Genomic DNA, 62,543 nt, shown 5'->3' on the forward strand with positions numbered 1-62,543 from the left:
AAAAACTTTAGACGGTGTCAGTGTATCAAAATTAAACTCAACTAATTAATTCCTCTAATGTTGGATCTGTGTTCATTAATTTCAAGGATTTTCCTCATCTTCACATTGGTCATTTATAGTTGTTTGACTTGTGGCATGTGTTATGTCATATGTGTAATATAGTATTCACTAGGAAATTTTATAGTATCTTTTCTTGGTTGAAGTATAGGAAATGGGAACATGACACTTCGATTTCATTCTCATACACAAGTGCAGCTCCAACAGTCTCTCCTGCAGCTGTATGTTTGTTTGCTCAACCTTTGACTTTTTCTTTCTTAATTTGGGCTTCAATAAGAAAAATTGCCAAAAGCACTGCCTTTAACATCTCTTTCTGATTATTCATTTTCATTTTTTATGCTGCATGTGAAGTATTATAGATAAGAGGGACACTTGTTAAACAAGAACTGGAGTTCTCTCACAAACATGGAGAATGAGATTATGAAAGAGCCATTGTTGGAGAAGACATACTACAAGGACTGTCCAGGTTGTAAGGTGGATCAAGCAAAAGAGCTGAACAGGGGTGTATCAGTTCTAAATCTTTTTATTATATGGATGGTTGTCTTATGTGCAGGTAAGCATTGAACTCTAATTTTACTTCTGGACAATTTGAATGCTGTAGTGAATATTAGTGTTTTATATCTTGAATGTCTGAAATTGTGTGTAGGCAAATTTAAGTTAAATGTTTTTATGGGAGTTTTAATCTGATATTTTGAAGGAAAAATCAAATGTTGTAATTCAATGTAATAACTAGTTATGAATTCTCATGTCTCTTCCTCTGCCAGTTGAAACTAGTTTACCCTTCTCTGATGTCTCTTAATTTTATCCTGTCCAGCACTACCTATATCATCTCTCTATCCATTCCTTTATTTCATGGTGAGTCTAACTATCTACTATAGCTTACAATACACCTTCCATATGATGTACACTCTGATTGTGATATTGTTATTTCTTGGAAGTTGCCTGAACACTGGAGGAGAATTTATTTATTTTGAGTATTTCAAGTTCAAGTTCAATTTCAGTTTTTATTTTATTTTAGATTTTTCATTAAAGATGAATTGGAAGTTTTTGCCAAATCCTTTCGATGGGGACATATACTAGTATATCGTATTAATCATCAAATATATTCACGTTGATCTTTTTCTCATGTTTTTTTGTATTTCAAAAAATGAATCTGTATTAAGGGCAATTAAGGCCTGCTTCCACCTGATTACTGCTACCAAGAACAGTATAGAGTTCTCTACATTTAAAAAGCCATTACTCTCTGAAAATTAGAAGAAGATTATCTTCAATATATGAAGTACCTTCACTGTTTTCCTCATTATAACATGTCATGTTCCCTCTCAACAGCACTTATGAAGTGTGATTGATATTTGCAAACTCTTGGTTGTACCAATGTTAACTTCAAATTGCTTATTGCTTTTCTCCCCTTCTACTTTTTCATTTGTTATGAAGTACTCAAAAGATCAATAACTATACACCGATGAATGTAATGTACAACATCCTCAATTACGCAACATTTATTTTCAGGTAAGGGATTTCGATGTTGCAAAATCGGAGGCGGATATTAGTTCTTATGCTGGTTATGTGGGTAAGATTAGCTTTTGTATTTCCATTCTTTGAAGACTTATATCCTTGTTATGAGTTCTTTATTATTGATGCCTGTATGATCAAAAAATGATGTAGGATCTACATTGATGCTCGGCAGAGCTTTGACATCTGTAAGCTGGGGAATGGTTTCTGATCGTTATGGTCGAAAACCTATTTTAATTTTAGGGGTCTTGGCCGTGTGAGTATAATATTTTCCAATCTGACAATGAATTGGATGCTTTCTTAAAGTTATATTGTGTAGTTTCCCATAACTAAAAATGTTTACTTGATTTCAGTGTCATTTTCAACACACTATTCGGCCTAAGTACAAATTTTTGGATGGCTATTATCGCGAGATTTCTTCTGGGATGTTGTAATGGTATACTTGGACCAGTTAAGGTACCCTTCTTTAAAACCTAATAATGTGCAGTTCAATGTTTCATCCACAAGTAACAGGAGTCGGGACACAATTTTTGGATTTACATGTTACACACATGGATACATGACTTTTTCAACGACTCAAACTTATTAGAGTATAGTTAGTTACAGATACTGTAGAGGATAGTTAGTTACGGATTAGATCAATTAGTTAGTATGACTATGAGTCTTCTCTAGGACTCTTGTTTTAACAGATTCTGTTGGTCTATATATAGACCATTCTGTACAGTGTTCTGTCAGTGAAATACACACAAGATCCATTTTCTGTTAGTTTGCTCTCTACTCTAGTAAAACTCATCTACACTTCAATTTATATATCTATGTGATGAACTCCTTTATTTAACAGGCCTATGCTACTGAACTTTTTCGAGAAGAGCATCAAGCTCTAGCACACTCTAGCATCAAGCTCTAGCATCAAACTCATCTACACCATCAACCCTTGTTGTCTACGGTAACTTCTCAGAACTGTGTTTCCATCATAATAATTCAGAGTGTGATATGCTTTTAGGTCAGTGGAGCTTGGGCCATAGGACTGATTATTGGCCCAGCATTGGGAGGATATTTGGCTCAGGTACTGTTGTTATTCTTTGCCTTCAGAAGTAGAAATGCATCTTGCGAAAAACCTTGAATTTAGTATATGCACGTAAGATGGCTTTTTGAAAGATTTCTAGTATATTGAGAAGGCTGATGCCTGACATTTTGTACTTAAGAATTAGAAAGGTTGAATTTCCAAAACCCATTTTGACATATCAAAAATAAATGATCTTCTGCATGGTTCTTACATTTGTGTGATTGTATCTTTGTCTGTGTATAGGTAATGGCACACATTCACGTGCCGATTTGTCATTTGCTCCTCCAGTGCTAAAGGAAATTTCTTATTGCAGCCAGTAGAAAAATACCCACACATATTTCCAAAGGACTCCTTTTGGGATCAGTAAGTGGACTTGTCCTAGTGTGTAATTTAATAAAACCTATTGATTCGATTTTGGCTCCCATGTTTGTCTTTCTATCAGTTTATCATTTAAATAATATGTGAATTTCATTTGTCAAAACACAAATCATTCTTCAGGTTTCCATACTTCTTGCCCTGCTTTATAATATCAGGACTGGCATTTTCAGTTCTTATTGCCTGTATCTGGATTCCGGTATGTAACTCAGGTTCTAACATATATGCTCATTAGCTACGTATGTTTCTATCTTCTGTTTTGTGGATTTTACTTTGAACACTTTTATGACGATATTTTTGTTTATCCATTTTTGGGTGATTTTGTCAGCTTTACCTTGCTTTTGTCTTCATTGTTTGCATGGTCTTATGTCTAACTGTCTCCTTCGTCGGTAAAATTGTTTAAAATACCTGAAGGAAACACTTCACAATCACAAAGGTAGCAATGAGTCCACAGATGATGCTGGAGCTTTAGAAAGTGGAAGCGGCAGAGTTGACAAAGAGAAGACAATCCAAAAGAATGAAAACCTCTTCAAGAATTGGCCCTTAATGTCATCTATCATTGTTTATTGTATTTTCTCCGTTCATGACATGGCTTATCAAGAGGTATCTTTTCTATCTAATGAGGTTAAAAATGGTATATGCAACTCATTTAATACATGCAGTTTGGATTCTCCTGCTTGTTTTATCCATATATCAATGCATCTATGGTAAAAAATCTGTTCATCCTGTTTTCTTTAGATTTTCTCTTTATGGGCTGTCAGTCCTCCAAGGCTGGGGGGTTTGAACTTCACAACTGATGATGTTGGTAATATTCTTGCAATAACAGGTGCATCTCTGAAACCTATAACAATGGTTTATCACTGTTAGGCATGTGTCCTTATTAAACTTCCATCCATAAAGAGTACACATAAATTGTATGCATATACATAGGGCCAGATGGTAACTTGATGCAAGGGTTTTTGTTAGGGTTCTAAATTATAATCAGTAGGCCTGTTTTGTTTGGGCCTAGGTTTGATTTTATTTATCTCTATTAGTTAGTTTTAGTACGGTTCGGTATTGAGTCTGTTTTTATTATTTGAGTTGAGCCTATACTGAGCCAGAGTTGTTTGCTTAGTAAGGTTAGTTTATTATAAATAGGAGTACTCTCCTTAGGTTAAGTTATGAAGTGAGTAAAAGAGTTTGTAAAGAGATATTCCCTTGGAAGGGTCACCGTTGGAAAGAAGGTTTTCCTTTTTGTTTGAATCCAATAGGATTGTTTTTGTATCCCTCTATCATTACTCTACTCTTTTCATATTATATTTTCCAGTTCATATAATCAAAAATACAAAAAATATTTCCTATTCCACTTCCTTTATCTTGTCATTGGCTGTTAGGATTCTACAATCCTAATAGTTTTCTTCTTTTTACTGGTCTTGTTTAGTGAATTTCACTGACTTGGATTACTAAATTTTGGTCAACTATTCTTCAGACAAATCTAGATCATGAGTACATGACCACAATATAGTGTTTACATTTAGCATTAATCTTTGTATCCCCATTAGATAATAGATATTTTGTTTACTTGTTTCTCAAATGGTTAGGTCTTTCCCTTGTCATCTACCAAGTTACCCTATACCCATATGTGGAAAGAACTTGTGGGCCTATTGTCATTGCCCGAATTACAGGGGTTAGTTTTTACCTAATTGTGGCAATTATTGCAATTTAGCATGTCATTGCTTGTTATTTGAAATATGTGAAGTTACTGTGGTTCCATATGCAGATGTTATCCATACCACTTTTGCAAAGTTACCCCTTTATAGCAATGTTGTCAGGCATATCACTATACATAGTGATAAGTGCTGCTTCTATTCTGAAGAACATTCTGGCTGTAAGTGTTCCTCTTTTTATATACTTAATCATTCATGAGTGATAATGGGAGGTTACAATAAATTGAATTAGACTCCATAAGCTTCTCTTTCCTTAAAATTAATTCTAGCATCTAAAAGCTACTCACAAAAGCTTCTACCTAGAATTGATGTTGGCTTTAAAATCAATTGTAGAATGATTTTCAAACAAGCACTCAACCTCAGAGTCCAACTTAATCAATTCTTTAAAGGTTCTCTATGTTACAAATGTGACCGACTGCATTCTTTTTGTCAGATGACGATCATAACTGGTTTATCTCTTTTGCAAAACAGAGCAGTGGTAAATTTTCAGATAATTTTATTTTCTTCTTTTTCCTCAAGAAGTTTTAAATTAGATTTTGTTAGCTGACCATCATATGACATATTTATTTTGGAAACAGGAACAACACCAAAGGGGGGCAGCTAATGGAATTTCTTTGACTGCTATGTCTCTATTCAAAGCTATTGGCCCTGCTGCAGGTGGTGCATTGTGAGTGTTCCTTTGATCTCTTCCGCTTTTATTTGACTTGTTGTAATTCAAAATTGTGAATGTAGATCTCTACAAAGGATTAATATTTCAAATGATGCTTGTTATAAAACTTGCAGATTAATTTACAGATCTTATTTGTTCGATCATATAGATTGATCTGATTAATCATTGGCTGAAACTTAATGCTGAGTTAGTTAAATGTGTGACTTACAATTCGGGTTAGGCTTAACTCCACCACCAAAGCTAGTTCAAGGGTGATGATTAGCTATATCTCTAATTGATGTACAAGAAATAGTTAGCTTTTTCCTGTCAATGTATGCCTTGATCCTTGTCTGTGTTACTTACTCCACTTTGATCCATTTGCAGTTGACTAATTTTTCAACAGTAGAAGTTTTAACACATATGTTATCTGATGAAAAGTTCAATATATTGAAAACGATCTACAATTTTCTTCTTATGATCTTGAATCTTGACAATGCAGATTAACTTGGTCACAGAAGCGGATGCATGCTTCTTTCCTGCCAGGTATGATGCTCAACTTGGTTTGAGCTGATTCCTATATAATATATTTTGTCTAAGTCTTTTGCCTAACTTTAAATGTCAAAACTTCTTTCCACTTGAGGTGCCACTAATAGGAAAGAACATAGTACACTTTTTTCTGCAGCATATAGTCTTCTAGCCTTGAACAGACTTTAAATATCTAAGGACATTAGTTTATATATTGTATATTTCTATTAGTCTATAACACTGTTGGAGGATGAAGAAAAATGTGAATGTAGAATTGAGTTGCACTTACATGTATGAACTCTTATCTGACCTCTTTTTCTTGATGATTCAATAACTTGTTGTTTTGCTAGACCATGAAGTCAACATAGCTAAGAGCATGTCCTTCTTTTGCTAGCTAATTACCAGCAGCTTACGCTTGTATTGTACATTCAACTGCAGGAACCCATTTGATCTTCTTTATCCTGAATTTAGTTGAAGCACTTGGAATACTGATGATGTTTAAACCGTTCCTTGGGGAAGAAAAGAGAAAACACTCAGAGCAGTTACACTAACATCAATCAACTTTGCCTGAGGCTTGACAGCATCCCCAGGATGTTTTTTTAAGCTCCACAAATATTACAGTTTTGTTGAATGCTCACCTATTTCACGGAAAACAATTTTATTAGAATCTTTTTCCTATAAAGAAGCAAGATAAAATGCTTCATTTTTTCCAACGCAACCAGAGAAAGTTATGGGCAATTTTCTAAATCGAAATCTAACTGTCACTGATGTTCCTAAACACCTCATTTCATTAGAACCTTTTTCCTATGAAGAAGCAAGCAAGATAAAGTGCTTCATTTTTTCCAATGCACCAAGAGAAAGCTATAAACAGTTTTCACTATCCAAATCTAATTTGGTACTTTATGTTCCTATGTTCCTATGTTCTTGGGTGAATCTAAAAGTATGGTTTCAATTCACCATTAAAAATGTCAGAACCTGGAGTGTCTGTCAGCTGCATTATAGAAGTGACTAGGTAAGCTCTCTAACCAAAATGTAGAAACTACCAATGCAAAAAATAATAATGATATTAGTAAATAAATAAATCTATTGCCATATTCGCTTGTGCCAAATATTAATGGTACAAGTATCAAGCATATAAAAAAAAATGTTTTACTATTTTGCCTCCACTCTCTTTTTCTCTTCCTCTTCTCTTCTCATTTGTACAACCATATTAAGGACTGATTTCGTGTTGAGCTTCTGTTGCTATGTACAGTTTTCAAACCAAATCTAATTTAGTACAATATGTTCCTAACTTCCTATGTCCAGCTATATATGACAACTTTAGTATCTTAATTTCTTTTGTGGGCACTTTAACAGCAACATGCTAGGATGAATCTAAAACTATGGTTTCAGGCATTGAAAAAAAGTGAGAACCTGTTGAGTCTTTGAGCTGCACTGCACTATAGGTACACAACATTAATTGCCTTCCTCAGCTCTTCTACCCACAAGTACAATTGGCACAGTTGCTGCATAATGTCGCAGTTCAGGAATCCACTACAGAAAATGAGCCTAGTGTAAGATTTTGTCCAATGCAAAAAATATAGAACTGGCTAGGTAAGCTCTAATCAAAATATAGAAACTACCAATGTTAAAAAACTATGAGCATATTCACTTTTGTCAAATTCTTTATGGTTAAAGTATCAACAAAGCATAACAAGAAAGTAGCTGGGCTGGTGTAGCAATGGTTCAAGTAAAAAGATAGGAAAATCATGATCAAAGGTGACTAAATTCTTAGCATGACAAGTTTTCTGCATTTTTTTGATCACATTTCTTTTGCATTGATGCGGTATAATCCATCCACCTAACTTCTGTGTTCATGTTACATAGGCTGTAATAGGAAGTTCATGAACCATGTCGACAAGAACTTTTACCATTAATTCATATCACTACTAACCATCCTTTAGCTAACATTCATTGGAAAAAAATCAAACATAGGATATATGGCGGACATCAAAACATACTCAGAAGAACAGTAATCACAAACACATGAATTCCATAGAGGATTCACAAACATGGCTAACTCAGTTTTCAAAAATGTCATACACAGCAAACAAACAGTTAGAGATGAATACAATTAGAGATAGAAATTATAATTACCACTTACTAGTGTTGTTTCAAGGCGTCAACCAACTGCCTGACAATTGAAATAGTGTTGTTTCACAAATAAATTACCTGAAATTTGAATGTACTGAATGTAAGTGGTGTGAAATAGATGTTTAAAATATTGATCCTAGCTAGTTTGAGAGATATAAAAATATCCTTAAGAAAGCTCTTCCATTTCAAGTTCCATCATTACAATTAACTGCACTTGTAAAGTTATATATGTAGCTTTAGTTCTTGATGATTGATCAACAAAAACAATAGTCATATAACACAATAGAAAATAAATACTTCATCATGTATCTATTTTGGATCCAATATTAATAGTAATCAAGAAAAGGCAATATCTACGCTCAGGCAAGTATGGAAGCCCTCGCACCTTGTTCCTTTGGACTGAAATCGACTGCATTCATGGCGGCGGAAGCACCACACAGTTGCCAATAGGAAAGGCATTAGGGGGCTGAGGGTTTCAGTTTATTTTTTTTTTGTACATCGAAAAGATAATAAATTGCACCTGCCGGGAATCGATCTATGGATGTCCCCCTACCCAACCCATATGTCTCACAGCTCCTACCACTTGAGTTATTCTACAGAGAGAGAGTTTCAAATACTAATTCGTGGGAAAGGGATATTTTATCACAATTTTGGTGGTAAAATATAATGCTTTGAAATAAGAGGGGTTAAACCGCCACTAACTACATAAAACATCGCTTTCCAAACCCTTCCTAAACCAACTATATATTGTTACGTCCTACCCTGCCAGCTAAAGTCGAATAAATAACTGATTATTATAGTAAAATCAAAATGACAACAGTGATAACCATGATGATAATTGTGAGGGTGTTGGTTTTAATACCACCCCAATGGACCAGTGTATTTTCATGCCATCTCCATTCTAAAAATACTCCTGTGAAATTTTTCATTTCACACTTTGTATGTGCGGAAACTTTTTAAATGTGGAAATGTATATATATTACACATTTATAAGTGGAAGTATATATTCTCACAGGAGTTCAAAAAGTATATATTCTTCTCACAGATATATAAATGTATTTTGCACTTTGTCTGAGACAAAAATACATTCCGCACTTATAAGTGTGGAAGTATTTTCAAAGGTCTGAAAATGAGAAAACAATCTTGTGATACCTAAAATTCACTTTATACACTGACTTGCGGTATGCAAATTACATTCCGCACCTCTAATGTGCAGTAAAACAACAATTCAAAAAAAAACACGAAGGGAGTGGGGATGTTTTGATATTAGGGATATTTTAGGGGAAAACATAAAAAAGGGTGACACTAAAATTAATTCTTTAATTATGAACAACTTACATTCTTATAACATCTTTATTCAAGAAATCCATTCGAGCATCATCATTCACACAACTCATGGGAGTAGTTGACTTAAATTTTATATATTTTTTATGACTTTTTGTAATGCCACATCATCTGCATTAATTTAATCAATTTTATTTACTTTTTACTTTAACCCAGCAATGCGATAAAATTTTCAAAAAGCCCCACTTTATAGCCAAACTTTTTACTTTTTATTAATTTTTCGACTTTTATCATCCTATTTATGTTTTTGAGTTGCTGCAGAGAGCAACTTGTATCATCTTGCCCCTATTTCCTAATCTTCAAGAGAGGGGGGTCTTTGAGAACGCAGATATAGGTGGTGCATGGTTATTGTCAGCTCATGTCATAGAGTGTTGAGTTAAGTCCCGCAACAGATATAGGTGGTGCATGGTTATTGTCAGCTCATGTCATAGAGTGTTGAGTTAAGTCCCGCAACGAGCGCAACTCTCGTGTTAAGTTACCAACATTAAATTTGGAACCCCAAACAAACAAAGGTCAAAATGAGCAAAGTAAACATTTGGATAATTTTTTATTATTTTTTCGTCAAAATTAAGAAAAAAAATTCCACACGACTTTTCATAACCTTCCAAGTGGGTACTTAAATACAACATGAATAGATTTTCTTCTCAATTTTTAAGTTTTATCTTCAAGTACATGCTAACACCTGTCTACATTGGTGTCAACGGATAGTCTAAATTATTTTTTGAGAAAATTTCGATATAAAGGTATATGCATTTTTTTTCCAATTAAACGCATACATTTGTATCCGACAAAATAAGTGAATGTATATTTTTTCAATGAAACAATGAAAACCCATAAAGGCCTCCCAACAGGTCTAACCGAATTTAAGATAAAGGTGTACTATTTGATAAACAATAGAAATCAAGAAAGATTTGCTCTAAATTAAAGAGTGAACTCTGAGAACCACAATCTATACAGACATTACACTTAACCCATGTAATGCAACTAACCCCACCATTGAAAAACCACCCTAAGAGGTGGAGCTAACAGCCTCATAACTCCATGTGCTGCTGGATATGGAAGGCTCTCAGGCACTAGGTACATTTCCAGAACCTTTTGATTTTTCCTCTTTTCCACCAACAAAATAGAATTTCAGGCACTCTGAACACTGGAAGACCAGAACAATCAAACACCTCCCTTGCTTCTGTCATGTACTGGTTGAGGATGAGAGGAATGTGGGGGGTTATGTGGATTATGGATGTTAACTGCAGATTGTACTCTTCAATCTTAATTCTTTTAACCAAATGCAAAATAATAGTTGACTGATGTAGACAAATGTTTGTTATCATCATTAAAGTAACATGGATCATTATTTAATATTTATTAATAAGGCCAAGCCAAGCCATGTCTGCTACAGGTCAAACAGTAAACTTCTCATATCAAAGGTCATATATATAAACCTATTATCACCTGGACCATTAATTTTTAGAAGAAAAAAAAGAAAGAAAAAGACTGATCATTCTTACAGAAAATGAGACAACAATCTCCCTGACAACTTCAGAAGGTAGAGAGAGGCAAGTTAGGTTGGTTGCATAGGGTTAATTGTTTTAGCTTTCTAATGTGGAAAAGTAATGCACAAGTCCTTATAATGAACAAGTACAAATATTTTTCACTTATATTGAAGGTAAAAGTAAATTAAAAGAGGAGATAAGTAGCCTAGTAAAAGATAGAACTTCCCACATCAAACACAAACCTTAAAACTCAGGATAGTGTCAGTTAGCTATAAGACCAGTGGTTGGATTGGTACAGCAAGACTAACAAAACTCTACCTACCGACCCAGGAACCTTGGCAGAACAATCTACACAGGGGAATGGAGATTCCATATACAACTAGTAAGGTCTATCTAATAGCCAATACGCATAGAATGGGTTTACTCATTTGTGACGCATGAGTTTCATGATAGCTGCAATTGCAGTGAAAGGATCCTGGAAGATGAGTTCAGATCAATGCAATCAGCACAGAATAAGCTACACAGCATGGTTTAACAAATTGGTTTCTACAATCCCAAATACAAGAAACAGTTCTAGCCTACTTATCAACATTAACTACATTGCGACCAAATTTAAGTCTCTAGAGGACAAAGATACACATATCCATGATACTTTCAAGTGTTCAGGGCCATTAGACTCACTAAATTTCCCCCCTTGAAATTAGGAATAGGGGCAGGATGATACAAATTCACTGACTGCTAAAGCTAAAAAAGAGCCATATCCCGAGACTGACGATTAATTTTATGTGAAGGATATCTACCCTTGATAATTTGGAAGCAAGCATCTGCTAAGTTGAAACCTCCAATCTGGATCTGGCTCTTGAAATGAAATGTATTCATCTATCTGCTAAATAAAAAAGACAAGAGTGTGCTTAAAACTTCAACAAAAATAGCCTCAATCGGGTAGAAGCAGTTGATAATGAAAAGCATTATCATTTTGGTAAGCTCCATAAAAAATATATACATGAACACGAATAAGAAAGCTTCAACCAACACGTGAGATTGCACTAGTTGGATATAAATGCACATGCACCATGGCACAAGACAACAATAATAACAACACATCCTTGCTAGTTGGAGTTAGCTACATGAATCAAACAATGTTGTGCTCATGCAATACCTAATTTTCACACAGGCCCTACAGAACTCAGGAGTCAGGACTATTTTTAATGGTCTCAGTTTTTCTTAGTCTTCCTCTACCTCACATGGAAATACTATCTCTAGCAAAATGATTAAATCTTCCTCTTTTTAATAGGAGCTACTCCTACTCTCGATCTGATGCATACATTGTCTGTCTTGTATATTCCACTCATCTACCATAATATTTTAATCACCGCAGCAACACTTCTGTTCTTGCTAGCGTTCATAAAAACTGAATTGATTCTTTGAAATTAAACTCTCTTATCTTGATCTCTAGTCAATTATTCTTACAAGTAGTTCCGTAGAATATGACTCAAAAGCCTAATCCCTTTATAATAAACACAATTCTGTATATCTCACAAGTCACAACCTCTTGTAAAGAGGAGCCGAAACGTTTCTCATCTCTTCTGTCATTTTGTCAAGACTTGATCATCTAGTTAAAAAAAACTGTAAACTAAGTTATGTTATACCATTCTCTCCTAGACACTACAAATTTCAATAGATATATAATCCAGTCCAACTAACTTACCATTGTTCATCCTCTATAGAGCTTCGTTTGCCTTCTGCTCCCAAATTTCACACTGAAAAGGTAAAATTTAAATTTTTTTATCATTCTCTTTACTGTATAAAATATGAGTCCCTTATTGTTGCATGTCCTTCATTATAATTTGTGAAAACAATCCTTCCATCTCTTATGGATATCTCACTCAGTAGCTAATAAACTTTCATTCAAATGCATTTCTCTTGATCAAAGTCCTCAGTAGCTAAGACTTCACCCTTAGCAATCCTGTAATTGCCTCCCTCACCGCCTTCTTAGCATCACTTGTGGCTCTTACATTTTTCATATTTCTCATCATTTTAACATGCTCATCAAGCCTTGAAGCACTCTCTTTTTAGCACCTCTTGAACACTAACTTCCCACCCAAAAGATTCTTTACCTTTAGGTCCAAAGCTTCCTGGTTTGCCAAGGGTATCATTTTCTACCTTCCAAATCCCTCAGGCCATATCTTCCCCTATTTCTTCCTTTAAAACATTCCTCTAAAAAAACCATTTATTCCCCTATATCTTCCTTTAATTGCCACCATCTAATCCTTAAGATTTTGTTGTGGCAACCTCTCACTATGTTAAGAGATTCTGAATAAAATAGTGAAAATAGGAACTATATTGATGGAAAATAATCAAAGTACAGGCAGGAACAAGATGACAGCCTTCGGAAAACCAAACTACAAAAAGCTAGTCTTGTAGTTGGAGAGACCAAGGCCGTATAAACCCTACAAATAAATCTCAAACTTCTCATGTGGGACTCTAGTCCCAAACCTTGCGAATAGATCTTAACAACCTACTACATGTCATAGTCCCCGGCACCCACACGGGCTCTGCACTAGACATTGCAATGTCCGCATCACCACTTGCACCACTCGTTTGCAACTGAGAGACAAGGTGAAAAGCTCCGATATCAATTGATGCCATACCACAAAAGCTAGCCATTGTATTTGGAGAGCCCAATGCCTTATAAACCCCACACCAAACTCTCATCCTTTCATTGTGGGAATTAAGTCTGATACCTCACAATTAGATCCTATACCATTGATAGAACTGACCCAAAACCAAAAGAAAGAAAACATAATTGTATTATTGAAGAAGTGTCCAGAATCCCAAGCTGGGTAGGACACGAAGCATACAGTCACTGGTCTTTCAGGAAAACCGATCCTCTCTCTAGAACTCCCAATATCACAATTTGGATGCCTCACAATGCGTGGGGCCCCTCCACTTTTTATGCTCCATTAACTTCCTAATAAACTCACTAACCCATTCACACTTTAGGCTAGTTAGCTATTACAGCAGTAACTACCTCTATCAACCCATAGCTCTCACTCCCCTAAAGGTTTATTCCTATGAGAACAAGGGAGAAAAATCTCCTCTAAGCTGTAGCCATCTCTGCCTATAGCTAAATTGCGAGCAACTTTCTCTCCTTCCTCCAATATTGTTTCACCTCTTATTTAATAGATAATATTCCCATAATTTAAGCTTACCTCCTAACAAACTTCTAACCTCATAACAGCACACTCCTAACAGAATGCAGATTATTCTATGATAACAGAGTACATAGTCTTTGACTAAACAAACGCCAATAAAATACTATTATCCATTTATCTTCTCCTTCTACAATATCTCCTCCAAATCTCTGTGCCACATGACAGCTGGTCCACAGCTGAATCCTGAACTTTTTTACATCGGCTAACACACTGCCCCATCTTAATATAAACAGACAGCCAGAACTATTTATCTCCCTGTGCTTCTTTACCTACGCAAGTCCATGAAAATGTGAAAACCCTTTGATTAGTTTTCACTACATTCAGACAATAAAGCAGTGGCTCTTGCTTCCACAATGTACATGAGCCATACAATTCATTACTTATGGGTAACAGCCTAGCATTAACACAATCAAATCATCTGTTCATGTTATCAAGGTTTGATAAAGTTTTATGTTGGCGATCCACCATCTAACGTAGCCCTTCTATTTATCAGAGCTTGGACCAGCAATTTAATGACTGGCAACAAAGCAGAGCATAGTAAGAATTGTACAACAGCACAAGCACCAAAAAAAAACTCTTTCATATCATAGTCATGAACTCAAGTGGTATACTGGCATGTCAAATAAATTTCAGGCGTCATAAATTTAGGTGCCTAACTTAGGGAATTGAAATCTTACCTAACCTTGAGATTCTTCATTACATTAATTTTTTTTACTCCTCATGTATTTGGATGAGTTGTAAGCACAGGTAGAATTAATTTTGAAAAGCATCCGAGCAAGTTCTAAATCACTTAAAAGTACCTTATATAAAAGAAACTTATTACATAAGCCTAAACTGAATTATTTTAAAATTAGCTTCAGAAAGCTAAAAGCATGCCATTTAGTAAGTTGTCATTATCAAAAATTCCAAACCTGCAAAAGCCTAAGTTTCACACTAATGAGCAAAAAAAAAACCTTTTAGACATCTGCATCACAATAAAGAACCAGCAAACTTCTAAAAGCCATGGCTGCTTTCTTGATCCTTGATACTTAAAGCTCCCCCTAACCCCCACCCAAGTAAAAAGAAGGGAGGGGAAAACAAGAAATGAAATTAAAATAAATCTATTTTAAACCATGGAATGTCAAAAATAGGTCCACATCCAAAACATCTAAGAAGAAATATTGGAAAAGAAAAGGTCAAATTTAAGAGGGAGACTGATTGTAAGAAGGTGCCATGAATCAATGCCAACAAAATCGGTGGAGTTAAAGCTAACATCAAAGTCAATGCATTCATTCTCACATATTACAAATTTTTGTTTTACTTTTTACTTGCCAAACAAAGGTTCAATGTTTCGGTCAAATATCACTTAGCACTACAAAACTGTAGCTACATGAACAACCAAGTAAACATTTAGACACCTTCAAGTGTCAGAAAATGTTAAAAACACTAACACATTTGATTGTACATCACACAAATTTGTTGTGAGAAGCAATAAGATTAATTATTTGTTATAAGCTTTGATGGTAGCATATGAGAAACAAGAAAGTAACTTAAAAAGTCGAAATAAGTACTAAAGAAATTAAAGTATGCACTTATTATAAAGATAATATCTAAATAGTTAAGTATTGTGGAAACAAGCAAAAGATTTACAAACCTCTAGTAGCCATGAACACACTTGCAAGCACAGTGCAGCAACTGCAATAACGTCAACCAAATGAACCACGGCATTTTGATGATCCACACAAGCATATCTTTCTCCCTTTGGATGCACTGCTCCCGTTAGCATGACCAGATCGGGCAATGCCATAATCATATGTTAACTCTGTCATTGGAGGAATGTGTCTAAGAGCAAAAAATGCAATGTGAAGAAAGTATTGATTTTTTTCTGCATATAAGACTGGCTGCCAGAAAATATTTGGGGAGCAACTATGGTTCATGAATCTGGCCACATTTCCAACATTCTTGGCACTTATAATCATAGGAGATGGTATATCATAATCTTCACTAGATACATTTGAACTTACGCCTTCCAGTAAGCTAGGTTCATAATTCCACTTGAACGATTCATAAATACGGCTTGTATCAAAGATATACTCTTCATTATCTCTTTCCACAGCTCTGTCAATAACTTCCCCTGCATACTCACAAATATAGGTACCAGCACGTATAGGATCCAGTGATCGAAGCCCCCACCCCCTATCCCTTGTTTTGAACACTTCCATGTGGTGCTTTAAACCAGATTGAGATACTCGATTTTTGCAGCTAGGAAGACACCGGCACATAGGGCCACATTCATGAACAAATTGCTTCCGACTCACTAGAATACTATTTGCTGTATATGGAAAATCACCTTCATTTCTTCGAATGCAAGAGCAGTTCAAATCACCTGGGACACATGCTTTGTTACAGTTGCAGCCATATGAAGACTGCACAGAACTGAAAGGTTTTGGATGTCTAAGAGAATGGAAATAAGTGAAAAAAGCCGGTCCCTTCTCGCCATCAACATCATTGACAAGTGATACTGGAATACTCTCAGCTCCTGTGGAGAGGTCTGCAAGAATAAGGCCATTCCTTGAATGTGAAGGTAAGCCTTCCTTCCACTTTTGAATCGATTTCCAAACAGCAAAAGCACTGGGTTGTCCAGGCAATCTCACAAACTTATATTTAAATATACCACCACCACCCCCAGATTTTCCTTTTTCGATCCAAGAATCCTCAATTTTATACAGACCATCATACACATAGATTTTTGTATTTTTGTTCACAGGATCTCTCAAGCCCCGGATAACTCTAACTTCATTGCGTCGTCGTGAAGTTTTATCCAGAGCAAGATTACCCCTTTGAAGCTTCTGATCAGTCGCATGCTTATCTTTCTTGTTGAAATTCTCACCCTGACCACTATAAATTAAAATATCATTATCCTCTGTATCATCATCATATACTCCTGATGAAACAATGCTTATAGCCACAGGCTCCTCTTGCAACTCATCCTTAATAGTTATGTAGTCAATTCCACCCATTGTTTGACTATGTAAACCCACAAGAACCATTTCCATTCGCCAAAAGAAAATGTCCCCAATCTCAACCCCAGGCACCAGTCCTACCCTCTTCTTTAAATTTGTCCGAACCCCTTTGCACGTCAAAGCATTGCTTGCTCTTAAATCCGCACGCTTGATTGCATTTGCTGTGTTCAACTCCTTGGCATCTTCAAGTTGGCAGAGCCTTCTTCTAATTGAATCAAATGTCATGAGCACATGATTAACTGCCTCGCGATCACCATCATCTTTCTGGGCTAGGCTAAGACCAACCAAATGACTTGGATGATCAGCCTGTGACTCCTGAGTTTTCTTCTTCTTCTTTTGCGATGATGCGCCCTGGCGCAATTTTTTGGCTGCAGGCTTTTGGTTATCAGCAGCACATTCATCATTTAATCCCTCCACATTTGAAGTAGTTCCATTCGCTCCCGCTCCATCTGAGGTTGTTTCTTCAACTCCTGAACTCCTATAGGACCTTATTGGAGTTGGGTTGGGGATAGGAGGTGCTTGTGGCACTTCAGGTTCCTCTAATGAAACAAATGGAGGAAACCCAGATGGGTACCGGCCAGAGAATAAAGCTTGAATAGATTTTGGGAACACAGGTGCTAAACTACGCAGAGGTTTCACTTCTACAATCTTAGATTTGTCAACTGAACCTGAAGCAGTTTCTGGGTTTTGGTACCACCCTTGTTCCATTACAAAAACCTTTGATACAAAACAACACAAAATCAAGGCTCACCCACATGGAAATTTCTCACCTTTTCCTCCAAATATGGACCATTTCAACTTCTAACATCTCTTTCCCTGACAATGAAATTTACAATCATATCAAAATGCTAATTTGAAATCGATTTTTTGGAAATTATTTTGCAGAAAAATATCAAAAGGAAATGAGATCTTTGAGGAATAAATAGAACTAGAGCTTTTAATGTAAGAATCTGAAAGAAAATTTACCAGTGAAATGTGTTTATGGTGAGCTGATGAAGCTTTCCAAAAACTATGAAATGGAGAGTCGTAGTCTGGATCTGTAAAGACATGCTTTTTGAAGGTAAAAACATGTCTTTTTGGATTTCCGAGGAATTAAAAACCATGAAATTTACAAAACTGACAATAGTTGTGGAATTGTTAGTGTAATTGTTTGCCACTTTGCCTAATTATTTAAAAATATAAATACTTTTATCTGTGTGCATAAACTTATTCTCTAATAAATATTGGTTTATATTCTATAATTTGTAAAGAAAATTATATACTCCCTCGTTCCTTATTATAAGGTCATTTTTTTAGTGTTTTTCTTGTTCCTAAATATAAGTTCATTTACAATATCAATGGAGCATTAATTATTTTTTCCCAAAACTATCCTCATATTTAATATGAAAGAGACAATGAGATTTTGAAATAATAACTTGGAGAGAGAAATTTATAAGAAATTAAATAAGGGTAATCTAGGAAAGTGAATAAATTCTTTTACAAATTTATTGCTTGTAACTACTTTTCTTAATCTAAGAGAATTGGGTAAAATGGACTTATAAATAGGAACGGAGGGAGTAGAAAATATGGTATTACATCCTCCGTTCCTAATTAACTATCCGAGAAGAAAAGAACAAGATATAAAGAGTAAAATTAATTTTATTAATTTTCATAAAAGTATTATTTTACCATCTATAAATTATTTTATTTTTCCTCATTTATTATTTCCACAAGAGCAGTGGTTGAACAAATGTAATTTAATGCTCTCTTAAAATGTTAAGTTGACAAATATTTAAAAGAAAACAAAAAAAAATTCTTTTAAGTGAACAATTAATATAAGGAACAGATTTAACATAGTAATATTTGGGGTAAAAAAAACATAGTGATATTTGAATTAGAGTTTTTAAAAAGATAATATTTTAATCAACCATTAACTTAAATTATCTTAAAAAACCATTAACTTAAATTAATACTTTAAGCCCACTACATTTACAATATATCTATCTTCTATATATATATGTAAAGGAGACTTGAGTTTTTTGCATTAAATACATCAAGTAATTCCTACCTCTACATTAAAATACATTAAAAATAAAGAATTTCATTTGCAATAAATATATTAAATAATAAAATTAAAACTGAATAAATTGTAATGTTAAAAACTAATCAACTACCAACATTAAATAATATATTTATAAACTTATTTATCTTCATTTTTATAATTATTTATATATTATAAAATTTCCTATACATTTAAGTAAAAGCTAAATATAATGTGATAAAAAAGATTTAAACATATGTAGTTAAAATATTAATTATTGACCTCAAGTTGAGAAAAAAATTAAATTTATACAGAGTAATATATTTTAAATAAAATAAATATATGAAATATCAGAAATAGTCAATGAGTAAATGCTTTTTCATAAAGATATACTTAGAATTTTTTTTAATAGTTACATGTGTTGTTTAATATAGATTATGATGTTGTTTTGTGTTATTTTATAAAATAATTTTACATACATAAAAATTAATATATTATAATTATTTAAGTCTTTTTGAATAATCTTTTTATATACATTAAAAAATGTATAGAGTATACACAAGATGATATTTAGAATAAATTTTTTATTAAATTATATTTTTATATGGAAACATTATTTATAATTAAAATTAATTAATTTTAATAATTAAAAATAGAAAATAGTTTTAAAAATAAAAAGTGCCGCAATAATTTATTAATAAATAATTTATAAAAATATTTTTAAAATTAACATTATTAAGTATGACGTGGATGTAAAAAAAGTATGACGTGTGTGTATTTTTTTTCATAAATTTATTCAATTATAAATTTTGATCTATTATATATTAGTAAAAAAGATCAACTTAAAAAAGTATAACAGAGAAAAATAATTAAGGCTAAAATTAAAAAATAATTAATTTATTCAATAATATTTTAGAATATTAAAATTAAAATTTATTGCAATTATCAAAGTTAAAGTTAATTAACTGTTGATAAAATGTATAAGAAAATGTTGATATAACTTGTTTGGTGATATTAAAACTTATTAATTGATTTAAAATATTTGAAATGCACTTTATAATTTATTGTATGTTTAAATAAATACATTTTTAAATTATTAAAACTATTTCAATGCTAATTATTAAATTTGAATAGTATTAATTATTTACACAAAGAAAACTCTAATACTCATAATGAAATGTTTTAACACAATTATTTTTATTTTATTACAATTTATAAGTAAATAATATTTAATACATATTTAATATTTTTATTTAAACTATAATAAATTTTATATAATGTTTATAAAATTGTAAAACACCCGTGCAACGCACGGGTTTTATATCTAGTTTATATGTAAAGGAAAATGATATTTGGTACGATCTGCAGAGGCACGACCAAGGCACGAACAGTATTTTATGATTCATAGATAATATTTTAAAAAAATCACAAAGCAAACTCTGTATCAAACTAGAGCATTGCCTACCTGTTCTACATTGAAGGAACACAAAAACCCTTTTGTGGGTACCTTGGATTTGGCATCTCAATCCTCAATTTGTCAAACACCCAATACATCATCAACCTAATATTCTATGAGGGGGATAAAAATCTGAGCTTTGGCAGAATTTCAAGGGTGAGGCGGTGGAAGATGGCGGTGTGGAAGGAGGGGTTGAAGTGGCGTTGAGAAAAGGGTTGTTGTTGAATTGGACCGCCAATGTCTGCGGTTTGTGTAACAGCAGCGGTGAGAGGTATGGATTCGGTTCAGCTGAAGGCCTTTAGAGTTCAAATCGGCGTCGTCCTTGAGGAGCAAGACCATGGTGAAGTTGTGCAATAAGGTGAGTTGATTTGGAGGCCACGAGGTGGTGAAGGCTTTCAAAGTTCAGATCGGCACCGTCCTTGGGAGAGAAAGACCATGGTAGGCTCATGCGGTGAAGGCTCGGTGGAGGCATCTTGTGGCTATGGCCACGACGCAAACGGGGTACACGACAGTTGCCACCGTCGATGGCTGTCATTTGATGGTGGAGGGTCGAGATCGCGTGAATCCTTGGTGGTGTTTGGTTCTGGTTTCTTCACTGTTGGTGATGGGAGAAGGGAATTGAATGAAACGCCACGTCACTCGTGTCTGCTCGTGCACTACAGGCCTCGTGTCATATAGCGTTACTCATATGTAAAACACATTGAGTTTTTGCATTAAATACAAAAGCAAAACTCAAGTTTTTTTTTTGATAAGCAAGTGAAATATATTGAAGAGAAGTACAAGGGGTACTTCAACTCAATACAAAAAGAAAGAAGGGAAAGAATAGTACAATGTAGCAAGTTACATCAACAAAGTAAAATAATGATCCTCACTAATAGAAGAACCCACCACCCACCCCCTCCTAGGAGAAAGGTTATAGAGATCAGGCCTCATTAAAACCTTACCAGGAAAAACCCCCTTGGAAAAACCTAGTGAAGGGAAAAGAGTACTAGAAATCTATAACCAAGAGGAAATCTCCAAGGAGTTCATAACACAAGAAGCACAAAATCTAAAATTAGTGCAATTCCAATGCACGCACCAATCCCATCAGATTTGCAATAGACAAGGCCCAGCAACATGCCATGATCCCTTTTAAGTATGCACAACACAGCCAACAATCCAAGAAATTCCTTCACAAATAGATGAGTAGCAATCCAACATCCTTCCTCGAAGCAACAATGAGAATTATGCAGGTCCCACCAACATGGGGAAATCATAAACAACAAGACCAGTAATGCTTTTCACACAAATTGCACATGACCCAACCGGAAGCAACTCACAGCAACATTCTAATGACAGTAAAAAATCATGAAATTATAGGACTGCACAACATGCAATTGGCTCACCCAACCAATCAGAAATTGTATGATGGAACCTTCTATGCTTAGCTTTTAACCAAAGCCAAGCTTTGTTTCTAGCTTGATTAAAAACCTGTTCTGGCGTCGAATGCTCCTGACGAAAAATAAACCCATTCCTAGATATCCAAATCTGCCAAATAACTGCCACCCAAATTACTGCGAGGCCTTTCTTCATTGAGCCTGAACCAACACCGATAAACTGCTGGAAATGATCTCTAGCAAGTGCAGGGGGAACAAAGAGCCAGCCCAACCACCTTAAGGTGAGTGCCCAAACACGCCAAGCAAATGGACAAAATATGAAAAGATGATTTGTATTTTCCTCCTGTATCAAACACAAAGAGCATAGTGAGCTAGCCAATGGAATATTGCGAGCAATAAGATTTACCTTAGACTGAATACGATCAATGAAAACCCGCCAGCACATCGCTAATGCATTTGAAGGGGCCAAGGTCGACCACAGAGTCGTGAAATTTGTATCCATGTCTGATAAATCAAAGTCCATAAGTTTTTCATAAGCAGAGCTTACAGAATAGATCCCATTGCCTTCATATTTCCAGCGCCATGAGTCTGATTTCCCTCTCACCAATGGAACAGTGGTGATCATCCTCAGTAACTCATTTCTCTGAGATAAAAGATTACCCAAGATTTCTTCAGACCACTTTAAATCCCAGTGACAATTATTTTCAGTCCACATGCCCATCTCAACAACCCTGCACATTTGTTGTTCAGAAATAATAAATAAATTAGGAAAGAGTTCACTAAATAAGCCCCCACCATGCCAATATTCCTGCCAGAAACGGATATCATCACCTTCACCAATTCTCCTACAAATGCCTTTCTCAAACCAATGGCCAGCAGCTTCCCCCACACATGAATTATTCAAATCTTTCCACCAGACAGATGCCTTAGAGAGCTCGCCATTGCCATATTTGGATTGTAAAATCTGACACAACAGCTGGTTCCTGTTATGAAGAAAACGCCATCTCCACTTTCCTAAAAGCGCAACATTAAAGAGCTCCAAATCTCTCACACCCAATCCACCCACCACTTTTGGGGAGCAAACTTGGGTCCAACTAACCCAAGAGATCTTCCTCTCCTCCTCATCACCTCCCCACAAGAATCTCATCATAAGTTGTTTACATTTAAGTAAAATCCCCTTAGGCATTTTAAAGAAAGAAATGTAATATAAAGGTAAAGCAGTAAGCACACTTTTAACCAAACACAATCTCCCACCAAACGACAATTGTTTCCCTTTCCAACTAGCAAGCCGCCTCCTCAATTTATCCAGCACTGGTTCCCAAGTAGATAGTCTTCTAGGATTAGCACCAACTGGCAAACCCAAATAGACAAAAGGAATGTCCATCCTTCTGCAATTAAGCAAAGCAGCAAAACGCTCCGTAACAGAAACATCAATTGCAACTCCAGCTAGCTTACTCTTATGAAAATTTACCTTCATGCCAGACACCAGCTCAAAGCATCTCAAGATACATTTCAACGTCTTTGCTGTCTGTAAACAAGCTCTCCCAAAAAAAAGAGCATCATCAGCAAATTGTAACAGTGCCACATCCACCTTAACCTCCCTGCCAACACTGATAGGTTGAAAATTATCAGAGGAAATTGCTTCTCTCAATATACCAGACAGACCTTCAGCCACGATTAAGAATAAAAAAGGCGCCAAAGGATCTCCCTGCCTGATGCCCTTTTCCATCCTAAATTCATTTGTTGGACTGCCATTCACCAAAACAGAAACATATGAGGATTCAAGACAACCCACAACCCACCTTATCCATACTTCACTGAAGTTCACCCGACGCATCATATATACCAAAAAACTCCATCTAACTGAATCATACGCCTTCTCAAAATCCACTTTTAAAATCAAGGAGGGGATTTTACAGCATTTAGCCTCGTGGAGCACTTCATTTGCAATGACCACACTGTCAAGCATGTTTCTTCCCCCAAGAAAAGCAGACTGATTCTCTGCAATCACCTTATGGAGCACAAGCTTTAATCTGGCGGCCAGCAATTTTGTAATGATTTTCAGACAACCCACCAAAGAAATAGGTCTGAACTCATTTAAATTCTGTGGGGAATCAACCTTGGGGATAAGAGTAATAAAAGAAGAATTTGTACCTCGAGGCCATCTCCCATTGACAGGAAAATCATCAACCAATCTCTTCACATCAAACTGTAAAAGGTCCCAAAATTCTTTAATAAATTTGAAATTGTATCCATCTGGCCCAGGACTTTTATTGCCATCACAATCCCATACAGCAGCTTTGATTTCCGCCAAGTCAAATTCAGATGTCAATAAAACATTGTCAACCTGTGATAATTGAGCAAACGGTATACCATCAAGAGTCGGAACAGAGCCACTAGATTCCTTAAATTTCTGCTCAAAGAAATCTTTAATGCCCTCCTTCACAGCAGTAGGATCTTCTTGCCACACATCATCAAGAACAAGGCCATTGATAGCATTAGATCGTCTTCTCCAGTTCACCATTCTGTGGAAGAAACCAGAATTTGCATCACCGTCTTTAAGCCATTGCACCCTAGATTTCTGCCTCAAGAGAGATTCCTGAAGATTTGTCACCCTCCAAAACTCACCCATCAAATCCTTTCTTTCATTAATCTCCTCAACAGAGAGAGCCTGATTTGCTGCAATAATATCAAGTTCATTCATTCTCCTAACAGCTTCTTTTTTCTGAGAATTTAAGTCCCCAAAAACCTCCGAATTCCACCCTTTTAGGAGACATTTAAATTTTTTCAGCTTCTCCTTTAACATAATAATACCATCCCCCTCCGAGGCAAACTCACCTCAACTCTCCTCTACAAACTTACGGAATCTGATATCTGAATGCCAACAGTTAAGTACACGGAATGGTTTAGGGCCCCATTCCTGGTTCAGGTGCTTCAATACAACTGGACAGTGATCAGAGATGTCACGATCCAAAATATGTTGGACACTATGTGGCCACAGAGCAAGCCATTCAAGCGAGATCAAACATCTATCAAGACGGCTCATCGCCGAGCCATTAGGCCTAAACCAAGTAAACCTTCTTCCAGTCATTGGCACATCAACAAGCTCCATAGAGTGGATAAAGTCATTAAAAAATTCAGTATCTCTTCGCGAAACAGATGTATCATTTGTAATCCCTTTCCTTTCGTTCGGATCTCTAACAGAATTGAAATATCCAAGAACACACCAACAATCAGCCGCAGATCGCCTTCTGCAATTCACAAGTTCTCCCCATAATTGACGCTTCTCCTCTGAACTACACGGAGCATAGACATTTATGAATGCATAAGTTTCCCCACTTCCACCCCACTTTCCTTTTAAATAAATCCATCTAGGATTGCAGTTGCTTTCCTCCACCACAAAGTTCCCTTTCCTCCAAATACACAATAAGCCGCCACCTCTATTTATAGCAGGAGAATACAAATATTCGCACTCCTCATTCCCCCAAAGCCTTTGACAAAAAGATGCATCAATCAGTCCAATTTTAGTCTCCTGGAAACAGGCAAAATCAATCTTCTCAATGGAAAGAAGATTTCTAATGATTCTTCCCTTTGCACTGCTCCCGATCCCTCTGATATTGTAACTTAGAACTCTCATTAGGACAACTGGTTCATTACCCCTCCAATCTGACCACTGCCTCTTCTAACCCCTTGTTCATCTCTGACCTCCATCTCTACCAACTGTCTAACAATGTCTTCATCATCTCCTTCATATCTCAAACCGAATGATTTACCCAAATTCCATAACTCCCTAGCCTCCTGCTCTCTGTGTCTCATCCAAAAAACCCCATTGCAATTTCGGATACATGTATCTGACATGGATAAGCACATTGAGGAAGAATTCTGTCGACTTGGTGACCTCCCTGATGCGCTACAATGGTTGATTCTTGAATGAGAAGAATGGTTCAAAGGACCCAAGGCAGCCCTAGGAGAAGAGAGCGCCTGATTGCCCTGGGTCAACCCAACTGAATCCACAAGATTTGTTGATGGGTCAAGTGTGCAGTCCTCTGTCGAACGCACAGAGCTACTGGACGAGTCTCCTCCAATAGTATTTGAATTCAGGTCCCCCCTTACACAGGCAAGCACAGGTGCAACACTGCCTCTGGCATCTCCTTCTTCCTCTGTCTCTTCTGCAATTTCCGCCCCACTGCCACCATAGTCGTCAGAAAATCCCACAGCGCTCTCCCCATCTGGTATGCACGCAGGTGATGGAATTTGGGTATTCATATCACTTTCTGATTCCACTGGACCTGGTTGGGAGGGCCCATGAAGAGAACCAAAGCTAAAACCCTGCAATGGGCCAGGGCCCAAAATTGAAGGGGACCCCTCATTAACCGCACCCTTAGAAACCTCCATGACCGGTGGTAACCGGTTTTGAATCCCCTGATATTCCTCTGTAATATTCAAATTCCGATAATGATTGAAATCATTAACCTCCTGCCTCCCTAAATTCTCTCCATCATTATCTTTGCATTCTCCCATGATTCCAACGTTCCCCTTGGAAACCTGCTGCCCCAATAATGGTTCATTAATATCCAAATTCCTAGTACCCAAAGAAGTTTGAGCGTTGCCCGGAAAGCCACCGTCATCACCGCCAAAATCATCAGCAGCGTTAGGGCTTGGCGGCGGGGTATCTACATCAAACCTCGACCACCCAGAGTCGTCACTCTCCTCCGATTCACTCCTGGCACTGTCGTTGAAATTTCTGCAAGCGCCATAACAATCAAGTTCCTCCATTAATCGGATGTTGAATGAGTTCTCCTTAACTGCCATCTTGTAATGAATAAAAACAGGCTGCATGGATGCAGTGCGAATGCAGAGTCTTGCAGCATCAAGCTTTTCGAACTTGGTTGTTTCCCCTGCAATTGCTATTAATTCCCCAATCTCCTTTGTTACAGAATGAAAAAATTTCTCATTCCATAGATTAAGGGGGATACCCTCACACCTTAACCAAATTAATCTTTTCTCTGGCGTAAGGTCGGATCTCCATGGGTAAATTGCAGAGAAATGTTCATCAAACCATTCCCCTGATTGTCCCCAAATTTCATTCACATCTGCTCCTTCCTCCCCTGTTAATAACACCATGTTATCGCCAAGATAACGTGCCCTAACATAGTGCAATCCTCCTGCAAAAACAAACATATCCTGAATGTTGTTTAACAGAGTAACATCCTTAATAATCCCCACCAAACTGTTTTGTAGCCATGGTTCCACCTTTTCCTCTATCTCAATTGAACAGCCCTTCCCCAACTCCAGTTCTTTCTCATCAAGAGAAAAGCTTGCTGGTTTCTTGATGTTCTTGCCCTTGTTGCCATCCATCAGGGCATTCTTGTAGGAGGAAGATCCACCGCCCCCTCCCTGGATGCCATGCTCAATACAAGGTCGTCCCTGTTTCAGGTTGTGCACCGCTGCAACTGCGTGATTCAGCGATTCTGTCCGCCTCCCATCTTGAAATCTCTGCCCCTTAGCTTTCATACCAGTTACCTCATTCTCTTTCTGAAATCTGGGTAAGTTCACATGCAATTTCAAATTGCCAATCAAAATATTATCCAGCCGCCTTTCCATATACCTGCAGTCCACCACATCCCAGAATCTGGCGAAGCCAAAACGTAGACCGGCTCGGTTCACCCTGTTAGGAATCACAACCTCCTTAACTTTTCCATACTTTCCAAAAACTCCCCACATAGATTGGGCATCAAAGTTGTCGGGAAAGTGTGAGAAATAGAATGAAGTGACATTCCTCTTTCTTCTTCCTGTAACTGTAATCCAGCCTTGATCTCCATCACTTGCGCCAGCAGCCTTTCCACCAATCTCTCTTCGTCGAATGCTACCCCCTCGACTTCCCGCTCTCTCCCACCCTCTCTCTAGTTTCTCTCTCATGATAGGTGAGTGACTCAAGTGTTGCATTGTATTAAAAACATCCAAACAAACAAAAAACTTTGTAATAAATATGTTAAACAATAATAAACTTAAAATTACTGTAAAAAAAAATTATTCAACTACTTATATTAAATAACAACATCCATAAACTTAAAATTTACTTGAGTTTTGTATTTCACAAATATTAAAAATTAAATTCAATAAGAAAATAATATTTATTAACAAATAATTTTGGGAAGAAAGAGACAAAAATATTTCAACATTAAACTTCCATTAGCACACTTTTCATAAAGTTTCAACTGAAAGTACTACTTTCAAGGCCAAAACATGAAAGAAAGAGATAAATACCACTTTATAAAAGTCTTTTTTCTTTTATAAAAGATTTTACACAAACACATACTTACTTATTCAACTCTAATTATATATTTTCATACTTTTGCTTATTATTGAGAGTGCATTACTATTAAACCATATTATCACCAAATGAACTGAAAATAATTTCTATTAAAGCTAAGCACAACAAAAAACATGTGCTTTAATATTCTAAAATTTAGTGTACATTTCATTACATTTATCATATTCGTAATTATCTACTATTGAATAATTTTTTTTATATTACATATATTATTGTTACAAATAATAAACACATAACTTAAAACAAACTCGTGTGTTACCCGTGCAACGCACGGGTTTAATTTCTAGTTTGAGGTAAACCAAGGCGAAACCATTACATGCACATAATATCTTTATTAGATAATGTACACCAAATAAAGATACAACCAAATGAAGGAACAAAAGATATAATGTATTGGTTGCACATAATTAGTAGGTTAAACGCGTTTAGTTAGTCATCACTTATCCATTTTTAATTTTTACAAGGATTAAGACAGCAACCCATCATTTCATTTTCCCAAAGGATATTTGAGACAGTAAAGTCCATCTCCGCCGCCTATTCACTATTCACCATCTGTCCATCTCATTCATTCTATCTTACAATTTGGTTTTTATATTTCCACAAATGCATGATTTTAGTTTCTATAGTTTCAATTGCTAAAATTAAGTCACTCAACTTTTCGATCAAAAGTAAATAAATCTAGTTCAAATTAGATGTTAACTTCTCTCTTTCAAAAAAAAAAATAGATGTTAACTTCTCACCGAATAACCAATTAAAAAATTGACATATATCACAATTTTTTTAATTATGTCAAAAGTATTAATTATAAATCATCATATAATGTAAATCATGTCATATTTTATGTTTGACACTTTATTTCCAACATCTATCTATGTATATGTATATCTATATATATATGTAAAGCTCACTTGAGTTTTTACATTAATTACATATTGTGGTTATCATTTAATGATTCATTGCTACTTTTATATTTTTATCAAGTAATTATTGATTATAATAAAGTATTTTTCCTAATTAAATACATATATGATAATAAATAAATTAAATATATTAAAAATAAATTAGTAAAATTAGAAGGTATATTTAAAATATTATGCATATCATATTTATTATAAAAAATAAAAGAATAACTCAAATAAATTCATTTTTCAAAATAGTTTTATTTTGAAATTTTTGGTTGATAATAATTATAATTTATATTAAAAATATGTCTTTGGTAATAATATTTAATATGATTTTTACATAAATATGGACATATTGCACTAACTTTCCCTGAGATTTATTATTGTTGCACTCACCTATAATAGGAAAAAAAAAGTAGTATACAATAAAGTGTTTAATGAACTTCCTAAATGCAATTATATTTGGTATACTTAAAATTTTTCTTAATTCATAAAAAATAAAAATTATTCTTAACCAACTTCCACTTATTTTTATCTTTATATTCATAGTATACGAGCTTATGAAGTTTTTTAACTAAGTCTTTACAATTTTTGTTAGTTTTTTAGCCACATGTATCATCTACTGAGGAAACCATGTTCTACTCGAGTGTGATTAAAGTCAAAGGTCTCCCATAGAGTACAGTTCTTAATGATCGAACCTTAGGGATTAAAGAGTTAATTTTAACCACTATGATAGATATGCATCAGATAGAACGATTTGTGTTTGTAAATTGCACTTATAAAGTTTTTTCAATTTTTTACTATCTTCAAAATTGTAAAAAGTTTATATTGAATTAGATAAATTATTATCTGTCATCGAATGATAGCTCAAGTGGCAAGAGCTAGAGCTCAAGTTTTTTCAATCCATGAAGGGTGCAATGTATCTTTCTGATGTACCAAAAAGATAATTAAACTATTATCTTAATTCATTTATCAACTAATTAAATTAAAAAATATAATTTCTTACAAACTGCATATTAACTAATTAAATGCTTATTAAACAATAAATAATATAATTTTCTATATGCATCACTAAAAATATTTTTCATAATTAAACTTTTTCTATACCATTATTCCCATAAAAATTCAATTGCAAACATTGCTTTCAAGGTGAAAACATGCATAAAAGTAAGAGAGAAACATCATTTTGCACAAAACACAAACTAAGTTATTCAACTCTAATTATATATTTCCCTCCTTTTACTTATTATAGAGAGTGTACTATTATGAAAACATATGATCACGAAATGAATAGAAAATTAATTTTAGTAAGCAACATAAAATATTTTTTAATATACTAAAAAATTAGTTTACAATAAATATTTTATTAAACTTTATCAATGTAATTACATTTCATATATTTATCTTATTTTTAATTATTTACTACACAATACATTTACTATATTATTACATATACGAAGATAAATTTAACATATAACTTTAAAAAAAACCCGTGCAACGCACGGGTTTAATTTCTAGTATGTATGTAAAGCACACTTGAGTTTTTGCATTAAATACAAAAACAAAACTCAAGTGTTGCATTATATTAAAAACATCCAAACAAACAAAAAACTTTGTAATAAATATGTTAAATAATAATAAACATAAAATTAAAAATATATATATATTGTAAGAAAAACTATTCAACTACTTACATTAAATAACAACATCCATAAACTTAAAATTTACTTGAGTTTTGTATTTCACAAATATTAAAAATTAAATTCAATAAGAAAATAATATTTATTAACAAATAATTTTGGGAAGAAAGAGACAAAAATATTTCAACATTAAACTTCCATTAGCACACTTTTCATAAAGTTTCAACTGAAAGTACTACTTTCAAGACCAAAACATGAAAGAAAGAGATAAATACCACTTTATAAAAGTCTTTTTTATTTTATAAAAGATTTTACACAAACACATACTAACTTATTCAACTCTAATTATATATTTTCATACTTTTGCTTATTATAGAGAGTGCATTACTATTAAAACATATTATCACCAAATGAATTGAAAATAATTTCTATTAAAGCACAACATAAAACATGTGCTTTAATATACTAAAAAATTAGTGTACATTTCATTACATTTATCACATTCTTAATTATCTACTATTGAATAATTTTTTTTATATTACATATATTATTGTAACAAATAATAAACACATAACTTAAAACAAACCCGTGTGTTACCCGTGCAACGCACGGGTTTAATTTCTAGTTTTATTGGTACTCTGATACCTAAATTAATGTTTGTTTAAGTTAAAGACGTATGTTATTTAATCTTCTGATGTAGCAAAAATAAAAGATGTATGTTATTTATGAGTTTACATTATGTATGTTTATGTTTAGGAGTTTTTTTATATAAATTTTGTTGGGTTTAGTTTGTTTATTTTGGACGATATGAAATATTTTGTTCTTTAAGAAATGTTAAATTATATGTAGTTTGTATATTTTTTAATGATTTTTTACATTTTTGAAAATAATTTTGAAATAATCATCAATATCAATATCAATCAATATATATTAGAAAAGAAGAACTTCCATAGTGACGTGTCAGCACCAGATTAATTCTTAGTGAAGTGTCAGCACCAGATTAATTCTCATAAAAATTATTCCACGTGTCAATTTGTTAGAGGATATAATTTTAAATTGATATATGTTTTAATTTTATATATTCTAACCTAATTAATTGATATTATTTTAGAAGATATAATTTTAAATTGATATATGTTTTAATTTTATATATTCTAAAATAATTGATTGATATTATTTTAAAAGATAAGATTTCGTCTTTTAATTTATTTTAAATTTATTTTTAGAATATATTGATTAATTTTTATTGAATTTTCGAATTTTTTATTAATTCGGGATTTTATGAGTTTTTATTGTGATTTGCTAGATTTTGTTAGTTTTTATCTATCTTTATTTAATACCTTTTTTAATTAATATTAGATTTGATTAGGATTTAGGTTGTTTATTTCTTAATTTATTTTAATTTATCTTATTATTTATTTTATTTTAAATCAAGGAAATACTTTATTTTATTTTAGATTTACTTTTAGAGTATATTAATTAATTTTTCTTAAATTTTCGGATTTTTAATTAATTCAGAATTTTATGAGTTTTTATTGTGATTTGTTAGACTTGGTAGTTTTTATCTATCTTTATTTAGTACCTTTTTAAATTTTAGATTTAATTAGGATTTAGGTTGTTTATTTCTTAATTTTATCTTATTATTTATTTTATTTTACTTCCAGGAAATATTTTATTTTATTTCACATTTATTTATAGAGTATAATAATTAATTTTTATTTAATTTTCGGATTTTTAATTAATGCAGGATTTTATGAGTTTTTATTGTGATTTGCTAGATTTTGATAGTTTTTATCTATCCTTATTTATTATTTATTTAATTTTAATTTCATGAAATATTTTATTTTATTTTTGAGTTACTTTTAGAGTATAAATGAATTTTTATGGTATTTTTATTGAATTTTCATATTTTTATTTAATTCAGGATTTTATGAGTTTTTTATTGTGATTTGCTAGATTTTGGTAGTTTTTATCTATCTTTATTTAGTACCTTTTTAAAGTTTAGACTTGATTAGGATTTTGGTTGTTTATTTCTTAATTTTATCTTAATCTATCTTATTATTTATTTAATGCTAATTCTAAGAAAAGGGAGTTGATTTGGTGTTGAGGGTCCACAAAGCTACCATGGACACGCAGAGATTTGATAACTGCTATTTCTACCTCTGCCACATGTCGCGATCAGGACAGAGGTATGCCGTAAGATGATGTTACGTGAAGAAGAGTTTATCATGTTGTGATTGATGGTTTGTGCCATTTCAGTTTATCCTTTGTTCGTAATTCAATCCTGGATTCTTAAATTTCACATATTTTGTGTGTTTTGATCCAAAAGTTTACAAATTTTTGCATAGACCCTTTAACGAATCATTGTTGAAGACGTAATGTTTTGATTCTGATGTAATGTTTTTTCTATTGTTCTTCTTCAGCTTTTGTATTTTTTTAAACCAGGTTTTAGTATAGTTTGTAGAAATCCATGCGTGTGAAGCCATTCTAAACCAGATTTTGGTATAATTTATAGAAATTTACGAAACTTAGGATAGTCTGAATTCATATTCATTTCTCAAATTTTGCCCATTTTTATTCATCATGTTTGAGCTGTGTGTATAAGCATACTATTTGCACTATATGTGAATGATGCACAACTTACTAATTTTTTTTTAATGATGCACAGGTCAGTCAAATTGATGAAAGCATATGAAGAGATCACATTTAATCTTCATGAGTATGTTTAGCCCATTCTTAAGGTTGGTTCATGTTTTCCTCAAACTCATTAGTTTTGCATATACTCATGTTTTAGTATGCCAATTGGGTGACTTATCTTACTTTACTCTATATATTTTCTTAAGTTCAATTTAAATTGATTGTTAGTATAAGTTTATTGGTGAAGTAACCACAATTGTTTTGGGTGGGAGAATTATATTTGTTTTTTTCTCACATTTATAGATAATTTGTTGGGGTACGCATATATGGGGTAATACACCATTTTTTGTTTCTTTTGACTGAAATGTGCCTTTGATTTTTTGTTTCACAAGGGTTCCACCCCAAGATTCACAAATACACTAAATACAATTCTTTCACCACAGTCCTTTTAAATTGGTGAAGGAGAGTATTTTGTTCTTCAAGACTTCATTTTGGGTTTCTGTTTCAATCTTCTTCATGAATTGATTTTGTTCTTCAACTAATTGTAAGATGTCATATGCTTCAAGGATTCCTGCTTTTCTCTTCTTAATCAAAAGCAAAAGGATTGAGGAAAAGAAAATCTTCTAGGGTGCAGAATATTCACTAATTGGAAAAAAAAATAAAACGTGTCATTTTCAGATTAATTCTCATAAAAAAAATACATTTTAAAATTTTAGATTTGATTAGGATTTATGTTGTTTATTTCTTGATTTTATCTTAATTTATTTTTGATTTATTTTTAGAGTAAAAAAAATACATTTTTAAATTTTAGATTTGATTAGGATTTAGGTGGTTTATTTCTTGATTTTATCTTAATTTATTTATTATTTATTTTTAGAGTATTAATTAATATATCCCAAACTTTTTTTCAAAAAGAGTGAGTTTGAAAGCTATAGCTTAAGTTAATTTGTTAATATATTCCCAAATAATAATAATAATAATAATAATAATAATAATAATAATCAATATCAATATCAATATATATTAGAAAAGAAGAACTTCTATCAGTCCAATTTGATGAGGTGTCACTCCCAGATTAATTCTCAGGCCAATTTGATGAGGTGTCACTCCCAGATTAATTCTCTTCTCTTATGTTGACATGTGTCACACTTAATTACTAAATAAAATTTTAACATATTTTATATCAAAATCAAATTATTCTTGACCTATTTTGATTTAAATTTGAGAAAATTTTTCATAAAATTTTAAAATTTTAAAGATTTGCCCTAATTGTCTAAGATTTACCCTAGATAAAGTAAAAAAATTTTAAAAATACCATAAAAATTAATTAATAAAAAATATCAAAATCTACCAAATCACAATAAAAACTCATAAAATTCTGAATTAAATAAAAATCCAAAAGTCCAATAAAAATACCGTAAAATTTAATTAATACTCTAAAAATAAACTTTTTCTTCACCTAAAATTTATTTTCATAACAAATCTTGAAACCGATTTTTAAAGGTAATTTTAAATCTGAGAAACTTTTTCATAAAATATTAAAATTTTAAAAGATTTGCTATAATTATCTAAGATTTACCTAGATTAAATAAAAAACTAAAATTCAATAAAAATATCATAAAAATTAATTAATAAAAACTACCAAATCACAACAAAAACTCATAAAATCCTTAATTAAATAAAAAATCCGAAAATTCAATAAAAATAACATAAAATTTAATTAATACTCTAAAAATAATTAATAAAAAACTATCAAAATATACCAAATCACAATAAAAACTCATAAAATTCTGAATTAAATAAAAATACCAAAAAATTTAATTCATACTCTAAAAACAAAATTTTTCTTCACCTAAATTTATTTTCATAACAAATCTTGAAACAGATTTTTTAAAGGTAATTTTAAATCTGAGAAACTTTTTCATAAAATATTAAAATTTTAAAAGATTTTCCCTAATTATCAAAGGCAAAGAGGCAAATTTTCAAGAGGTTGCAGACATGTATTTGATCAGACTAGCATGGTGGATTAAGAGTGCTTGGATAACATGTCCCTTTGACATTGATCAAATATCAAGGAACTTGGAAAACATTCAGTTCCCTATGCCCCATCCCAATCCTAGACATGTTTCGTGGCTACCTCCTAACATCGGGTTGCTGAAATGCAATGTTGATGGTGCCTCAAAGGGCAACCCGGGGATCAGTGGGGTTGGAGGAGTTATTAGGGATTCAAGCAAGAAATTTTTGGGATACTTTGCAATTGGCATAGGGTTCGGTTGGGCTCATGAGGCTGAGGTAAAAGCAATACTATTTGGGCTGCAGTTTTGTCAACAATTTCGCTTCAACAATGTAATTCATGAAAGCGACTCCACAGCGGCTATAGGATGGGTGGTATCAAGAGAAAAACGACCCTGGAAACTGCTCAATGAACTGAACCAGATTGATATTCTGATGAAGGAAATCAATGTCCTTGAAATTAGGCACACATATAGAGAAGGAAACTCGGTTGCTGATTTCTTGGCAAACACAGGTTGTGAAGGTTTCGATCCCCTGTGGGTTTTGCTGGAAGATAGAAGACCAAATTAACTCTCCTGCTTCTTACGCTTCTTTCGTTTCACTACCTTAAGGCACCTTGGTGAACTGCGCTTGTAAATTGGCAGCTTGCTGGTTTTGCTAAGGCACAAGGCTTTTTGGTATTGCCGGGTTGGGTTTTGCTAATAGCTTACTAGTGATGCTATAGCAATCTGATTGTATCATGCTTATTCAGTTTCAATAAATTTGATCTTTCAAAAAAAAAAAAAAAAAGATTGTGCCTTACTCCAACGAAGATTTTTGTGCATATTGTGATTAAGTTTCTTTGATTTCAAAAATTAATTCAGTTTTTTTCCTTTAAAACTTCCTTAGGGTCTGAAACGTAGCCAATATTCCTGATCCAGTTCCAGGTTTGATTATTACGAAGAAGCAAGGTTGATGATTATTTTTTTTATGATGCACAGGTCACTCAAATTGATGAAAGCTTTTGAAGAGCTCATATTTAATCTCCATGAGCATGTCTAGCCCATTCTTAAGGTTGGTTCATCTTTCCCTGAAACTCATCAACTTTACATATAATCAATCATGTTTTAGTACGCCAATTGGGTGACATATCTTACTTTGCTCTATATATTTCCTTAAGTTCAATTTAAATTCATTTTTAGTATAAGTTCATTGGTGAAGTAACCACAATTACTTTTGGTATTACATAACTTATGAATTAACCTGTCTTGATACTTGATAGTTGATCCTATGGATAGAATTATTTTCGATGGGGGAATTATGAGTTTGGATGGGAGAATTATTTTGTTCTTTTCTCACATATATTGATAATTTTTTGGGGTGTTCACATGAGGGGCATTAAATCATTTTTTTGTTTCACTTGACTGAAATGTGCCTTTGATTTTTGTAACTTATGATGTGAATCTGATTCACTCGATTTGATTAGTAGCACAATTGTACTCCAGTGCTGATTATCACACATTAGAGCAAATATCAAAAGTGTTTTATGCTGATAGGCCTCGTCAAAATTTGGTGTCAAATGCATGTGCTAAGTAAAAACTTGAGCATTTTCTTATTTTTGCGTTTCATGTTGGGTTCATATCAGAAATCTCTGGATTAGAGTCTCTTCCGAGTTTCGAGAGACACTTCTTCGAACAGTGTGAGAAGGAATGCTTGAGAAACTGCTCTCATACAACCCATGCAGTTGCTGATGTGAGGAGTGGTGGAAACTACGTAGATTAGACATAGTTCATGAATTGGAGATTGGGGTTTTTGTCTAAGGGTGAATTTTTCTTAATTTAAGGGTTTTTGTGAATTGATTATTCGAATCTTTAGTGTTATGTTTTTCAATTTCTATATTAGTTAGTTTGCTTTGAGTTTTTTGTTATTGTAATCTACTGTGATAAGTGCGCCCAGACCTGAATTTTCTATTTGTTTTTTTGTTGTACTTTAAAGAGTTTGATACAAGGATTTGAGTATGTGGGTGGTGGCACTGGCCATGAACCACCTGACTGAAGTACGTTTTTTTGGTATGTCTCTTTTACTTTAAAACAAGGGGCCAATTTATCTGTGGTTTTGTAATGTGTGATTTTTCTTACGAAGAAGTATTGCATCTTTGAACAAGTTGTAGAAAGTGAGGACGTATGCAATATGTGGTTCTCCCTCTGTATTTCTCTTTTGATGACTCGCTGTGATTTGCAGAAGTTCTTTAGATATGCAATTCTTCCCTTTTCTAATTGTATGAGAAAATATATTTTGTTGGAATTTTTTTGTTTTTATGAGTGGGTTTGCTCGGTTTTGTTTTTTTTTTCCTACAAGAAAAGATAGGATGAAACCATATGGACTTGATTCACATTTTATTTGAGGAAAGCATATTGGACACTGAATTTGATTTTAGTTTTTGTTTAGTCCAACTACTCTGGCTTTGCAGACTTGAAGAAATATTCTTAGTTTATTTGGGAGATGATTCCAATGCTGATTTTGTTGCAGGAACTTTATCAGCTGGTCTAGATGTCCGCTAGATGTGGTAGAAACTCGAATGCAATAGTTGTTTCTTTCTGTAGATTTGGTGGGATCTGCTTTGTTTGTTTTACTTCTACGGATATCTAAAATCTCCTCATATTTTCTATCTTTTAGAACTTGCCCATCTTAAAAGCAAACACTAAGAGTATTTATTTATTTGAAGAAGGTCAAAGGACAAAGTAGAAGAAGCATAAGAGAAAACTTGCATTAACCAAAAGAGAAGCACACCATTCCTCAATGCTAACGAGGAGTTGGCCATGTTGCATTCTATCTTACATCTGGCGGTAAAGAAGCATGTTGAGGTGAAAGAGAGCAAGTGGAGCTATGATTGAGATGAGACAAGAAATGGGAAGGTTGTGGGGAAATATCTCTTTTATTAATATAAGTGGAAGTGAAATTTAGCATCTCGGATGATAGATTTTGGTCAATTTTGATTTGTCATTGTCTGTAGATTTTGTAAATGTACAAACATGGACTTGGCTGAGATTTGTGGAGAATTATGATTCACTGGATTTTTGAGGCATTCTTTGTAATGAAAATATGTTGAATTATAGGCGTAGGAAAATTTATTGATTTAGGTTGTTTAATTATTTTGGGGAAATAAAGCAGTTATTATTTGACGGATACGAAGAATATTACAATATTTGATTTGATTGGTTTCCAAATGTTTAAGAAAATGAAAGGTTTTAATAATTCCAGAAATAAGAAATTATTATAGAAAAATAAATGGGAGAAAGGGGAATTTGAAAGAAGGGATTACGGGAGAGGGGGGAGAATGACAATTAATGGGGAAATAGGAAAAAGATATAGGGAAACCGAAAATTTAAAATGTCAGATGAGAGAAAAGAGAGAGTAACGAAATTGAGGGAGAAAAATAGACAATTAAAGGAGAATTAATAGGGAAATAGAAATTACATATTGGGAACAAGTTAAAAAAAACATAGATAAGTTAGAATTTAAAAAATAATAACGAAAAACGAACTCACATAATCACATTCATGATTAATTGATGTATCAAATACAATAGACATACTCCCCGTGCAACGCGCGGGTAAAAATACACTAGTATTTTTTATTCCGATCTAATCCGACTCCGTTGGACGCCTACTTGATAACACTAGGATTATACCCGTGCGATGCACGGGGTCGCACGGGCAGCAATTCTACAATTTTATTGAGATTTTAATTTAATTTTTTAAGATAAATTTAGCTTACAAACAAATTAATTTTGTTTTAAGAAATAAAAAGTGTCATTGTGAAGGTTAAGGTCATCTTCTTAACCGTGAAATTTATGAACTTAAATTAAACAGTTTATTAACCGAATGTGAAGATACGCTATTGCTTAATTGATCGATTACAGTCATAAAAAAATATTGTTCTATACTGTCAAGAAAATCCTTTTTGTAAAGTCCACACATTTATACCAATGCATTTTATATAGGAAATAATTGTAGATATACCGTTGGCATAACAATTTTTACATGAACACTCAATTATTTTTTGCAACATCAAAAAATACAATTTTAATTCATTTAAATAAAAGAGCTATATTGTACCAAAAAAATAAAAGAGAAATGTAATATTTTGTCTTATGTGGCATAAAATGATTGAATGTCATTACACCGTGTATATCCAGAGTTTAATAGCATGAAATATATAATATATAATTCAATATATATACAAACTGAATACAATTTTCATACATTAATTAAATGTTTTACACTGGCAACATTAAAAATGCTTCCATTGATTCGGGCCAACATTCAACATAGAGCATAAAGCACGAGTGGCTAGGAAATTGGTAAACTGAGCTAAGATGAAATGGGGTGAAGGCTTGCGTGGAAGTTGCAGAGATCCAGGGAATGGGGGTAACATAATTGGCAATGCCAAGTCCTTCTGCCTATTTGTTTTACTTCCTGGCACTAAGATGAAATGGGGAAAAAGGATTGAAATAAAGTACAAGTTTAACTTTGCATCTCTTTTTCATTTGATTCAATACCTAGTTTAGGAACAAACGAACAGTGTATCAGGACAACAAAGCTCTTTGTAACCCATTTCAAGTCTTAATGTACTTTTTTCTGCTTACACTTGCGAAAGTTAATACAAAATTAACTATTCTATGTTCTGTATTGTGATATTTTTGTTGAATATGTAATCATTTATGCTATACTTCCTTTTAATTTCTTGTGTTCTAAAAGGCTTTTCAAAGAGATATCAATTTGTCAATAATTGAAGGGATTCAGTGCACATATGGAGAGACCGAAAGAAGGTAGTTAGTGGAAATTGATAATGGTAGCAGTACAACACTCAATTATTTTTAGTTTTCTCAATTAAAACAATGAAAAAAAAGACATCTACACACATGTCAAGATCACAGTTTTGTGAGTTTTGGTGAGACCAGCCCACCAGCTTTGCTTTGTTCTGGGGAACCAATGAAGAACACCATAAAAAAACCAGCAGAAGGACTTGGCCTCTGACAATTGTGAGCAAAACACTCCTTAAATCTTCGCAACAGCCACTGAAGTTTTAAGCTCTGGATTTGGTAGAAGACTCAGCACGGTTAGCAGCTCAAATGGCCACCACTCAAGGCTCCAATGATCAAATAAGGCCAAATCATGGTTAAGGATTACTGATGAAATAAAATAATAACATAAAAATATCAGATTATGCAAAAACATTATAGGTATCCTATTTTGCAAAAAAATAGGACCAAGACGTTTTTCAAGCAATTGGGTTACAAAATCAGCAAGCAAGCACAATCTTTGACATAAGATAACACAACCTTCCTAATTTCTGATATCATTAATGGTTGGAAATACCTAGAAGAAACAAAACACAACCTCCAGCACACTCTAACAAATTGAGACTCCTCTAAAATAGTACTCGCTAATCCTACCACTCAGTCTATGAAATTAAGTATTTCACTACGTGTACTAAATTGAAGAAGATATCAGCATACAACTTTGAAAATTATATAGCAATCAAAACCAAATAAAGAAGTAGAATCCTCAACTCTTAAGGGAAAAAACAGGTCCAGGGCATTGAGGAAAGTGACAAGCTGGGGAAATACAGTCTTACAGTCTTTAAACAAAAAGGCAAGATAATAAAAATTCATCATATGTTATCAAATAGTAAACACTATATCACTTTTATCGATGGCTAAACCTTTGTAAATCATGTATTGTTCATGTTTGTTTCCCCAGGTAGAAATTTCTTTGTAAAGCTGAAGGAATGACATTAGGACTGTTACTGAAACCTTTGTAAAACATGTATTGTTCAGTCCCTATAATAAACTGAAATGAAAAATTGTTACTAAAAAAATGATAGTCAGCAATGCATACTGTTCCGGATAAGAACATAATCCGGAACACATACTATGAATGTAAACCAACATAGAATGAATCTACAGTGGACTACAATTTAACATATAAGCATCTTTGTATAATCTGAGTTTGAAAGATGCTTTCTGAAGAATCAATCAAGATAATGGTAGAATTACTTTCCAAAAGACAATGTGTACCTGAAATATACTTAAATGATTGGCATGATCTAGTACATCAAGTAACGTTTGGAATTCCCTTAACAATCTGCACATCTTCTAATATCAAATCCAGGTTCCCCTATGCAAAAAATCAGTTCTGCTTCAAGAGAAGAACCGATGTAAATGAAGAAATATACTTCTGAACAGTTGCCTCAATCTTTTGGACCAGCGAATTAAAGGGAGATTGCTCAGTTACAAATCAACAGATATACAACTTAACATAAACAAATCAACACAAAAGCTATAATCAATGTACAACCAATGAACATCCTGACAACCAATGGTTCAATTTATAAGCACACAAAAAATACAGATAAAGAGGATCTGAGCAATATTGGGGGGCAGATACTAACAGATCTGGATGCAGCACTACTGTCATTTTCTTTCCCTTCTAAACACAACAAAGAGAAAGAAAATGATATCCTACACTTCTCTTCTTTATTTTTCAATGAATTTGATGGAGTTGTAAAAGTAAACAAATAACTTATATGATTCAGAGTTGAATCATATATTTCCCCCTCTCACATATATTTACTAATAGAGATTGAAAAATTGCAAAATCAGAAGGAGAATAAGAACAATTACTAAAAATTGGATGGTCCATTACTACTAAATTAAGCCAAACAATTTCACCAGTTGGCAAGCTGAATTCGTGGATGAGAAAGTTTATGCAAGAATTTAAAAGTAAGCTTCCATAATGTATTGACCTTTTATAAAACTGATCAAGTGTTAGATTTTTACCAGCAAGACATCATTATAGCAGGGGACCATGTTTCCTGAACATTTGAGAGGGTGAATTTGATTTTGTTCCTTCTATTTTTTCTTCATCTGGATGAAAACAAAAGGAATTGGGTTATACACATTTAGCAAGAATATTGAATGGAAATATGGAACCGGTGGGGATTAAGCAAGTTGGAACATAACAATTACCTTACTCTGAAGCCTTTTTACCCTTTACCAGTCAAATTAAAATTCCACACAGCATGGAAAGAAGAAGATCTGAAGCAGAATCCATGACAAAACTGGAGAAAAATGGAGAAAAGAAATTAATCAATACACACTAACACTGAACAAATCAACAAATTAACACTCAATAGATCAACAAAACTTGTTGAAACACTATAACCAAACCTAGATACAGAGATGAAAGAACTACAGAATGTAAGCAACAACTGAAACACGCCCCTATTTATAAGGGGACTACGTGCAACTGGAGCCAGCTAGCATGGAGAGAAGGAGAGGAAAGGCATAATCCATAAAGATTTCGAATATATCAAATTAAACAACCTGGAAAGCAAAATCCTAGGCATGTAGCACGCACCTTTATCCCGAAATCCAACAACAATAGATTCAGGAAGGACGACACGCTCAACAGAACATGGAAGGAACGACGGCGATGGAAGGGTGATGAAGCTTTACCCGGAAAACTCGCAAAAGGAGATGTGTAGATGATGATTCGCTGAGGAAACAGGGTGATGAAGCTGAAAATCCTACAGATGATGCCAAGAAAACGACGTCACACCTGTGCAACTGAACGAAGCTACGAAAGTAGGAGGAAGAAAGTGAATAGCAGCAGTGGGAAGCAATAGCACGGGGACGACGTCACAGCTGATGATGTGTGAGGATTTGGGCCAAATATTGATTCAGATCCAAGCCCAATCTATGGAAAAGTAAAGATTAGTTACTCCAAAAAAAAATTGCCCGTGAACAGTAACTGAGATTTAGAAATGTAGGATAGAAGATTAACGAGAAACCAATGGAGCGCCTCGCAATTGCAGGAGAAGTTGAAGCAGTTATGGAATAGAGCCACCGTGTTAATTGTTAGGACGCGGAACTTGGATGAGATAACGCGTGTGGGTGCTAAGTGCAATGCCCGAGTAGTTTCCTTCGAATTCGATGATGAGGAAAGAATGGAATTTTTTGAAAGATTTGAGTTCTTTGCTCAAGTGGGATGAATTATATGAGGAGTTGGGGAATGTAAGGTGGGATGAAATTCATCAGGCATTGATGGGCTGCTGGGGGACGTGCTTGTTTGACGCGGAGACGAGCACCTAGCTTGCCTGGAGGAGAATATCAAGTTTATCCAGGAGGTGCGGCAGACAACCGATACATGATTAGAAGTGGTGCCCTTAGTCACCCGTTTTCCAGGTATGGTTTGTTGTTTTTACAACTAGTTTTGACAGCCTTTTATTTAGGTTAAGATACAAAGAAAGTGTTATTAGGAATGTCAAATTGTTTATGATTTTGACAAATGGGAAGTAGGGTTCGTGAGCTAGGGATCTAGTAATGGGGATTTTGTGCATGAGATATCAGTTTAGTTTTTTTTTTTTTTGAAACTTTTGTTAGATTGGGAAGTTAATTAGTTAAGATATGATAAAAATCCACTCAATCCATAAATATTTTATTTAATTGTTACGACTTACGATTCATTCTAGGTCTGTGACCGACACATAGACTACCATCACCAAAATAGCTTTCATAAATTAATTATGAACACCCTCTTACTAGTTTTAGAACATTAGTTTATGGGGAACATTTCTTGCTTGAAATCATTTTTGAGATCCAATAAGTCGCAAGTTTTTACTTTTACATGATCAAAAGCTTCAGAAAGAAAAAAAAGACTCATTAAAGTACAATAGGGTAAGATCAGTTTCAGTGATAAAATTATTCCTTTGAATTATGGACTCCAGTGAATGGAAAAAGCTCATTCCCACACAAACAAAAGTTAGACTAAAAAAAATCAAAATCAGAATCAGGCATGTATTATGCAATCTATTTAAATATGTGCTAGTGTGTATATACGTGCAAGTTCATTCAACTTGGACTGCAAACACTGTATGAACATAATGTCTACCATCAAGCCATGTTAGAGACCCAAAATGGTATCCAGCATTGGCGTCCTTGCCATAGAATGAGACTTTGTAGGTCAATTTTTGAACACCCTCAGAAAACACAAGTTTATTGGGGATAACCTTAACAACCAATCCCTCAGGTGCATGCACCTTCGCAGCATATGTGGCATTAAGGGGTCCGACATTGGTAACTGTTCTTGTGATCACTTTTGCTTTCGGTTGCCTTTTAATTGTTTTTATAGAGATTGATGGGTAATTGATGTTGGAGATAAGATCTTCAGAGGACTTCTTTGGACAAGTGGCATTTGTCTTAGACATTGACCTTATGTTCTTTTGTGAACAGCCATAGTAACAAAGGAATCCGATGTAGTCTTCCACACCTGTTTCAAAGACCAAACCAGGGTAGAGAGCTCTTAGTGGGTTAATTTCCCCAACTCCCATTTCATGTGGGTTGGCAAAGTAGTTTGAGCTGTTTGTCACAGGCTTCCTCATGTTGTTGTAGGTTGTAGCTGAAGAATGGAACAAGAAAAGTACAATATGAGTATCAATGATTCAATTCCCTTTTTCTCTCTCATGTATCTTTAATAGACAAGAAAAACGATATTGATGGATCTGGGTTCCCTGTAGTAAGGACAATTCTAAATTCACGCATTCAAGTAATGTCAGTCGTTTTCATAAGATCGGACGGCTCAGATAAGCTCAACATATGAGCCGTTCAATTTTGATCAAACAACTCAAATTCCTTGACTGCGTAAATGTAGTATTTCCCTGACTGCAGAAAATCCAAATTCTATGTGGGTCTTGAACCTGTTGTCATTAATGCTGATTTGATCATTGAAGGACTCCATCTTCCATGTACTGATTTGATGAATGCTGCAGCTCCTGTCACATGTGGACAAGCCATGGATGTACCAGATCTTATGCCAAACAAGGATGGCTTTTCCCCAATTGGAACACTTCCTGGTTCATCACTTTTGGGAATCATGGCAGCTAAAATGCTAACACCTGGAGCCATGACATCTGGCTGGAAAACAGATTAGTGAAAGAAACAGTGAGTGTGTTGTTCTCAAGATGCTTATGCTGATTCTTGGTTCATGGATGTGAAATGAACTGCATTTAGGAGCAAAAAGTTGAAAACTACCTTGAGAATGTTTTCTGTAAGGCTTGAAGGGCCTCTTGATGAGAAAGATGCAACAATTGGTGAAGGCTTATATCTAGGAACTTCTACTGTTGGAAGAACTGTTGCAGTTGGGTTTCTGTATAGAAGGCATCATAGACTCAGCATTTAGTAATAGCTTATCATGTTTCAGCTTTTTCTTATCATCATAAAGATAAAAGTTATTTTTATCTCTTAGGTCACTGATCACCATGTGTGAAGGTTGATAATGCTTACTTGGTGGCGTTTATGTACTTAAGGATTTGATACCCATCTAGATTCCCCACCTCTGTGAAGGGAAATGCACCAGCATCAAAGGGAACATATTTTCTGTCCTCGTCAATGAGTATCATTCCCATGGCTTTAGCATCTTGTAAAACTAGCTTCTTGACTCGTCTTGAAATACTTGGATCATCACTAACACAAACAACAATGTTGCCTGCTACTTTGTTGTAATCTAGTGATCCAGGATAACAGTTCCTGCATTCATTTCAGAGAACAATTAAGTACTTAACACACTATGTTTATGAAGTATGCAATCACTTATTCTGGTATAAAGTGTACTAGTTACATATACTGTCAGTAACAGCAATTGATGCATCTAATTTGAGTTGGCCTGTTGAACTTTTTTTGAAGTTAATGGCAAGAGAAATAGTGAGAAATGAAATGACAACTCTTAAATTATTTTTGGTTTAAAAGGATGACAATAACATGATAAGAATAATGACAATTAGGTGTGTACCTAGCTTCTGAAGCTGGGGCAAATTTGGCAGCAACTTTCTCTCCAAAGACAAGAGGATACAGCTTTGAACTAGTAAGGTTTGAGAAGCTAATGCCTGTTCCCTGACAGCATAAACAAAGGAAACATGAAGAAGAAATCATAATCACAAATCAACCAAACTGGATTAAGATCTTATGTCCATGTTTGGTATCTCATTCCCTATCCCATTAATAAAATTGTGTCACGTCAACTAAAAAAGGTATGGATATGACACTTATAACTTATAACCTTACTAACATAAGTGGTTTTTAAATGAAATTGCACAATGGTGGGACAAGGAAAGGAACACCAAACCCGGACAAAAGATTATCAAACCAAACTTAACTCTAGGCCTTGAAGGAGACATCAAGAAACCTACCTGAAATTTTTTCCCATTTCCAAGGACAACAGTTGCCTGAAAGTTCCTATCAATATTAGAAGCCGCAACCGTAAATATCCACGGGGCCGTGTTCACAACTGTGTAAGGATCAGGACCATCATTCCCAGCTGAGCACACCACCATTACCCCCATTTGTTCAGCATGAAATGCTCCAATTGCAATGGGATCATCCAAAAATTCAGGTTGCATTAGTGAGCTAAGTCCAATAGAGATAGAGATAATGTCTACTCCATCCCTAACAGCATCATCAATAGCCTTGAGTACGGTAGCACCAGAACAACCTTCTTCTGAGCATGTTTTGTATGCTGCTATTCTAGCAGAAGGTGAACCACCTCTTGCTGTTCCTTTTGCTAAACCATAATAGCTAGCATTTTTTACATAGATACCAGATGCTGTTGATGCAGTGTGAGTCCCATGTCCAACGGAATCTCTTGGGGAACCTTTGGCTCCTTCAATGTAAGTCTTGTTGGTACCTGGTGTGTCTTGTGTGTAGTATCTTGCACCTATCAATTTTCTGCAATTGTTTTAAGAGAATGTAAATGTAGCATATAGGCCCCGTTTGGAAGAACTTATTTAAGTTTATCTTATAACATAATTGCTTATGCAGGTGTTTGAGAGATCTTATGTAAATAACTTACATATAACTTGTTTTGAGCTTATTTTCATAAGCTGCTTAGATAAGCTTATGAATAAGAGCTTATGCTTATCCAGTTATTCACAGCCTATTTTCAGCTTATTTCAATGTATTTCTTAAATTAGCTTATGAATTAGTGCGTATGTGATAAGCGCTTAATTAAACTGTTTACCCAAACACGCCCATTATCAACTTTGCAATTTTTTCATTTCAAAATATGATTACTGAAAGATTTTATAAATTGATTTGAGATTTTTCTGAAAGCAATTGCAAGAGAATGGATGATACCTATTGCAATTGGATTTCTTGAAATCATGACCCTCCATGCAAACTCCTTTCCATCTGGAGGGAATCTTCCCTATACCCTCATCTCTGAAACTTGGAGACTCTGGCCATATACCTTGATGTAGAACAGAGGAAGGCATGATAGAGTTGAATTATATTCAAGCAAATTACTATGATGTTAGAAGAATAAAGCCACATATACATTTCCATTCACAATTACCTTGCATCTACATAATTTTCATTATCTAATCACAGTTAGTTCGACCTCATTTTCTATATAGTCACTAATTTTGTCACATATCCCAGGTGTGAACATCATGTTAGTTAGACATCTACCGTTTCGTTTCTCTTAACTTTGATTTTCCCAACCCATCACTGAGCATCACTAGGGAACTCTCTATTTAACAGAGCAGCCTCAGATCCTGTGCTTTAATAAAATTAATCCACACTTGTTAAAGTAAAGGAGACCCATATGATAAGTCATGTGGGCAGCAATCATAACAGCTAGTTGCGGGCCACAAGATGAGTTGCCATTTAGTCATTTACACACAGTAGAATAGATGTTGATGCTTCAGCCACAAACAAAGATGTTAGTTGTTATACTAATACTAGTGAATGGCCAAAAATGGATAGTGAATAGTGTCTAATCAGTTTCACATGAGACCTCTACCATATGTTATGTTTTGGGAGCATATATGAATATCATGCTGCTATTGTATGGTATGTGACACTGTCGCTCTCATGCTATTCATATCTCAATTTTATTTGTCACTTAGTGCATAGTAGTTTTATTACCAATTGAATCAAATAACTAGATAATATTATCATCATTTGGTTTCCTAGCTACAACTAGAATCAGATGCTTAACTTGAATTCTGCTGCAGAATGAAGCCAAATCTAGTTGGAATGCACTTATATTAACTTATTATAATGAAGGTAATAATTTTGCCTTGACATAAACTTATTTGAACTAATGATCCTTTAACTAGAAAAGTTCCACTTTTTTTGTTATTTAAATAAGTCAATATGAAAACACTATTAGGCAGAGTGGCTGAACTAAAGGTAATATATTATATATACTAGCACTGACTAGCATCAAAGACAGGTATGACATCCTAAACTGTGATAAGTGTTTTCCCTTTGATGTCATGTGCAGAGTATTAATTAATAATTTTATATTGATGGTAAAATAAAAATTCTATTAGATGTTTGAAAAAGACAACGCAAGTTATCAGTTCAGAAGTTTTAGGGGGTTAAGACAAAATCTTCAAATTAATTAAGAACTACTATTAACTTATATGTTACTATCACTTGCTTACTTACCGGTGTCTATCACTCCAATAATGATATCATCCGTTGATAAGTGTTGGTGTGTAAGAGGAGTGCCACCACTACTAGGCTTCATTCCCAAATCTGATTCCAAGAAATCCCAAGATCGCGTTGTATGCAATTGAAGAATTGGATCTGGGAACACCGACACCACACCATCGTGCCCTGTTTACAATTCACATACCAATAAGGAGACCATGCCAACACTTTCATTAAATTATTTGATTGCCCTTAACTCAAAAAATTATAATCTTCAATGAGATAATTGAGTTATTTAAGTATTTAGTTAAGAGTTCGATCCCTGAATACTGAAAAGTGTGTATAAAGAATGATTTTTGCTAGAAGATGACTGCTCACTTAATATAATCTCAGAGTCTCGAAGGATTAGTCTCATGATTGTCGGTCGTGAGATATATTGTTGCAACAAAAAATTATGATCTTGACACCACATATCCTATAGTTATAGCTTATTATATTATTTTTAAGCGTGTTATTGAAACACTCTTTTAAACATACTCTTTCACGCACTATTTATGATGTCTATTTTTAAAATATTTCGCTCACCTATTAAAAAAAAGTTGATTTTTTAAAAAATCAATCAATGACATTAAGTGGATTACAGAATGTGTATATTTTTTTTGTTGAAAATGGGATTACATAATGTGTTTAAAAGAGTGTATTACTAACCTTTATCTATTCTTTTCATTGATATCTTAATCAAATCTCACGTTCATCTCTTCTTAATTAATAAAAGACTAAAACTAAAACTCCATTTTAGTCCTTAATAGATGAAGCATCTATCGATTCAGTCCATTTTAGTCATTCAACCAACAAATATCTTTTTCGAAATTCAAACTTATGCTCTCATCCTTATGAGGTTTAACTTACTTACCATTAGACCTACATTAGTATGTTCTCTTATTAACAAAGATGAATAATTATATATTTCTATGAAACTCTATATTGAAATTAAAACGAATTACAAAATCCAAACATACACACAAATTTCAATAAAAATTGTGTTGATTTCTTAAAAAAAAAAACCAATTAACCAATCACATGAAATGTGTTAAAAAAGTACATATAAAAGAGTGTGTTATTGGCATTTTTCTCGTACAAATACATGCGTACTACTTCTTTGAAAATTTCGGGGGCCTTTCCACCCTATTCCAACAGAAAATCCGCTTATTTTCCAAGCTCTCCTGTTAGATCATATATAATTTTATTTTACATTGATTTTCTATTAAATTTAGTTCATAAACAAGTGTTGTTTAGAAAGAATCTTTATCCCTCCTACAATTATGGTTGATTTGTCTTTTACATCTTTTTGAGGGTAGTTAAAAGGTTGGTGAACAAAATTATTCAGCAGAGTAATAATATAGATATGAAATAGACAGCATAATTCACTTCCAACCACAGTATAAGTACTAATCCTAGACAGACTTTGCTTCAAGCTTAAAATTCATTTTATAAAACTAATGTTCTTTTGTCTTTATGATTAGACCTGGGTCATTGGGTGTTAATTTCACAGCTAGACTAGTGGGTACATTGACACTGATGACTTTAAATAATAGAGTAAATTAACAATGCTTTCACCCCAAAAACAGAAGAAAACTAAAAAAAAAAGCATGGAAATCAGGAATTTGGAAGAAACAAAATGAAAAAGGAGGTAGCAGACAAGATCAAGTACCAGACAATGCAGAAGCTTCACTCTCTGTAAGCATGGCAGAGAACCCACTAAAGGCATGGCTGAAATGGTGGATTAGAGCTATCCTCTCACTCTCTCTTCTGAGAAATTGAAAAGGAAAAAAACCATAAGATGAGTTGATGATTATGATTATGGATAAAATTGAATTAGATGAAGAAATTAAATGAAGTACCTTGGAATAATTGATGATAGTAGCTCCAGATGAGCAGATTCTGGTACTTGGCTATCTACTGCAATGTTGTTTGGTGATGAATTTCCCATATAAACAACATAATGCTGTAGGCAATAAGAGAAAATTGGGTGACTCTGTCATAGCAAATTCAAAATAAGATTGAGGGAAAGACTGTGTGTGTGAGAGAGAACCTTAGGAATTTGATCTGAGATTGCTGAACTGCTGATAAGAAGAGAAGCTGCAAAGAGGAGATGAAGGAATTGCAGAAGCCACTCCATTGAGTATGAGATGAAGTGCTGCTAATGAAGGAAGCTTCTCATGCCAGCATCCATTTATAGGCTAGGTGTGAGTATTTGCTCAATCAAAAGGTGCTTGAAGCATCAAGCATGAACCATGTGAGAATCTTTGTTAATTCTTTTACTCCATTTATATATAACTCAGCACTGTTGTATTCTTTTCAACCAGAATAAGTTTTTTTTATCCAGTATTGCTTTTCCAAATCAATAAACAAATCACAGGAATGTATCTTTTGTTGTTTGACCCCATGTACTAATTTAAATCAATATAATGAAACAAGGTACAACAGCGTTAATAAAGGACCATTTATACTGACAAAAAAGGACCATATATCAAACCATTAGCTCAGTTGGAACGCAGATTGAGTGTGCCGGAAGATCTCTTGAATACAAGTCCCGCACAATACACCCGGGAGGAGAGATGAAGAACATTAACTATGACCAGCTAAATCTCAAATCTGGAATAGTCGGTATCCGAATGGTAACTAAATACCGGGTGTTTAAACCAAAAAAAAAGACCATTTATCAGCACAGCTTGCTAATTATGACTTATCCATTGTATATGTACTTGAGTTGGATGCAAATAATCGTCCATTTCACCTTCTCAGAAAAATAAATGCACATCGTACAAGGAAGAAAAATGAGAAAACATTTTGATTTTAGGTAATTTCAAATGTTGTGTTGCATCAGTTAAATACTTTCCTCAGAGAACATAAACCCAATTAGTAATTTTGCAGCAAAGCCAGCAATCACTGGAAAAAAAAAATCTGACGTGGTTTTTAATCTTATATTTCGTATTAATACTGTCATTGTCCTATCTGTGTACATTTGTGCATAACAAGTGAATGACTTTAAATAGTAAATTCAATTAACTGAATTGTTAGGGGAAAAAGAAAAGAAAAGCAAGATTCTAGTTACCTGTATAGATGCTGATCTCTCTTTAATGAGATGGTATGTATGAATGAAATAAAGCAAATGATATGCTTGAAATGCAAGTAATTTGTCTCTTTTTGAGCAAAAGAGCTGGTAAAGAATGTTCATATACTTCCAGAACCATGTGCAATTCTCTTCTTTGTTTCCTTTCAATCTCTTTCTCTCATTCCCATTAATCTCTTCACCTCAAGCGTTTTCTATTGGTATCTTCTCTGTTATAGGTTCTCTCTTTGGCTCTTTGGCCAAAGTTATATGTGTAGACTGCATAGTGCAGCTTTGGTCATATTTAAGTACTGACAATAAATTACCAATAAATCACTAGAGCTAGAATAAGGTCGACTCTGTAATTAATTATTAGAAATTAGGAGGCTTATACTCAACCACAAAAGCTAGCTCAAGAGTTGAGGTTTGCACTACACTTATAAAGGCTATTTATGCTCTATCTCGCCAATGTGGGACTTCTGACACACCCTCTCACGTCCAGGACTAAACAACCTGAAACGTGGGATCAACAACAATGGGTGCCCCAAATATGGGAAGTCTCTACAACAAATAACAAATGGATCTAGGATAGACTCTGATACCATATTAGAAATTGAGAGACCTATACTCAACCACAAAAGTTAGCTCAAGAGTTGAGATTTACACTACCCTTATAAAGACTATTTATGCTCTATCTCTAGCCAATGCGGGACTTCTAACATTAATTTAAGAGAGGTACGACTTGTGGTGCATAGTTATGACTTATGATTATTGATAGAATTTAGGAATGAGAGGAAACTTAAACTAACTAACATGGAATTTTTTTTTTTAAATAACAGGTATCTTTAAGTAAGCAATCTTGTTCGAGTCAAGTATGACCTATATATAAGGACAACAAAACATTTTCTACCAAATATTTAACGCAACTATATTATCCGAGACTGAAACCTCTCCTAAACTATAACACATCCGAGCCAATTAATCTATGCACTGTGGTAACTAACATGGATAAATAGCACCAATTAAGTAAGAATTAGATACCCAAATATATAAATATTTAGAGCACCAAGTGAGAATTAGATGCCCAAGCATTTAAATATTTTTTATAGCACGTTTGAAAATTATTTATACGGAAAGAATCTGTTTTTTATTTTTTTTGAAACTCTGTTTTTTATTTTTATCTTCCCGAAACTTTTGATTAAATTTTTCAATACAAAATAGACTAAGAAATGCACTTAGCCTAAAAGGATACAAAGCCACTAGACTTGGATTAATGGTGAGAGGTTTGAATGGTTCGCAAAAAGTCATAGAATCAAACTTCATTGCTACTACCATCTTGGATGGGTTAGTTTGAGAATTGCCAACTCTATTTCAACATATTAATTGACGAGTAACTCTATTTGTCCAAAAAAAAAGTTTTTCAAAAGAAGGAAGAATGTGATGTTTTTCAACATTAAAAAATTTATAATTTGAAAGCTAAAAATAGAAAGAGAAAACATCTCTAAGTTGTTATGATATTTTAGATAAAAACTGAAAATATGAATTGTTTTTAAAATTTTCAGTTTTTTAAAAAAGAAAATAACTTTCAAAAACTATAATCAAACAAATTGTTTTTCAATCATGTAAGATCACTTTTGGGTTAAATATGTTTTATGTAACAAAACTAAAGCGAATTATTAGTTTCCATCCCTCAATTAAACATGTCACTTGTATTCCCCTATCATTTTCATCCTCATCATCATCTTCAACCCTTTAACCCGTAAATTTCCCGAAATTAAAAAATTAACTACCAAATTCCCATTTTTTTCTCCAATGATCTGTAGAAAAACTGTAACACCCTCTAAACCCCGCATAAATATTATAGCTTAAATCAGAGTAAAATGCATAACACAGAGGGTGTCACACTTATTCTCCAAAACCATAAATCAAAACACCTGTCATGTTCATAATAAATATATAAATTTCCAAATTTAATGTCTAACATCATATGCATAGCACATCGGATTTATTTCAACTCCTAGATAAAACATAATCCAAAAGTTAATAAAGAGAGTTCATAAAATAACTCTTAACATCAATGTACAAAACTTAGCGTTTCCCCGTGTTACATAACAGAGCATGACTCTCATAACTAAACTACCTATAAAAGACTAGCTCCTCCGACTAACCCTTGCGAGAAGCTCCACTATCCTCGGCACCTGAGCGATGTCGCATAGAACACCATTCCAATAGAAGGGTGAGAACTCATATCATATGGATAAGCATAATAATAAATAATGTAAAAGCTTATCTAGGTTCCACATAAATTCTTCACACTCCACTAACAAATAATAAATTATGTAATTTAATATAATCAATCAATCTCACAGTTATGATAATACTCAATAATTCATAGCATCAAGTAAGCAAATATTATTGTCTTCAATTACCACAACATCAAATCTCAAAAAATATCACAATTATCATTAATTAACATCAACAACTCCCTAACACATATGACTCAAGTAAGACCCGTGCAAATGTCTTTGGTACCAAAGTTGTTATCCTTAGCGGTATCACCGCGTCCACTCCAGACAGATAACCACCAATAAAGCCCTCGCTCTAGGCTTCAAAACCACTCCAGTTTTGGGACAAGTCACTAGCCTTCACGAGAACTAGCAAACATTGCCTCTTGACAACTATGCAGTGTATTGTGCAAAACTCCACTAACATATGCATATTCAGGCCATCTCCAAGTCTTAATTATTTTAGCATATTCATCACCTCATCACCAGTTGCACAAACACACATATTACATGTTATCAATTATACAACTTGCAATCACAACAACTTGGCATCTCAAACATAACATCAATTCAGAAACGACATCGTATAATGAACTATTAAGTAGATATAAATTAGATATAATTCATATATGAGATATCCTGCAACTATTATACCAAAACTAGATTTTTCCTAATTTTCCTCAAAAACTCGTCATCTCCCTGCACCATCCCCTTCATGCGCGCGCTACCGCGCGCACCATTACCTACATGTGCCACCTCCCTCGCGCGCAACCCTCTCCATGGTCAAGCGCCACCGCGCCTTGCGCATCACCATGCACACGCACCACATCTTTTTTCGAAAACAACATTTGCACCTAAAATGACTCATTTTATTCAAAACGGTTATAAACTGTACAACAACCTAGGCGAATTTTTAAATACCTCAAATACACTCATAAAAATCTAATATTTTTATCATGGTTCCCTATACACGTTTTGTAAATCCCTGTAAATTTTCAAGTCTATATTCGAAGTAAAAAATTCAGGAAAAATCTAACACTAACAGCAGTTCGTGAGAAACGAGACAGCTTAACCTATTCTCACTAAAACACATATTACTCGAGCTACAGACGTCGGAATGACATGAAACCAACGGAAAAAGTTTCATAACAGAAAGGGATACATCTTTCATGAAGACTACTTCTTCATATTCGGTCAATAACACAGCTCTAAATAGGATTCAAGCATGGCCGTGTAGAGAGGTTTTGGGGCCTAAGGCGAAAATGTTGAAGTGATGACAAAAAATTATTTTTTTAGAGAAGAAACAACGAGTGAAGATCAAAATTATATAATACTATATTATATATATAAGTGATTAAAAATCTAAATGTTATGAGTGACACAATTTAATATTTTTAGTTTTCGAAATGTATAAACAACAACTATTTTATTTATTAATTTTTCAGAAAAATGTAAATTTGCCAATACAAAATAATACTACTAATAACTACCAAAGTTGCACATCCCACGTAGAACTTTTAAGTTCTCACATTACATTATCCATGTTACGATTAATGTTGCATAATTTTTTATTGTTTCATTACTCTATCAAGTCTATAATATATCTTATATAGTATATATACATACAAAATATTTTTGGGCCTTATATATTCTAGGGGGCCTTAGGCAATTGCCTACTTTTCCTAGCCCCCTACACGGCCCTGGATTCAATAACTCGTAAATTTCTACAGCCTCATGCGCGGCGCGCTACCCCCTCTCTTCCACCCACAATTCATAACCCTAAACTCAACAATCCACCTTCAGCTTAGAAAAAATTGCAACCTAGGGTTCCTAAATCAGGCTTTCTATCATTATCCACTATCATACCAATCCAAAGAATATGAATTCAAACCCTTACCTCTTGAAGATCAAAGTCTAGATTTTTCTTCTCTTTTCCCCCTTCTCTCTTTCACGCTTCTTTTCTTCTACTCTGCTAACTTCTCCAATTCTCAAATTCTGATTTTTTTCCCTTTCTAATTCACTCCTAACCCTTAAATAGTCTTACAATGGACCCCACTCCCAACTACTCACTTAAAACCTAAAACCCTTATTTATCTAAATCTTATACTATATCACATAAGATTTAAATAATAAGCATATATATCACTCATATACAATTTAAATAATTTACTCACTCCATATATCACATAATCACTTAATTATCTAATAAAATCACATAATTCTTCAAATTATCATATATCATAATAATAATTAAAATAAAATAATAAATAACCTAATAACGGAAAATGGGGTGTTACAAAAACCCCTAATTTCCCTCTATGCCATAGACCCTTACGTCTCAACAACGACAACAAAAACAACTCAAGCAATTCCTGTTTAGCCACATTCAACAAAGGTAGAAAAAATGACCGAAACAATGTAAAAAACGACTCAAGCAATTCCTGTATGTTTTGGTGGTGTTTTAAGAGGATGACCTTTTTCGTCTACCCTTATTATGGGTCTGGGTCGAATTGTGCTTCATGGGGTTCAATGTCATTTTTGCCTTGTTATGGGTCTGGATTGTTGCAGTTTCAGTTGGGGGTGTCCTTTTGTTGAGCCGCCTTAATTTCTTTTAGGTTTTTCTAGGCTTGATGGTGGGCCTTGAATTTTTTTATTTTGAGGGGAAAATTTGTGGGCCGCCGCCGATATGTTTTTCAAAAAAAGTTTCTAGATTTTTTTAAGTTTAAGGGTTGAAGATGAAAACAAAATGATGACGGATTAAGATTATAGGTTATGATGGATGTTTTTTTACTATTTTGGTCCCTTTGTAAAATCCATGTAGACATTTAAAAACATATATACATCATTAAAAACCTACATGTAAGGATATCAGCAGACAAATAAAATATCTATACTAGATACAAAGCACAAGCTGTTAAGGACGACAAAATTCCTACGTGGCGTTCCAAGAGCAACTGTCCAGGTGTCAATTTGGAAGAGCATGTATACATGACTGTTTAAAGGTAAAGTTTTTATTTTCGCAGATTGAATTGAAAGTCTTCAGCCATACCCAGCTCTTTGTAGGTAGGGAACTAGATCTTTCCCCTGTCTGGATGCATGCATATTGTCAGTGTTAAGTACGAGTACATGTCGTGACTGTGGGTGTATAATTGTTAGGTTTTTCGTCGGCCTTGGCTTCGATTTTTTGTTTCATTGTATTTTCGTTGTCTATAAATACAGGGCATATCTGTATGTCATCCATTGTCCGTCACAACCCAATCTTATTTTCCATTCATATTCGAAGTCATGAATGTTGTTTTTCACGATGTTGCTGCGCTTCACTCTGGGAAGGAGCAGTGGAAGATTATGGTCAAGGTTATTAGGGTTTGGTATAGCAAAGGTTTTGCCACTTCGAAGCTTCCCCTTTCGCTTGAGATGGTTCTGATGGATGATAAGGTGATAATCTTTTATCATTGTACTGCCGGTTTGTTAATTTTTGATTTTATGTCCTCGGAACAGTTTTTGAAGGTTTCCCTTTCATATGTAGGGTAACAAGATCCATGCCACAATCAAGAAGACATTGATGTATAAGTTTGAGAAGTTGCTGGTGGATGGAAATGTTTACAGTCTGTCTGGGTTTGTTGTTGTTGAAAGTTCTGGCGATTACAAGACTGCAAAGCACAACTACAAGATTTGCTTTATGTTTAAGATTGAAGTCCGCTCAATGAACCACTTACCTTTCGATGTGAATCCATACACATTTGTGTCATTTGCTGAGATATTATCTCCTGCGTTTGATGTGACTTGTTTAGTGGGTAGATATCAAGATATTAACTTTGAATATATCGTGATTTTTTTTAATTCTTTAGATGATATGGTTATTATGGTTGCAGATGTGATTGGCATACTTACTGGAGTGGGTGTTGAGAGGGAGATTGTTTCTCATGGGAAGAAATCGAAAATGAATGTTATTGAGATTGAGTCTGCAGGGTATGTATTTGTTTTTGCTTCTATGCATGTACTTAACTCATGATTTTGTTGAGTTTTTGAGGTTGTGCAATGTTTCAGGTTGAGGATTGAGTGTGCGCTGTTTGGAGTATATGTGGATGAGCTGACTAATTTCCTTGGTGGTGGCGACATCAATAACCCTGTGGTTATTGTACAGTTTGCTAAAGTGAAATCTTTCCAAGGGAATAATAGTATTCAGAATGTTCATGGTGCCACCAAGATCATGTTTGATCCACCAGTACCCATGGCTGATGTTTTGAAGAGAAGGTAGTATGGATGTTTTAAGATGGTGATGAGAGGCATATATTAATTTCCAATTTTATTGTGTAGGTTTATGGAAACCAATGAGAGTGCTTCCCGTTCGCTTAGTCAATTGTCTGACTCCAAGAGTGTGTCTGGCGAGGATGACTTCTTGGTCCTGACTTCTAACAAGACAATTTCAGAGTTGAAGGATTTAAAAAAGGTATATTGTATTTCCATTTAGATGTAAAATTCAGTATGTTTATTGTATTATGAATTGACGAAGTGATTTTGTTGTAGGATGGTGTCTTTGTTGTCTATGCAACCATTTGTTCTATGGAAGAAGGAGTTGATTGGTGGTACACTGCATGTATGTGTAATAGGAAGGTTTTTGCTGATGAGAAAATGTTCTTTTGTGAGAGCTGTAATAGGCATGTTCTAGCAGTTTATCCCAGGTTGTCAATGTGATTTAAGAGTGTTTTTTATTTGCAACTAGGTTGTTATTTGAGTCATGTAGGATCCTGATTGTTGACATTGTTAATATTGAAATAGGTATCGACTCCAGATCACTGTGGAAGACCATTCTGGTAGTGCAAACTTGGTCCTCTTTGATAAGGAAGCATCGTAATTTGTTGGTAAACCATGCGCTGTAATGGTTGAAGCATCTGAGAAAGTATTAATGATGAGTTATTGTAATATGAAATTTCCTGACGTTATATTTGGAACTAACGTATTGGGTATATTATTGCTGATAGGATGAAGCTTCGAATGGGATACCTGAGGAAATATCTAGCTTCATTGGTACTGCAGCTTTGTTTAAGATTGAGGTTAAGAATTTCCAAAGTCAAAGATTTGATAGATCCCGTTTTGAGGCCTCTTACCGTGTGAAGCGGGTTTGTACTGATGAAGATATAATAAGGTAGTTCCAAAAAATGCAGTTAGAGAATACTGTATGTGTTAAGATTCCTTCTATTTGCTATTCGTTTTTACCTATTTCTGGGCCTGACATTAATGCATACGACATGAAGGTTGGGGCTTCTTCAAGTCGTGTGATGGTGACACCTGAGTCCAATATGAAGCACAGAGTTGTTGCAAAGGTTGGTAAAAAATGTTTCTTGATAGTTTCCTTAATTTACGTCCATGTTCAATATGTGTTGAATATAATACATTGAATTTCTTGTGGGTGGTAGGATTTGATGGAAGAATTTGTGAATGTTCAAGGTGAGAAGTCACCTGAAACACCAATAGCACTGTCATATCCAACCACTGATTTGAATGGAAATACCCAGGACATTATAAACCCTAAGAGAAACTTATCCACTGATGAAGAAGAGCTGTTGTCTGTGATTGGTAGGAAGAAGAAGGTGTCAGTGAAGATTAAGAAGGTCACTAATTGACAGAGTTGTTTGTGTGGGATTTATGCTATATGTTTTAATTTCAATTAGGTGATTATGAAGAAGCAACTTTTAGTTGTCGTGTGTTAAGTATTTAGCAAACTAAGTGATTGTGAAGAAGCAACCTGTAGTTGCATGATGTTGTTATGTGTAGGAACCTGTTGTCCACAGTTTTTTTTATCAAGTGTTTAGTTTCTAATGTTGGACCATAGTCAGGAAGTGTACTCTATGTTGCGTTCGTTATTATTAATATATGGTTTCTAAGTTTCTTTGCAAATTTTGTGTTGACTAAGCTGTGAAGATGTATTGATTGTAGTCATGGTCTGAATGGTTTTTTTGTTACCATTAAGATGATTTAACTTGAACCTCCTAGAAGCTAAATTTGTCAATTATGAACTATTTATTGATTAATCTGAAGAGAAAATCATTTGTCTAATTAGTATTTGTTTATGGACAAAGTGGTTGCCAATATTATTGTTTTCTCTGTGGGCTTTGGTCGCAGTGTTTTATTGGGCTTTGTGTGTGATTTTCTGGTGAATCCTGGATGATTGATAATTCATAAAGGGCTTAGCCTAAAAATATTTAACTTACATAAAGTTTACCCCCCCCCCCCTTGAAAAAATTGTTCCAGTTTATATGACGATTGAATAGTATATCAATATAATATTAAGATGACATAATTACATGAAACCCAAGGCAGGCAAAGTTAGGCAAAGTTAATGCTATATTTTAAGATGAAATATCAAGTTAGTAAGTTGATTATATGGGGTGGTTTTGTCAGTAAATGGTTTGCCATTGGTTGTTGCATAGTTAATTATTTTATAAGGATTGTATATTACTTAAAATTTATATTTTGTTTATTTGGATCTTTTTCACCTAACTTCTTTTTAGCTCCTTCATTTGAAATCAGAGTCAATGGCTTGATATTAAAAGGATTAATTGAATTAATTAAAAAAAAATTGAAAAAATGGATTGTATTTAAAGACATAGACCAATTCAACAAGAGATAGAAAACAAGAATAAATACTCATATTTTAGTACTTAAATCAATGACACAATTTGGATGGAGATGATCCCAATTTATTGGGTGGTTAAGTGGATCATATTTGTAGTGTTGGAGTTGTCCATTTATGTTATTAGGGGGCTGGGGGGGGGGGCATATTTTCATAAATAAAGTGTGTAAGTTTTTAAGGTCACGTATTCCATTGCATTATTGTTATCAAGATTGACTTCATTGAAATCTTTACTATAAGGATATTATGCCATCAAATTTCGTTATGGTTATTCAGCCATGGAAAATACAAATTGGAATATAATTGGTGAATTTATTTATTTGGTTAATAATGTTACATTTCAGGAAAACTAAATATTTCTTATAGATTATTAGAGAATTAAAGGATTTGTATTTTGTTGGATTTAGTTAGTGGCATTACACTTACAGTGTGGAATTTTTTTTTAGTCAAAACAATATATTGTAACAATTCATTATAAAAAAAGAGTAGTGGATAATTTTTATTTTTATTTGAACCCTCTTAAATTGTATTGTGTAGATTGGATTTTTAAAATTTCTCAGAAAACATTTTATTGAGTGCATTGTTCAATTTAAAAAAAAATTTATTATTAAATAAAAGGAAATGTCGGATATTTTCCAAAAGGTTCAAATATCATAACAAAAAAAAGTTGCATATGAGTGGCTATATAGGGTGTCTATAACTCACTAATTATATTCCAATTTCATTGGCTATCAACAATGAAATTATAGTTTGTATACCACAAATACTCACCAATTATATTCCAATTTCATTGTTATTATAATACAAATGTACAAAGTAAATGTGGTGATTAATTAATTTCATTGTTGATACAGCCGAAATACCATTAATAGGGTGACTATAACTCCCATCAATCTTTCAAACTTATTCAGAGTTATTAAAGGAACATGACTATGGCCTGAACGTTGTTCTCCTTTTGGACAATGGTATACGCGTTTGCAATTTCTGAATGGTTGTAGGGGGAACGCGTCCTCATGCAAACTTATAGTGATTTGATGTCAATCAAGATTAATTTGTAGATTGGATAAATTCTGTGGGTGTATGTACTGTACTCTGAACTAATCTGAAGATGAATTGATAACCATTTCAGGAATCATATCTTCTACGGTTGCAGCTCTTCTTTGAGGCCTAATATAGGTAATCATGGATCGTGTCAGGCCACAATTCTTGATTTGGGAAAAATATCCTTTCCTTTACTGCAGGAAGCACACGAACATATAGATACCAGATTTGGTAGGTATTCACATTAATGACAAGTAAAGGCTAAAACAAGTTTTTTGGTTAGAAGTTTTGCACATTTGATATCTGGCATGGGTCCGTATTTGTTAGAGAAAATGATTTTAGTAAAAAGGTTTACTGTAGCTGGCCTTTAGTATTCCATTGTACTTTCAGATGCGAACAACATTTGTGAAGGATTTAGTAGATACAAAACTTATATAAATTTTGGTATGTAAATGGGATTGAACCTACTAAACTTATTGTAATTTTTAACGAACCTAATCACTTTACATGACATGAGTGTGAGATAAAACGTAGATATGAAT

The 62,543-nt window shown here is 33.8% G+C and overlaps 4 protein-coding genes, 2 long non-coding RNA genes and 1 pseudogene across 12 annotated transcripts; 3 read left to right on the forward strand and 4 right to left on the reverse strand.

Moving 5' to 3' along the window:
* The first annotated feature begins 205 nt into the window (after nt 1–205).
* On the forward strand, nt 206–6,554 carry LOC130745321 (protein ZINC INDUCED FACILITATOR-LIKE 1-like; annotated as a pseudogene).
* Nucleotides 6,555–11,274: 4,720 nt separating this feature from the next.
* LOC130745322 (histone-lysine N-methyltransferase, H3 lysine-9 specific SUVH1-like) lies at nt 11,275–18,193 on the reverse strand. Of its 2 annotated transcripts, none has more exons than XM_057597507.1 (3): nt 18,041–18,193; nt 15,706–17,890; nt 11,275–11,740 (listed from the first exon to the last, which is right to left on the reverse strand). In XM_057597507.1, the coding sequence occupies exon 2, from the start codon at nt 17,780–17,782 to the stop codon at nt 15,758–15,760; it is 2,025 nt and encodes a 674-aa protein (XP_057453490.1). In that variant the 5' UTR covers nt 17,783–17,890; nt 18,041–18,193; the 3' UTR covers nt 11,275–11,740; nt 15,706–15,757. The 2 variants fall into 2 exon arrangements, with proteins under 2 accessions (XP_057453490.1, XP_057453491.1); XM_057597508.1 differs by having other exon boundaries at nt 11,275–11,743.
* Nucleotides 18,194–24,765: 6,572 nt separating this feature from the next.
* Nucleotides 24,766–25,563, reverse strand: LOC130744534 (uncharacterized). The gene has a single exon (XM_057596708.1). It carries the CDS (start codon nt 25,561–25,563, stop codon nt 24,766–24,768), a length of 798 nt encoding a protein of 265 aa, XP_057452691.1.
* A 14,685-nt stretch (nt 25,564–40,248) lies between these two features.
* On the reverse strand, nt 40,249–43,424 carry LOC130745325 (uncharacterized). 5 transcript variants are annotated; one of them, XR_009021689.1, is made up of 5 exons: nt 43,289–43,424; nt 42,856–43,194; nt 42,465–42,556; nt 41,514–42,362; nt 40,249–40,622 (listed from the first exon to the last, which is right to left on the reverse strand). It is a non-coding gene; the product is annotated as an uncharacterized LOC130745325 (long non-coding RNA). The 5 variants fall into 5 exon arrangements; XR_009021688.1 differs by having other exon boundaries at nt 43,282–43,419; XR_009021690.1 differs by having other exon boundaries at nt 41,514–41,631; nt 42,276–42,362; nt 42,856–43,326.
* Nucleotides 43,425–43,544: 120 nt separating this feature from the next.
* LOC130745326 (uncharacterized) lies at nt 43,545–46,118 on the forward strand. Its single transcript, XR_009021692.1, has 2 exons — nt 43,545–43,682; nt 45,266–46,118. It is a non-coding gene; the product is annotated as an uncharacterized LOC130745326 (long non-coding RNA).
* LOC130745324 (CO(2)-response secreted protease-like) lies at nt 44,191–51,361 on the reverse strand. Its single transcript, XM_057597510.1, has 11 exons — nt 51,022–51,361; nt 50,831–50,934; nt 50,641–50,738; nt 48,945–49,115; nt 47,625–47,736; nt 46,682–47,216; nt 46,285–46,385; nt 45,780–46,022; nt 45,528–45,642; nt 45,194–45,410; nt 44,191–44,895 (listed from the first exon to the last, which is right to left on the reverse strand). Exons 1-11 carry the CDS (start codon nt 51,106–51,108, stop codon nt 44,345–44,347), a joined length of 2,334 nt encoding a protein of 777 aa, XP_057453493.1. The 5' UTR covers nt 51,109–51,361; the 3' UTR covers nt 44,191–44,344.
* Nucleotides 51,362–57,451: 6,090 nt separating this feature from the next.
* LOC130745328 (uncharacterized) lies at nt 57,452–60,244 on the forward strand. 2 transcript variants are annotated; one of them, XM_057597512.1, is made up of 8 exons: nt 57,452–57,761; nt 57,853–58,120; nt 58,199–58,295; nt 58,374–58,776; nt 58,854–59,226; nt 59,309–59,503; nt 59,582–59,650; nt 59,744–60,244. In XM_057597512.1, the coding sequence occupies exons 1-4, from the start codon at nt 57,612–57,614 to the stop codon at nt 58,582–58,584; spliced, it is 726 nt and encodes a 241-aa protein (XP_057453495.1). In that variant the 5' UTR covers nt 57,452–57,611; the 3' UTR covers nt 58,585–58,776; nt 58,854–59,226; nt 59,309–59,503; nt 59,582–59,650; nt 59,744–60,244. The 2 variants fall into 2 exon arrangements, with proteins under 2 accessions (XP_057453495.1, XP_057453494.1); XM_057597511.1 differs by having other exon boundaries at nt 58,854–59,008; nt 59,106–59,503.
* Nucleotides 60,245–62,543: the final 2,299 nt, after the last annotated feature.

Source organism: Lotus japonicus, chromosome 3 (assembly GCF_012489685.1).
Source record: "Lotus japonicus ecotype B-129 chromosome 3, LjGifu_v1.2".
Classification (NCBI taxonomy): domain Eukaryota; kingdom Viridiplantae; phylum Streptophyta; class Magnoliopsida; order Fabales; family Fabaceae; genus Lotus; species Lotus japonicus.

Bases quoted from the DNA above. Each gene is read 5' to 3' on its own strand.
- LOC130745322 (XM_057597507.1), bottom strand. From the start codon at position 17,782: ATGGAACAAGGGTGGTACCAAAACCCAGAAACTGCTTCAGGTTCAGTT.
- LOC130744534 (XM_057596708.1), bottom strand. From the start codon at position 25,563: ATGAGAGTTCTAAGTTACAATATCAGAGGGATCGGGAGCAGTGCAAAG.
- LOC130745324 (XM_057597510.1), bottom strand. From the start codon at position 51,108: ATGGAGTGGCTTCTGCAATTCCTTCATCTCCTCTTTGCAGCTTCTCTT. The intron at 47,737-48,944 runs GTAAGTAAGCAA...TTCTACATCAAG, and splicing joins TATTGGAGTGATAGACACCG to GTATATGGCCAGAGTCTCCA. The intron at 47,217-47,624 runs GTATCATCCATT...AAACAATTGCAG, and splicing joins AAGAAATCCAATTGCAATAG to AAAATTGATAGGTGCAAGAT.
- LOC130745328 (XM_057597512.1), top strand. From the start codon at position 57,612: ATGAATGTTGTTTTTCACGATGTTGCTGCGCTTCACTCTGGGAAGGAG. The intron at 58,121-58,198 runs GTAGATATCAAG...TTATGGTTGCAG, and splicing joins TGATGTGACTTGTTTAGTGG to ATGTGATTGGCATACTTACT. The intron at 58,296-58,373 runs GTATGTATTTGT...GCAATGTTTCAG, and splicing joins ATTGAGATTGAGTCTGCAGG to GTTGAGGATTGAGTGTGCGC.